Source organism: Tasmannia lanceolata, unplaced genomic scaffold (genome assembly GCF_043159265.1).
Source record: "Tasmannia lanceolata isolate RefF3 unplaced genomic scaffold, GAP_Taslan_0.1 ptg000012l, whole genome shotgun sequence".
NCBI classification, from domain to species: domain Eukaryota; kingdom Viridiplantae; phylum Streptophyta; class Magnoliopsida; order Canellales; family Winteraceae; genus Tasmannia; species Tasmannia lanceolata.
Window position 1 is genome coordinate 585,795 of NW_027518689.1, and position 72,089 is coordinate 657,883.

The following is a 72,089-nucleotide window of genomic DNA, read 5'->3' on the forward strand; positions in this document are numbered from 1 at the left end:
CTGGTGTTCACTTGCTTTCCTGGGAAAATAGAATTACACATGTGGAATTTCTACAATAAGTAAAAAAATGACATGGAAAAGCCCATTTCCCTTCCTTTAGGGATTTCATTCCCGACAAAAAACACTTGGATTTCGTTTCCTTGGAAAACTAGTGCAAAAAGAAGGGCATGTAGTTTCCCTGGAAACCTTTTCCTGCGCAAGTGAACAGTCCAGAAACAGTCCAGGAAAACCTTTTCCTGCACAGATTCCTAATGCCACGTCAGATTCCCAGAAAACATTTTCTTTTCGTTTCCCGGGAAAACAAGTGAACAGAACCTAAAAAGAACAAAGAGAAATAATTAATCATATCATGATGTTGATTACCCTGACATGTACCACGTGTGCATTGAAGCTGGTGGGGACCACGAGTCACGCTAATGGTTACTTCAATGAAGCATTGGCAGCAGAAAAGACAAGTTCTGGGCAGTCAGGAATCACATTTTGGTAAATATCTAGACATTGAAGAGTATTTTCGTAACTATATATGACTGCATGTCATCGTCAAAGCCCTCTTGAAGATTGCCAGATAGTTGCAGAAGGAATATGAAATGACAAAAAGCAAAGGAGTGGTTGTAACGTAAGAGTGATTTCCCTCCTTGCTTATTTTTCTCTTTTTTATTTTTATTTTTGGAATTTTTACTATTAAATATAAAATGGCTATTGATATTGGCACTACCATGTTTGGACAATTGCACTGACTCATCCAGTCTTTTGTTATTTAAAGCAGCTTTGTAAGGTTAATACATTTCCAAATTGGTTACCGTATCATTATCCTTCCTAAAAAGGTCTGAAGCCAATTCAAAAAATAGGACAGGCTGAGCTTGTGTTATTAGTAGGGATTTGCTAGGGAATTTTTCTAAAAGTCATTTTTAAATGACTCTATCTCTCTACCTACTGCAGATTCTATCTTTCATAACAACATCAATCAACAATCAAACCATAATCTCTCGCACAGTCACCATAAGTTCAAGAATGGAGAAAATTGTCTTGATAGCATCCCTAACCCTAGCTGATTTCTCTTTTGGACAATCAACTTCTGGTCCTTCATCTTCGTCTGCATCATCATCGACCTCATCCTTTGCTCTCTGGCTGAGAGAAACCTCGAGGGACCGTTAGATCTTAACTGATTGCTTTGATGATCCCTGATACCTATCCGAGTATTAGAATGGGAATATAAATTATGTCTACCGAGGAATTGAAATAGAAATGGAAAGTAATGTCTATTACGATTCTTAAGAAATGGAATGTAATGTCTATGACTATGTTTGATTCCTGATTCCGGCAATCCAAAACACACCTGTAATGTTTTTGATAAAACTTTTTATTTAATGATCTCGTGCCTTTGAACCACCAAGTGATTGAGGGTTTTGCGAAGGAAAACTAAATTATTGATTGTTGTAGTACTTTGTTCTTTTCTGACAGATTTATTTTAAATAAAATTAGGGGAATGATATTTCCCCCTATTTGACGGATAAAATCCACCCCCGCCCCCGCGTAACGATTTCTGTGAGAATGGTTCACTACTTGAGGATAAATTCACCTCTTTAGCATTTTTTCTTACCTCTGAAAGTTAATAAGGATTTTATCCGTCCGGGGGGGGGGGGAGGATAACATTTCCCTAAAATTATATTTATTCTAAAGATCGACATCTAATGATCGATACGGAAGATGGCCTTGTCTTGATAAACAAAAAATTGACCATAATCCAACATACAGGTGGTGAATGTGCTGGGTGATTGGGACTGTTAAAATTACCCAATGAGTGTGGGATCAATGGCAATGAGTTAAACTTGTGATGACCAACAATATTCATGGACCTGACTGGACCATGTGGTATCAGGTCTCTGTCAAGTGTTTTTCTTTAACAAAATGACACTCATTTTAAAAGACATTTCCCTTTTTCTATGGTTGCCACATTCCACTAGGACGAAGTTTGGCTTTGTTTGGGACACTTCTCACCTTTTTGAGTTTTTGTAATAGGCAGAAACAGAAGAATGAGAATCTCTTGAAACGATTTCATGTTGCTTCGAAAAGACAATACTTTTTGGACAGTGATAAATCGACTCCCATATATCTTAAATCGACCCCCATGTGTCTATCTCTCTCCTCACTTTCCAAATTTTATAACTAGAAAGGCGCTCTCTTTTCCTTTTTAATTGGCTGTCGAGAGCTGTTTGGGAATTGTAATAGCTTTTAACAGCTGGTTAAATAATAAAAGATATGGTGAGTTTGTGTCACTATCAAAACATGGCAGTGCAAATATCAGCAGTCTTTCTAATATATTCACCTTTTGAAAATATTTCTCAGATGTCAAACTTTCTGGCCATTTAAGAGTTCCTTAAAAAGTCAAATTTTGACTTTCTGGCCACAACGAATCTATTGGCAGAAGTCAAATTTTGTAAGGGTTAGGCATGTGGCTCAATAATTGAGGCTTTGTATCTCAACCTAGAGGCAGCAGGGTTAATCCCAGCTTAACTACTGAAAAAAGCAACATTGGTACAATTTAACCTTTGCCATCTCTCTTCGTTGTGGGCCATACCCAAATATCGTAAAAATCAGATGATCTTAACCATCCGTTTCCTTAGCTTGAAAAGGGGAATGATATATCAAAACACTATCTCTTACGATGACAACACTCCTTATTTTCATACTTTCATAGTATGTCTTTGCTAGGCAATTTTGCGGAAGGCCATTTGGCTGCTCAATTTTGAAGGAGAGAGAACGGCCAAAGTTCACTTCAGCGAAAGTGAGCCACATTGCCTAGCAAATCTGTTAACTTACCAAAAAGGCGTTATTTATCTTTTATACTTTAACACTCCCCCGCACGTGTGGTCCACTTGGCAAACACGTGGCACATGTGGTCCCACTTTGAGCCAACCATAGCATGTGGATTTTTTTTTGCTATCCGGGAGGTTTGAACTCCTGATACCATGTTAACTTACCAACTTCTCCAAAAGCTTAAGCTGTTGGATAAAGCCGTTATTTATCTTTTATACTTTAACAAAATCCCTTTCTAATAGGATGAATATTAAAAGAGGAATGCTAAACTAAAGGGCACCCTTAAAAAACCATGTAGAAGGGTGCACCATCTCACCAAAGTACATTTATTACTCCTTTAATTTTATATTTTCTGTAGTCATTGTAATTGCACTTTGGTGAATGGTGGAATGAGGGCGCCCTTGTATCTGGTTTTTGCAAGGTGCCCTTCAGTTTAGCATTCCTCAGATTGAAATTCTCTAAATAGTTATTAACACCCAATTTAACAAGTGTTCAATCAAAGAGTGCTGCTTTGGAAAACGTGAGTGGAACTGGGCAAATCCCTCTACCACATTGCCTGGAAGGGATAGTTTTGTCATTTTAAGAAAACAAAAGCCAATAAAAACAGGAAAATGATATGGGGACCAGCAATGGGAACCCGCCATGTGTGCAAAAACAAATTAGTTTTTGTTGATTTTCCTAAACCTAGAGATTGCTCACGTCACTCGTGAGGATGTGGCGATAATCAATTAGTTGGGTTCCCTTTTCGTGGTGCTCTAGGTTTCCCTACCATTTACTCATAAGAAACACTCTTGGTTACCGACCTAGTATCATTTTTCTCAATAAGATGAGCCCTTTAGTTTAGCATTATTAAATTTCTCTAAAAAATTTGTTAACAATCAATCTAAACAGTGTTCAATAAAGTGAAAGGTGCCTTTAAGGAAGGATATTTGAATTTTTATAGGGTACACAAATGTGTACCGCTTGGCCGGGTAAGGACAGTTGCCCACAAGAATAGGGCGGCAAGTGCACGAGGCTCCTACCGTTGCGGGGTCTGGTGAGGGCTAGATGTACGCAGCTTTAACTTTGCTTTGCAGAGAGGCTGTTTCCGTGACTCGAACCCGTGACTGGCCAGTAGACCTTCGATTGGAGAAGTTTTCGACCTTCGATTGGAGAAGTTTTCAATGTGAGGACTACTAACCGTCCTTTCCTCCAGTTACGTGGTCAACGGTTAGGATCGTATCACGTGTAATTGTAGAATGAGGCACGTATCATCAAGTCCATGTGATTTCGTTATGGGATTACCGCACGTGTCAGCCACAGATTGCCATGAAGCCACGAAAGGACTTAGTTATAATTCCCAAACTGCACTTATGAAGAAAGAGAAAGAGCGTTTGGTTCTAAAACTCGTTTTTTTGAAAAGTATATTCCTTGATTCTATTCTCATCTTAAATCACGCCACCTAGATCATAAAGACCCAACACCGATTTCTTCACTATTGCTTAAAATTTGCAGGCCTTTTTGTTTTCCTGGTGAGTTTCCTCTTACTTTCTTTCTAGATTTCCTTGATATTCCATGAAGATGTGATAATGACTTCCATTCTATATTGATTTTTTTCCCCTGTCATTGTTTTGGTAGTTGATATTGTTGGTTGAAGATCTATTCTTGGGATGTATTGATCATTTTTTTGTGATTTTTGTACCAAGTAGGGTTATGATTAATGGATGAATTCAGTTTTTTGGAACTGGGTTTTCAGATTTGATGGAGGGTAAGTATTTCTGGATCAGATATCTGCATTTTCATTTGGGATTTTTCGTAATTTTGTAATGGAAGAACCAGTCACATTTTCTATTTTTCCACAATTCCAAATGGGTATTGTTTATAGAGTCTTAGAATGCCAATTTAATTGTTTATTTGATGATTTCGGATGTAATAAAGGATGTTAGTCTTATAACTCTTTTATGACAGATGCATGCAATAGTTGTAGCTTTTAAATTGCATAGCTTTTCCTGTTCTTCATGGGATATTTAAAATACCGAATTTTGTGATTACTTTTGTAGTTGGATTGCCTTCCAATTTGGTTGAAAAAGATCGGATCAGAATGACCATTATTTGAGAATGCACGTTAGGGTTTCTATTTTGCACTTTTATCTGATGAAAAGACTTCATTGGATTGCTCATATCATTATTTGATAGTTTATATTTGCGATTGGAATAGTCTCCAGTGTTAATGAGTAGTTTTGTAATTATTTGGTCATCTTCAAGTTCATTTTGCCCTTGTGATCTTGTGGAATTGGTGAATGGGATTCTAATCACATCAAATTTGTAAATGGGTTCTTATGAATCATGTGAATCTAGCATTTGGTTGTCCGATCATCTACTTAGGAGGTTCAATTCCTAGTAAGAAGTTCAATTCCTACTTAGGAGGTTCGATTCCTACGAGATGATAGTATCACTATATTTGGGATTGAGCCTCTCGCTCAATGGTCAAGCCTTAGTTTTTCAACTTGGAGGTCAGAGGTTCAATTCCAGCTTACCTACGAAGAAAAAAATTGTTATTCTAAATTTTTGAGCCTCTGCTACCTTACGCAATTATTCTCATTCGGCATAATTCTTAAAGATTTCTTCCCTCAACATCTATTTTGCCTCCGCTGCTAGGAAAAGTGGAACCTCCATGGTTTTGTACTGCATCAACATGTGCTTCATCTATCCACTTATGTGCGAATTTACCGACTTTTGTAAAACAAGTGCTATACTATGCCATACTTTCTGTACCGTCGGATCCTATTTGTATTGATGGGTAGTGATACTATCATCTAGTACTACTAGTATGACATTAGTTTCCAAAAGTGGGATTCTAGTATCTAGGGAAGCAGGCATGAAAACTAGAAGTGCAAATAGGTAAATCAGAATCATCCAGAAGTTCTAATGTAAGAACTCTACCGAAGAAGAAAATTCATGCAACTATAAAATAAATTTGGTTTTTTTTAATGGCCGGGGATTGTATTAAAAGAGGAAGCGGGATGCACCGGGACCGAGGTGGTCAATACACGATAACAATAAATGCAAGAATGTAAAACATACATGCACTACTCAAGGAGAAAGATAATCAAATAGTTCCAGGCTATCCTTGAGAACCCCTGCCCTGGACAATCTATCGACATCCCTGTTTGACGATCTTTTAACATGATGGAAAGTAATAGTTAAGCCCTCCACACGATCAAGAATCTCATCAAACCAGTGAGCGAATCTCCACGGGACTAACTGATTCCCTTTAAGCCACCTGATGACGTCAAGTGAGCCCCCCTCCACTATAACACTATTACTTGGTCCATGAGGTTGCGGTCTAAAAGCCTTAACCTTTGAAGCACTACTCTAACCTTTCCTTCATTAGAGTCCAATAGTCCATGATACTGATGGGACATGAAAAGGTCCACGACGTCATCCCATTTTTATCTCTAAGCAAACTTTCTAGTCCGGTTGGCCTAGTATTGCCCAAGCTTGATCCATCAAAGTTGAGATTCCGAGGTAGGGGATCCCACTATGGAACCTGCATCGAGAGATGGTCCGAGATAAGCACAAGTGTCCCTCGAACCATACCAAAGTTCATGAGCTGATATGAGCATGAAGGTGAGAAGATTCCTAGCCTAGAATATGGTTAGAGCTATTACCTTCCAAGATAGGAACCGAGGACTCTTTACGACGCCTTTGAACACTAGCATTTCTTTCCTTCCATATTACCCAAAGTACAACTACTAATGTCTTACAATGTTGGAAGGTAATACCTCTCACCATATCATGGGCTAGGAGTCTTCCCACCTCCAGCTAGCAATGTCTTATAAAATAAATTTGTTTGCATTATACTTTGATAATGTAAAAGCTCTGTTCTAAAAGGCGGCTGCCCAGGCCGCCTAGGCGCTGCTTAGGCGCTGGGCGCAGAAAAAACGCACCGCTCAGGCTGAGTGTTTAAAAAAGCTGTCTCACCGCCTGGGCGTTATTAGGCGGCCACCCAGGCGATGAGGCGGCCGCCCAGGTGATGAGGTGGCCGCCCAGGCCCTGGGTGTTTTTGACTTTTTATTATTATTTAATGTTTAGTGCTTATGCATAAAATGGTTTGGATTGTTATGTATTCAAGTATTTGTATTTTATATAATAAAATGCAAGATATTATGAAAATATATTAATATCTAAAAAAAAAAAGAAAAATGCCTCAAAACGCCTGGGCGCCACCTGGGCGGCCTGGGCGCTGGGAGGTCAGTCAGCCGCCCGGTGCTTTTTAGAACATTGTGTAAAAGTATGCATTTAATTTATATATGGTATGCTTAATCTGGGGCCAATGTTGATCGGGAATAATATTACTTGTAATGAACATAATTTTTATTTTTCTTATATTATTTGCGGTGGAACGAATTAGTGGATGTGTTAGCCAAGAGTGGTGGGTTCATATAGATTTTCTTTTTGTTGGGAAATCTCTTCCTCCTTTGTAAATACATTGACTATTGTTGTTTTTATGAATAAATTTCTGTTATATTTTCAAAAAATATTCTTAAACATGACATTACTCCATCAATTTCTTTTATTGTCCTTGTAGGACGCATGGATTCAAATGTTGGTTTCAGTATGCGTTTCAATCATCATGAAAAAAAAAACATTTCGGTGAAAATATTGTATAATCGTGGAAACGTATAGAAACCATTCAAATAATGGAAATTTAAGATGAAACTTCAGGAATGCTAGAATAAGCGCAAATACACACATAGAAACCATCGCATGAGCAAGACAATCACCCATAATGGTTTAACAACATCGAACACGTAGTTACATGCGTCGTCGCCCCATATTTGGATCAATATAGTGCATTATAAATTAAAAATCTATACATCAACATTAATGTAGTAAACAAAATGCGAGAAACCACTTTATTCATTAATTCTATAAAAAGTACAATTTAATGATGCAATACAATGTGAAGGAGTGGTACAACGTAATGAATGTTTAATGAACAATCATGCCCCCAAGGACTCCAACACTATTTCAATACCTGATAGTGTTATGGGTTGGCTCAAATCCACCATCTCTCTCTCTCTTTCTCTCATGATAGGCATTACGCATTTTTTGCCGAACATGGAAACAGAAACATTTCTATTTCAGATGAAAATTTCAGTGGAAATCCTATAAAATCACGGAAACGTATGGAAACTTATGCAAATGATAGAATTTTAAGATGAAATTTCAGGGCATACTAGAATAAGCACAAATACAAACTTATAAACCATCACATATGCGAGAAACCTATTCATAATGGTATAACAACATCGAAAACCTAGTGACACGCGTTGCCACACATATCTTATAATTCCGTGCATACCACTTTCACTTATAATTCATATATTTATTTACATATTGCATAAATCGCATTTCATATGCAATTCATATAAATATAATTGTGTAACACTAACACTTACGGATATGGTATACCACTAATATACTTACTGTTTTTGTTTTGAAACTGGTTTCGGTTCTTGTATGTGTTTCGGTGGGGATGGAAACAAAAACACTTTGGTCATTTTGTGTTGCTTTCCGTTGAAATTTAAAACCATGTATGTCATCACATCTCAATTGAGTTAAAGTCTTAAACAATTTCCCCAAGTCAGATTAGGGCAACATATTTCTAAGAACTAAGAAAAATGATCTCCCTTGCACTTATTTCCTCAATAGAAGAAAAAAAATGATCATACCACAAACATATTTGCCCTAAAAGAAGAAAGCAATTTGTCTAGGTCTTTTACGTTGTTGAGCTTGCCACCCACCACCGCAACTCAAAAAAAAATTTCTCAGCAAAGGCATACATTTCTATATGTCCTTTGAAAATAAAATTCTTTATTAATGCCTCAACTGTGAAGAAATTCCAAGGACAGAGTGCGAAGTTTTAGGTTGGAGGGAAAATTCCCCAAATCTTGATATCACTTGTGAGGTTATAGTTAGAACTCATTTGATTCTGATATCAAATCTCTCATTTTCTGCCTTCAACAGTGTGGTTTCAGAATAAAATAAATTGTGCAACTCATTTGAGTTGCACAATTCATAGGAGTAAGACTCAAGGCGAGTACGATTCACATGCAATATGATTTGAACATGAGAATCAAATTGTACAGGTGTCCAATTCCATTTAGATCGCATACTAATATTCCCACGCAGCCCAAATGCATCATATTAATATGCTTCCTATGTTCTATACCGTTGTACGTACGGGACCGGCCATGATTGATCTAAACCTTTCATGTGGTAATCTAAATTGTTGTGATAGTTAGATCCTAACTATCTGATCAAGATCCATAAAAAGTACAAAATAGGAGAAAGCAATGATTGAAATTCAATGGGCCAAAAATCCTTTGAAGACATGGATAAAATGATTGATTTGTGGCTATGACCAATCCATGGTGAAACCCACTATGTGAATGGTTTCTTTGATTGATTTTGGGCTATGACCAATCCAAGGTGAAACCCTCTATGTGAGTGGTTTCTTATCAGTCATGGTGGTGCAATGGTAGACCAAAAGTTTCGGTATGCGTTTCGGTTGTGATGGAAATGGAAACATGTTTGTTTTGAATGGAAATTTTACTGAAAATCCTGTAAAATTCTGTAAAATTATTTATCGCGCTTGTCCAATAATTTACTACGCTCAACATTTCTCATGTAATTCATTATAAACATGTATACATACTACATACACTGCATTTCACTTGCGATTTATAAAATATAATTATATAGCACATACTGGTACAGTATAGCCGGGCCTAACTAGTTTGGGACAAAGGCTTAGTTGAGTTGAGTCGAGTATACTGGTATAGAATACCACTAATACAGTTAATGGTTACTGTGCGTTTTTGGGTTTTTGTGGCGATGGAAATGGAAATATTTTGGTCATCACATGTCGGTTTCAGTTGAAATTTAAAACTACGTGCCTTAGTTATCAATTCCGTTCCATTCCGGCCGGAACGCACCGGAATTCTGGTTCCGGTCCGGATTCCGGAACGGAATGCCTATATTTTCCGTTCCGGTCCGGATTCCGGTCATTCCGGCCGGAATGGGCGAAACTCCTTATTCCGGCCGGAATGGGGCTGAAAGTTGGAAAAAATCAAAAAAATTCCAAAAAATTACAGAAATGCCCTTATGGCTGTTGGGGAGTGTATTTTACATATTTACCCTCGTTTTATGACCGTGGGGGTGCTGTTGGGAGGGCTATTTTCGTCTTCTTGCAAAAAATTCGAAAAAAATTCAAAAAATTCCCCTCGCCGGAGTGGAACAAAAATTCTAAAAAATTCACTATACCCACTGGATTTTTTTTCATATTTTTAACTATTTTTTTTTTAAAAATTCCCCTCGCCTGAGCGGAACGAAAAGTTTTGAACAAAATGCTGAACGAAACGGCCGAAACACCGAAACATTCCGTTCCAGTAGCCAAAACGGAACGGCGACCGGAACGGAATTTATAACTAAGCTACGGGTAGACCTAGGAATCATGTAATATGGTACATCTAAGAACCATCGGATCATCTCTCCACTTTTCTCTTTCTTGAGAGAGAGAGAGAGAGAGAGAGAGAGAGAGAGAGAGAGAGAGATCTGATTACAATTCCAATTCACTTCATTTTTTTTAGCGTACAACGATCGATTTTGTCAATCACAGGATTATTTGACTTTGTCTTTCTCATGAAAGCACACCCTGTTCGTTCCGCTCGCAACAATCCTATTACACGACGGTTAGAATAAGAACACTCTCTTTATAATTCATTATAATGTTGGATCCATCAATCTAATAAAATAGATCGTTCCTTAAGTCAATCTCTAGTTTCGGGTCTGGATTGACATGGGGGCAGGGAAACTGCTAGAGGGAAGCTTGCTTCTTTTGTCATAGTTTATGAGTGAGAAGCATGATAGCATACACCCTAACTGTGGAAGGAGCATCACAACTGTTGTTACATATTGGACAAAGTCTGCTACCTGTGCTAATACCTTTTGACTTCCTATCTCAGTAGGTTGCTACACGTCAAAAGGAGTAATAATGTTGAATGTTAGAAAATTATTGAATTGCCCATTTCTATATCTTATTTTTCAAATTTAAAATTTTTTGTTGTGCTTCTTTTTATTTTCTAAATTTTTGAGAAGCCATATGATATGTTCTGATTTTACGAATCACTATGATTTGCTTATGGATTTACTGTGATTCAGTATTTTAAACAGTATTATTGTCTATTTGATTTATTATGATCTTTTGACAGATATTTTTCACTTATATCGATATTTATGGATGAACTGTAGGTAAAGAACACAGACTACTTTTAAATTTTCTAATTAGATTAAAGACGACAAGTAAAAAAAAACCCTCAAAGCAAGCTGTTAGAATGTATTAATTTTGTTTCAAGTTTGTATTAATTTTGTTTCAGGTTGTAACCTGTAGGGTTCATGTTCTTCTAGAACACAATACAAGGAGTGGTACTTTTTCTTTTTACAATCAGTGGTTTCTTTTGTGGATGTTTCATCATTTGTTCCTTCTTACACGTGTATTCTTTCTGCTCATCTCCTTTGCTTTCTTATGAATTCAATGAACTCTTAGCAAAAGAACATTACATAGCACAATTTTGTGTACTTCTCTTTTCCAGAAATTGCTTCTATCAGTTTGATGTTGTAAAATGTTTTCTCCACTATATTTTCTTGTGAAGGGAACGATCGACTGACAGAAGACATTCGGATTCTATGATTTACTAATAAATGGACGACCTGTAGCCTGTAGTTGTCCTCCATCTCTGGGATTTTCTTATGCCTAAGGGCTTTCAGTTCATCTTTCAAAATCATTCATGAATTGTAATGGGCGTTAGTGAGTGTCTGCTACCATTGGTTTGCTTTTACAACACAGACGCAGATGATGATGGCTGGTTAGGATCTTAGTATTCTGACACCCAAGTTGCCAATGCTTCTTTTTATGGGGATACCTGACAAGGAGTTCATATTGTAAGTTATTAACATGGTTTAGTCAGAAGCAAATTTAACAAGAGCCAGAGGTATTTTATATCATTTGTTGTCTTTGGCTAATAACATATGGAGATCTGAAGGATCTGGCTCTTGAAATTCTCTGGTGAAGCAAATCTAGCAGTTGATATAGTGTTTGATTTTAAAAATCTATGGAGGGTTTGACGTTGCTCTCAGGGTCACAAAAGCAGACACCAGCACACAAGCTTTCTTTAAACATTTCCCCCAAAGATTTGTGGTCTGTTACACGAGAAGGGTCATTGTCTGAATTAGATGTTGTTTTGTTACTGCTGAAGAAGAATGGTGGGAGTGTTGATTTAAGGAATGAGTTTGGCCTCACTCCTCTTCACATTGCGACGTGGAGAAATCACGTGCCAATTGTGAGGAAGCTACTAGCTGCTGGTGCTGATCCTGATGCCAGGGTGTGTGTTATATATTCCTTTATTTGAATTTTCTGTTTTATTTATTTTAAGAACTCATATAAAATTGTTTCTTTTTAGATACCGATTATGATGATTTACAGTGGCTTCATTATCCATGCCTTTGTTTAATAAACTGGATTTGGTTCTGCATTAAATCTGCAATACAAATTACCCTGATTACTGAAGTGGAATCTACCCTTAATTTTTATTACATGGTTGGAACGGCTGATTGTTCTGTTATGACTCACCGGAATGAGTTTAGCTGTGTTATTGGCCCCCACATCCATATCTGCAGGCACTAACATGTGCTTATTCATTTATACATACAGAGATACATCTATATGTGAACACACACACACCCACACATTATTAGAGCCTGTTCTATATCACAGACTTCAGAATTATTGAGCTTATAAGGGATAACTTGTTGGGGTTGAACCTCTAGCTCAATTGGCTAAGGCTTGGTTTCCAACCTTGAGGCCGGAGGTACAATCCCAGCTTATCTATCATAAAAAAGGGTGAGTTTGTTCTTTTCGTAACACATCCATTTCTCTAGTGACTTTTTTGTCCAATTGGTAGGAGGATTCGGTATTCTTAATCGTTCTATCATGATTTCATCTTTCTTTTCAGTTGGTCACAGCCTATGATTTGGCCGACACTTCGAATTTATTGCCAACTCACATGTCCTACCGTGTCCGACATGACACCCGTGTCCACACGTGTCGACACTCCTTTGGACACTTTTACTTGTATTGCTGGAAGTGTTAAACTTAACGTGATGTGTGTGGACTTGTTTTTGTACCATGTCAGGTGTGACATTCTGTTTTTTATTGAATATTGTGTTTACCTCATTTAGACAACTCGTATCCATATCGAAACTGAACACACGAATCTATATCCACAAATCATAATTACATATACTTTCTATTTTAGCCGTGTCCCCGTTTCTAAATTTTGGGGGTTTGCCGTGTCCGACACTCCGTGTCCGTGTCCACAAATCATAGGTCACAGCACGTTGTGAATTGATAAGATTTAGTGATCCAAACTTGCCAATCACATAATTCCTTGTACTAGATAAACAAAAGGTTTGTGTGTGCCACTTGACCATAAGATGGAGAACTCACCTAGAGGTCCCTAAGACGTTGATGCCTTTATGGAAAATTTAGAAGTCCAATGGCCCACTGAACCAACTTAAAAGAACATGACTGAAACTTTTATAATACCCAAATTACCCTATTTTAGAAAAACACAAAACCCAAAGTTCTACACTTTGTTCAGAGGATTGCTTACCCGCAGATGTAGATCTGCTGATACAGTACAAAGACACAGACATTTACTCATAATGATGTTGTTTCTGGGGTTGAAAATTATTAAATGACGCTAACCTCTTTTGAATGTAAAACATGCCTCTCCATTTGTGCAGACCATGCATCTGCCGAGAGCATTCCTATATTGTGCTAACATTCCTCTCTTGTTTATGACTTTGACATCCCTGAATACCTCCTTAGTCCTTTACTATAAACAAATTAAGTCTCTAATATAGCTATAAAGTAGGGAAATATATGAGGCCGATTAAATTTAGCATGAATAATGATGGTCCAGCATCAGACATTTCCGTTTGCCTGTGAACCTGGATTTCCTATCAAACCTCTGATAAAATTGAGCTTAATAGAAACATCCAGTGATTCTTTCCATTGGACAACTATTGTTTTCTTTGTTGGTCCTCCAATAGTTATTGATATCTTGTGCCTTTACGAACTACTTCCTCACAGAGGCCGAAGTTAGAACGGTGCTGTCTGTTTTTTTATCTCCTTTCACTTCTAAAATCATACCTTGTGTTCTGTCTTTTTCTTCAACTTTTCAGAAATTGCATCCTCTAATGGTGAATGCGCCACTCCACTTCCACAATTGTGGTTAATTTAACTATCAATCCAGATACCATTTTAAATTAAACTGCACTTCTATTTGTATCTGCCAAACAAATGGTTTCTGAATCCTTATCTTGATGCCTTTTTTTTGAAATGGAACTTGATGCCTAATCATCATTGGTTGTTACAGTAGAATCATTAATTTATTTTTTGCATATATGGAAAAAAAAAAAAACAATCATAAGCCATTATAAACAACCCTTAAAAAAAGCCATTATTAACAATTCTTTTGGTTGTCAACTTGTCAATTTCTACGCATCAAAAAAAAAAAAAAACCTTGTCAATTTCTTTCAGTCTTCATTAAACCTGACAATTCCAGTCAGAACTCCTATTTTGATCAAAATAGTACAATACCAAGTTTCAACTCACCAGCCATGTTTTTGAACATAGTTGTTTCACATGTCATAAATGGAAAGTGACAATACTCCGTATTGACTTTTTGTTGTGTCTGAGTTTATAAGGTCCAAAGATGGTCAATTTTTTGTTTGGGTTGGAACTATGTTTCTTATTTTTGCAACAAGTCTTTTTCATATTGCATGCGTTTATATGTCAACCTTAAGCTTCTTGTCATAATATGATCCTTCAACTTTTTTCTTTCAGGACGGTGAATCCGGATGGAGTAGTCTACACAGGGCTCTCCATTTTGGTCATCTTGTAGTAGCAAGTGTTCTTCTTCAATCCGGTGCATCCCTTACATTGGAGGATTCTAAATGTCGCACACCCATCGATCTCCTTTCTGGGCCTGTATTGCAGGTGGTTGGAAATGGATGTGATTCAGGTATGTTAATATTTTTTCGTAGTGCCTTGTGATTGTGAGACTGCTATGTTGACTGCCATTTGTATTCGGCCAATGTGGGGCCTAGCCATATACACACCACAGAGTTTTCTTTTTTCTTTTTTTTAATCTATCATATTGCATGTGCCTTATGACTACAACTACAACATATATGTGATATCCTGATTTCCTCTGTTCCCTTTAGTTGGTACGGAAGTCTTTAGTTGGGGAAGTGGTACGAACTATCAACTTGGAACTGGAAATGCGCATATACAGAAGCTACCCGGGAAAGTTGATGCACTTCAAGGCTTTTACACTAAGATAGTTGCTGCTGCAAAGTTTCATAGTGTAGCAGTTGGTGCTGGTGGGGAACTGTACACTTGGGGATTTGGAAGGGGGGGTCGGCTTGGGCACCCTGACTTTGATATCCACAGGTAAATATATGACGTATGTTGGAATCTAACTCTGAATCTTTGTTTAGATGCACACCACAAGCAATAAAATAAATCAAAAATATTGTTTTCCTTAAATTTTGTTACCAAAAAATCACTTTCAGCAGGTTACACATATTCTATTCTTTTCCTATATCTGGGTGTTATCAATTGGGATGAGAAAGCTTCAGCATCGCATTATTTCTAGGCTTCAAGGGCATTGTTCTTGGTCGAAAAAGGGAATGCATATCGTTAGCTTGGTTCGCCATTCTTGTTAATGATTCCTGAAAAAGCTTTTTAAAAAGCTCTGGTGATATGAGACAAAGCTGATTCACTATCACCAATCCCTATTCACAATCATTGTGATGGAGATCGACGTCCCTTGCGAGTTTATTCTTGGCGGGGCCGCCCTGGAGGAGCCCCATAGAGATCTTTTTATTGTTATTTTATTGTTTTAGGAGTATTTTTGGGATTAGTTGGTATTATTAGGGTTATTTTAGTCTTTACGATTATTTAGGGTGCTTTAGTGCTTTAGGGATTGTTAATTGCCTATTTATAGGCCAAACTACAACTCTTTTGTTAACTTTGAATGAATTATTGATTATTGAGTGAAATTTCTCTACCTACAGAATTCTTCTTCTTCTCTTCCCCTTCAATTCTCCTCTTCTACTTCTAATCTCCTTTCTTTCTTCTTCTTCTATTTCTCTTTTTACTGCCTGCATCAAATTTGGTATCAGAGCAAAGGATCCAAAGTTTTCAGTTTTCGACGATTTCTTCCGGCAAAACGCGCTCAGAACAACCCCAAGTTCCACGGCAAGGTGGCAAACTGGTACTTCCATCTGCCTTGTTTTGATCTTGAAGCAACAGACCCATCTTGCCGATTGCAAACTCCAAATCCCGTACCTTTCCCATCACTACTGATTCCACCTATACACCTCTCCGACTTTCCTTTTTCAAAGGGTTATTTATGTTGTAAATATGGAGGAGCTAAGAGTATTATGATAATTATTCAAGTGTCAATACTTGATTGGCATCACAATTTCAACCATAGCTACTAATCTTGTTTAGTATGCTAGCTCTTCGAAGCTTATGTTTGTTATTGTACCATCATTATATCTCAGATTTTGATGTCCCCAAAATATTAAATGGAAGAGATTACTGGTAAAAAAATTAGTAGGCAAAATATTTTATCCGCGGTTTCAACGTCAATGAGTGATCAAATATATTAAATTCCATTTTAACTTTAAGGATGCCTCCCTCCCAATGAAGTATATTGGCCTTCCCCTCCAGGCTGGAAGGCTATAACATCACGATTGGATGGTGGAAATGGTGGAGTCTAAACTAGAAAGATGGAGATAGAGTTACCTCTTTCCAGGATTATCCTCCCTGAGGCCTTCCTTTCTAATGTCCCAACTTTATTCCTTATCCATGTTTAGGATCTCTTCAGTTTTGGAAGGGACACAGAAAATTTGTCGTAACATCATTTGGAATGATGAACCCATTATTCAGTGGTGCACTTGAAAAATTGGAAGCAGGTTTGCCATCCAAAATTGCCAGTGGGTTGGGAATAAAGAATACCATACATCAAAATGTGACTCTCCTATAGGAAAAAAGAGACCCATAACATGGCCTCAATTTGGAAAAATATAAACTAGGACCCCATCCTGGGAAATATTCGAGGGCTCATCTCCATTGCTTTCTGCATTTTTCGAGCAAAGAGCATGCTGAAAAAAAACACACTTTGCCCCTCAATCTGATTAAGAACCTCCTCAAATACATCTGCAAAGCTCCATGGACAGCCTATTGTCCGAATCTATTGAATTATGTTGAGGACTTGAGGGAATCACCCTTGATGATGGTGGGGCCCATAAGGTTCTAGGAGGGCATCTATATCCCCACCTTTTGCTAACACCTCATAACACGAAATTATAAGAGATTGGATTGGTATTAGTATTAACTGTTCTTCTAGACACGCCCTTTGAATGCTTGGTGTGCCCCTCCTATTGGTTGGATCAACCTTAATTTTGATGGTAGCAACCAGGGTTTAAAAATGCGGATGCGGAACAGGGCAGGAGAAAAATCATTGCCAACCCAGTGCGGATGCAGCCAAGAACGCGGTTGGCTCTGCTGAGTGCTCGGTTGACATGGTCATAATTTGGGAGAGTCAAACGAGTTTTTATTGACTATGTAGGGCAAAACTCGGGGGAGTCCATGATGACCCAGAGGACTTTTAAGACTATGGTAACAACAAGTTCCTTCATAGGTATGGTGTTGATATCCAAACAGTTGGCCTCTAGGGAGTATTTTCTAATTCTATTGACAGGGTTTTTTTTTTTTTTTTTCTTGCATGCATCCATAGGGATTAGTCCCACCCTAAAATGGGGTGGGGGCACCCTATGTCATCAGAAAAAATGACAGGGTTGTTTTGGGTTTCCAAGCCCTTGCATGGTTTTAAGTTTCTACCGAAACCAACACAAAATGATTGAAATGTTTATGTTTCCATCCTCACCGAAATACCTACCAAACCATAAGTGTATTAATATACTATATCAGTATGTGCTTAATAATTATATTTATTTGAATTGCATGTGAAATGTAGTGTATGTATTATGTATGAATATTTATATGGATTAAATGTGAAATGTCGTATACACCGAATGATCAAACATGCACAACAACACGTCACTTAGTGTTCGATGTTAAACCACTATAGATGACAGTCTTGTTTATTTTATGGTTTTTAAGTGTGTATTTGTGCTTATTCTAGCATTTCTTGTGATTTTATCATTTGCATATGTTTCCATATGTTTTTGTGAATTTTTCATAACAATTGAAACTGAAACCGAAACCGAAATTTAAAACCTGGGGCCCTTGTGGTGAGAGAGATGTTGTCGAAGAGATGCTTAAAGCGGTGTGGAGTGGGATTAAACTAATATCGCGCTTAAGTCTTCCCAAGATTTGAGTATAAAGAGAATCTCTCTGCACTCTTAGATGGCTTAAGGAGGAATCTTGTATTTTATGGCTTGAGGAGGAATCTTGTACTTGGAGACTCAGATATCTATTTAGAGAGATAAAGGACATCATTGTCTTTTTAGAGGGCTCTATTCTCATATTCTTTGAGATAGAAATGCCCAAGTGGATGTCCTTGCAAACTTTGGAGTCAATTACAGAACTTATAATTTGGCATGAGATGCCAGTTTTGAAATATTTGGTTATTGGAGCTTTTTTGCAGCCTTCTTGGTCTTTTGTATTGTGGCTGTTGTTTTGTTAATATATTACTTGTTCGAAAAAAAAAATCTTTGTAAGCTTGTTCCTTAGTGAATTTCCATAATCCATATTCGAACTTTTGGGTAGCTTACTGACCAAAATGAAGAAACCTACTTTCTTCAACTCTTTTCCTCACTTTTGGACAGTTTTTTGTACTTGAAATTAATTTGCACTTCCACTTGCCGCTGAGTTTAGGGCCTAACCTAATATTCCATTTCTAGTGGTAAATCAACTTTTCGACATAGATGTAGTCTGAAATTCAGATGCCAGGTTATTGAACCTATTTGGGAAGTCAAATGTGGTACCTCTTGTGATTTTCATGGTACTTGAGATCTGAGGTGCTGAAAAATAGTGTCCAGCATGGCCTGTTGCAAGTGATGGTGAAGTTACTCCTTACATGTTTATTCAGACACTCGCACGAACACACAGCCATACTACTATATCCCTGACATTGGTGAGGGGGGCGGCTGTTATGAAGCATTTGGTATCCATGTAAATGGTTGGTACTACTTGCAGGGCAGTTCCAGGCGACCGACAAGGACCCTCTTTACATTTTATGTGGAAAAACTTGGTTAATTTTTTTTTTTGAATGGCAAAGTGGTTAATTTCTGTTATTAATGCTTCTAATTGTTCATATATGATTTTATAGGAAATTTTTTCCTGAATCTGAATAAACTTGGTAAACATTTGTGTGCACTGTCCTTTACATGCACATATGGGTTATTTGCAGATCATGCAGTTTATACTCTTATTATTCATGATGATGTTCATTTGCCTTGTGAAAAATGCTTTCTAATAAAGTTTGGTTTACTTATTACTCTTATGTTGTAAACATAGCCTGAGAATTGTCAGAAATAGCTAATCTCCATTTTTGGAGTGATGACTTGTGATTGTTTTTTTTCTTTTGTTTGTTTTGGAATGGTAATAGCTTGTGATTGTTTCCAGTGGCCAAGCTGCAGTTATCACTCCTCGACAGGTTATTCTAGGCATAGGGTCTCGCCGAGTTAAGGTTATTGCGGCAGCAAAACATCATACTGTCATTGCAACAGAGGGCGGGGAAGTCTTTACCTGGGGATCAAATAGAGGTAATTATTTGGTTCTTTATTTCTTTACATATTTACATAGTGCTCATCTTCTTAGGATCGTGGAATTCAACTCTGCTAAAGTATAAAAGATTTAATAACACCTTCTCCAACAGCTTATGCTTTTGGAGTAATTGGTTGTAACTGGTTGTTTCACATTGTATCAGAGCAAAAGGTTCTGGGTTCAAACCTCCTTGATAGCAAAAGTTCACATGCAATGACCATACCCAAAAGAGGGGCCACATGTGCCACGTGTAGGCCAACCATAAAAAAAGGGGCGCCACAAGTGAGAGGGGAGTGTTAAAGTATAAAATATTTAATAACACCTTCTCCAACAGCTTAAGGTTTTGGAATAATTGGTTGTAACTGGTTGTCTCACAAACCTTTTTCTTCAAAAGCCTAAGAATGCTTTTGTTTAACCCAGTTGACATTCTATTTTTGCCAACTCTATTTTTACTCTTTATTTTTTTGATTGATTTTACATCTGATGGTATTTCTTACGTCATAAGGATTTTTAACTGCACAAATTTATCCCATAGTTGCATCGTATTGGACCGCCCATTTGGAATTGCTTAACTTGTCTAATGTGAAGGAATGATTGCTTGTTTTCCTATGGATTTATTTCTCGTTGCTGTTGCTTAATTAATTGAATTTGTATCCATCCTCTTTATTTCTGCCATTGAAAAAAAATCCATCCTTTATATTCCAGTTAGGGCTCTGAAGTTGCTTTCTAGCTGTAGTAAGAAATGATTTTTCAAGCTATGATCCTCATGCCACTTTATGTTTTGCCATTATTTATATTTTCCAAATTCTTACATAATTCTCTAATACTTATATCCAGAGGGTCAGCTTGGTTATACTTCTGTGGATACACAAGCCACTCCACGACGGGTGAGTTCCCTAAGGGCAAAAATAATTGGTGTTGCTTCCGCAAACAAACACAGTGCTGCGGTCTCCGAATCTGGAGAAGTTTTCACATGGGGCTGCAACAAGGAAGGTCAACTTGGGTATGGTACCTCCAACTCAGCCTCAAATTACACACCACGATTGGTTGAATATTTGAAAGGAAGAGTCTTCACTGGGGTTGCTGCAGCGAAGTATCATACGATTGCGTTAAGAGCTGATGGCGAGGTAAATTTAAGAAGTATTGTTTAATTTATTAATATGCATGCAAATTGCTGCTTTGTAATGCTAATGGATTTGATAAAACCATTTCCATTCGGAATTGTTGAGACTAATATGTTTCGCGTATAGTTTGGCTTTTCTAAGACATTTTTGGAAACTTCTGTGTTGAAATTCAGAGGAGTACACTATAATGTTAAGTGATAATATTGTAGTTTTCCTTTTTAGCCTCTCTTACCCCTATTTTAATTATATATACTTCGTTATAGTATTTATAATTTCCTCTTTATTATGTTAGGGACTCTGTGTCCACGACCAAAATTAGTCTTTATTTGCAAATAAGACTGTTTTTTGTTAATCTTATTCACAAATGAGCCATTAAGGCCTCTTTGGAAGCTGTTAACTATTTCATTTATAAAACTATTATGATTATTATTTGCATATAATCATATTTTACTTCAAATCGTTCAATATAAGATAATGTGCAAATAATTTATAGGGATATCCAAGGAGGCCCGTAGTCTGCATATATTGATCAAGCCACTACATATAATTATATATACGTGGGGTGATTGTGTAAACTGTTCAATTGAGTTAACCATGTCACTGCACACAATTTTTTTTTATCATTTTTTCTTTTAACTTGCCATTCAAAAAAACAAAATTCTTTTAACTTGGTGAATTCGGGGTTTCATAAAACTTACATGGTACAAGGGCCAGGTTGAGGTCAGTTATTAGTCTCAGTCAATACTTTTCATGTATTTATTTCTTGGGAAAAATACAGGTGCACCCCCTCTAGTTTCTGACACATTCAACTCTAACCCTGACTTTCAAAACGTGACAAGTACACCCCCTGAAGTTACAATGGGTTTTTCTAACGTGACGGAATAGACGGCGAGGCAGAAATGACCAAAATGCCCTCGTCCTCCCCAACTGAAAATTTTAGGGTTTGATTCAAACCCTTGTTTATTTATCGACACAAACCCTCGATGTGGGGGGTTTTACTTGTCTTCATTCACATCATTATCATGCTTTGAACAGAAACCGTAATAGTTTAGGGCTTTTTTTGTCTTTATCAGTGTTTTTTCCTGAAATGTGTGGTTTGATGTAGCCATGGGGTAGGGTTTCATTGTCTATGGTGGAGTATCGAGATGGGTAGACGATGGTGGTGGCCGGAGATGGCGACGACGGCAGTGTCATCGGTGATGAAGGAAATGGCATAACCCTAATCCCTCTGGAAATGGCTTAAAACCAAGGGTATTTCCGTCCTCAAAATCTTAACCCACGTTAGTTTCAGTCTTTCAGTCGGGTTAAACTGACGGACCGTTGATGGAGGGGGTCTGACTTATACAAATTGAAACCTCAGGGGGTGTACTTGTCACGTTTTGAAAGTCAGGATTAGAGTTGAATGTGTCAGAAACTAGAGGGGGTGTAAATGTATTTTTCCCTTATTTCTTTTCATATTTAGGCCATATCTAACATCAACAACCCATACTTATGAACATAGTCGCTAGAGTGGGAAACGAGTGTGAGAAGCGATGGAAGCAGGAAGCGAGGGGTTTATAAAAGAGAAAATGCGGGAAGAGAAAGCTATAATTAAGTAAGAGAAAATGTGTGGGACGTGTCATTGAAAGTCAAGATAAAGCATGTAATAACCCTCATTGGAAGTGAACAACAAGTGTATAGAAAGAGTAGGATTACAGTAGGTTACGGATGAAGGGTTAATGCAGGTAAGGATTCCAAGTAGCAAAGATGACTTTCCGACTGATTATAATTAGAAGTTTTAGAGATCTATGGTTTCATATGTTTTATTCATGTACAGTTAATACTATCTTTTTTGGAAAAAAGTTAAATATAATTTTCTTTTGAAACTTAAGATGAATTTTGAAGTTCTAAATACTCTTTCTTAAATACGTGCGTCCGTCATTATCCGAAGGAGAAAACATTCTTTGCTGTTAATTAAGAGAAAGCAAGTGGGAAGTGGGTGGGAAAGGAGCGGGAAGCCTCTTCCCCTAAATTTGAGAAGCGATAGGAATTTAGCTTCCGAAACGAGATTATGCGGAAGTGAGCTAAGCATTCAACTAGAAAATTTGCGTTAACTATGCTTATATCCAATTCTGATCAACTTGGGAAGACCATATCTGAATAGACCTTAATTTATTTCTCTTCATATTGATTTTTTAGGATTTTCTGACACCATTTGATGGACTTTTTTAAACTTTTCTGCTTGCAAAATGTGTATCTTTGATATCTATTTGAGGCTCAGAAGGATTTTTTGTTGGGAGCCTATAGGGGTTGTTATCCCTCCTATGATATCAACATTTTGAGACTAGAATCACTCGATTCTCTTAAGTTTTGAAACTAGGTGATGCAGGACGATACCTAATTTAGGGAAAATCCTACACTCCTAGTGGGATTAAGACTTCAGGACAATTTAGGGCTTACGCGGAAAACTAAAAGAACACTTAACTTACGTAGGGCCTAATTAACGCCTAATTAGTCTATGGGCAGCAGCAATTATGAGACTTAAATAGCATAAATAATTGTAAAGATTGTAATTAAGCATGAACTAAACCTCATACAAATCAATCAAAGCGATAATGATTCGTTAGATGAATTGATAATAGAAAGATTAGTCCGAAACTAGGCCTACGCATGCAACCAATTAAAAGAACTAAAAGCTAATGCAAGTACCAATGAAATAGATGTCACACAAGCATGAAAATAATTATATCCAATGTAGAAAAACAAAAATAATGTCCAGCAGCAGTAAAAGGCTCAAAACGGTCTAATTTTGGGTTGTAGGGGTATTTTGGTAATTTGGAAGATCTGGGATTTTGGTTTAATACTGCTGTCCAAATCTTAGGTTAAGATTTAGAAAGTAAAAGAAGGTTAATCTAGGGTTTAGGCTCTGATTTGATCGTAGGTTTAGGCTAGGGTTCACTAAAATTAATTTTAGGGCTTGAAAAGGGTGTGAATTTTCAATTGGCTGCAAAAGGGTTTTAAAGTTAGGATTTTTGGGTGTTTAGGCTGAGGTTTAATTATAAAAACAATCCCTCAAAATCTCATAACAAGATCTTGGAGAACAAGGGAGATCTATGGATTTTGGGTTTTCTAGTTTTAGGGTTTAAGAACAAAGAAAATAGAAAATTTGATTTAATAACCTTGTTTGTGTTGATTTGATTAAAGAAATAGAAGATAATAGAAGGGAGGAGATGAGAGAAGAATGGCTCCAAGCCACCAAGAGGAGAAGAGAAGAAGTCCAAGCCACAATAACTCTCACAAAAATTCTCAATTTTATTCAATATTCCAAAGTCTCTTACATTGCTTTCATAAGATGTATTTATAAGAAAAAAAACCCTAGAAGATAACCTAAAGTTAAAAACTAATCTCAACCATTCATCTAATCTAAAGCGCTAAATAAAGATAAAAACTTACCTAAAATAGTAATCCCGTAATAGACCTATACCACTTCCTAAAAACACTCATAATTTTCTCAAAACACATCCAAATCATGTGATCTTGGGCCCGTTCGATAGGTAATTGGAAAACCTTTCTAATAATACTAAAAACATGACAAACGGATGAGATTTGATGCCTAAAAAGTAGGCTACAAATAAAATGACGAAAATAGAAAGTAAATAATAAAAACAACTAAAAGAAAAACGTCAACATGGAGTGGATGTCCAATACCCATGTCATGTGGCACATGTGGCACGGCACATGTGGTAAATGTAGCATGTGTGAACGTCCATCTCATACAAAAATCAGTCCTTCTCATTCCGACGATTATTTCTTCGCTTGTATACTTTAATTCCTCATCCTTCGTTGGTGTCCCCATCATTTCTCCCCGGCTTGGAAGAATTTGCCTCCGGTGAATTAAATTGATCGTACCGCTCCTGTAAGTCTGGATGGAGCTCCTGAGATGAGCTGTGATCCACGAATCATGGATTTGTGGTCGTCCTCTCCATCGAACTAGGAACTTTCTGACTCCGCCGGTGTGAGCGGAGACAATCTTCTCATCCAATATGTCTTCTACTACTACTTTTCTTTTCTCAAATTTGGGTAGTGGTGGTGTAGAAGAAGGTAGTACTGGGATTGGTGGAGATTGGGCATATTTGGGGTTATCAAATGCAGAAAAGAGTTCATGATATGGTGAAAGGTCTTCAACATTGAAATTATTACTAACTCCCATGTCAGGTGGTAAATTTAAAACATAGGCATTAGTAGTAGCACTAATCTTTTTAATTATTTTAAAAGGTCCTGTGCCACGAGCTTGTAGTTTGCTAAGTACACGTTTACCATAAAGTTCAGGCCTAATTCTTACCATTACCATATCACCTTCTTTAAATTCTTGTAGCCTTCGATATACATCTGCATAAGATTTGTAAGATTCATTATTAATTATAATCTTTCTTATTTTTGCATGTAAGTCTCGAATGTGCTATGCAAAAGACTCGGCAGACTCGGAAACTCTAGAACTGGCACTAGCTACAGCAGGAATAAGGTCATTTGGTTTCCTAGGGGTGTAGCTTGTGATAATCTGAAAAAGGAAAAGACCTGTACTACGGTTCACAAAACTATCATAGGCAAACTCAGCTTGAGGTAGAACTCTATCCCAACTAGAAAGGTTGTCACCAACAAGACACCTAAGGAGATTCCCTAGACTCCTATTAACGACCTCTGTCTGACCATCTGTTTGTGGGCGGTACGCAATAGAAAATTTCAACTCGGTTCCCAACATTTTCTGAGAGTTAAGATATCTGAGAGTTTGATGGTCGGAGTATAACACAAACTCTTCTGGTAGTAGATAATGTCTCCAATGGCGTAATGCCTGGACTACTACGTTGAATTCTCTCTCTTATGTGGTATACTTTTGCCTAGCTTTATTATGTTTTCACTAAAATAGGCAATTGGATGTCCTTCATGACTTAGAACACCGCCAATTCTGACACCAGATGCGCCACATGCAACCTCAAATACCTTAGAAAAGTCTGGTAGACGCAATACTGGGGCCTCAGTCATGAGCTTCTTAACTTCTTGAAATGCTTTCGTGGCACTCTTGATCCACTTAAAATCCCCTTTTTTTATGCAATCCGTCACGGGAGCCATAATGGAACTGAACCGTTTAATGAACCTCCGATAGAATGTTGCCAATCCATGGAAGCTTCGAACCTCATGAATATTAGTGGGTCCTGGCCACTCAACAATTGCTTTAACCTTCTCAGGATCAACTTCCACACCCTCAACTGAGACAACAAACCCAAGAAATAAAGCTTGATTGCTGAAGAACGTGCATTTCTTCAGGTTTGCGTACGGTTTCTCTCTCTTGAGTGTTTCAAATACTTGTCGAAGATGTGACAACTGGGCAGTTTTGGTTTTACTATAAATTAAGATATCATCAAAGTAAACAACCATAAACTTGCCAATAATTGGTCTAAGCACTTGTGTCATTACTCTCATAAATGTGCTCGGTGCATTTGTTAAGCCAAAAGGCATAACTAACCATTCATATAGACCATCCTTTGTCTTAAAGGCGGTCTTCTACTCATCACCAACTCGAACTCTAATTTAGTGATACCTGCTTTTAAGATCAATCTTAGAGAAGATGGCGGAACCAACCATCATGTCAAGCATATCATCAAGTCTAGGAATTGGAAATCGATACTTGACAGTGATCTTATTTATGGCTCGACTATCGACGCACAAGTGCCAACTTCCATCATTTTTTAGCGTAAGCAATGCGGGTACCGCACATGGACTCATGCTTTCTCGAATCAAACCTTTGCTCAAAAGTCCATCTACTTGCCTCTTTAACTTGGCATGTTCTTTGGGGTTCATGCGATAGTGGGGCAAGTTCGGGAAGGATGATCCAGGAACTAGATGAATGGCATGCTAAATGTCTCGCATAGGAGGTAGTTCATCTGGTAGTTCCTCAGGAAATAATTCCTCATATTCTTTCATTAACGGTTTCACCTCAGGAGGAATTTCAATAACAACCTTATTTTGGAGGACATAATCCTCTTTTGCCACTACAACGTAAATCTTTTCACTCTTTACACTCCCTTTCAAAATCCTTTTGATTAAGAATACCTAAGGGTTTCTTGGACTTGCTAGTGGAAGCAACGTCCCTCTTTTCAGCCACTTTGAATGGTTGCGGTGGGCATGGCTGCAAAGTAATTTTCTTGCCTTTGTGCTCAAATGAATATGTGTTGGATTTTTCGTAATGCACAACATCTCTGTCATACAACCACGGTCGTCCTAGTATAATGTGAGCAACATTCATCTCAACTACATCACACCAGATTGTGTCGGTGTATGATAAGAATTGAAGAGGTACACGACATCTCTGGGTAACCGGAATGGTTGATTGATCACCCAAGCAGCCTTGTATGGATTTGGGTGTGGCTCAGGTTTAAGTCTATTCAGCTAACTCCACTACGAGAAACTATATTCATACAACTTCCACTATCAATGATAACTCTACAGTTCTTGCCTTGGTGTTTAGTGAAAGTGTAAAAGATGCTGCTTCTTCTCCAGTCCTCATCCGCCTTTGGTTGTGTGATAATACATTTCATCAAACCAACCTTGTTTGAATTTTCTTCCGCTTCTAATTCTTCTTCCTCAGTAATATAACCATCGGCCACATAATTTTCCTCAATCGATGTCTCATTACCGGATGTCATTGTGTGGTAATCCTTACCACTCTTTGTGGGCATGCAAAGGGAAACTAAACACCAATTTGGACTCTTTTTTCCTAATCTAACACCTAAAAGGTTTCCTAAAAAAATAACTCTGTGCTCTGATACCAAGTTGATGCAGGACAATACCTAATTTAGTGAAAATCCTACGCTCCTAGTGGGATTAAGACTTTAGGACAATTTAGGGCTTATGCGGAAAACTAAAAGAACACTTAACAACTTACCTAGGGCCGAATTAACGCCTAATTAATCTATGGGCAGCAGTAATTATGAGACTTAAATAGCATAAATAATTGTAAAGATTGTAATTAAGCATGAACTAAACCTTATACAAATCAATAAACTTCAAAGCGATAAGGCTTTGTTAGATGAATTGATAGTAGAAAGATTAGTCTGAAACTAGGCCTATGCATGCAACCAATTAAAAGAACTAAAAGCTAATGCAAGTACCAATGAAATAGATGTCACACAAGCATGAAAATAATTATATCCAATGAAGAAAAAACAAAAAAATACCCAGCAGCAGTAAAAGGCTCAAAATGGTCCAGTTTTGCGTTGTAGCGGTATTTTAGTAATTTGGCATATATGAGATTTTGGTTTAATACTGCTGTTAAAGTTTAGAAGGTAAAAGAAAGGATAATCTAGGGTTTAGGCTTTGATTTGATGGTAGGTTTAGGCTAGGGTTCACTAAAACTAATTTTAGGGCTTGAAAAGGGTGTGAATTTTTAATTGGCTGCAAAAGTGGTTTAAAGTTAGCGCTCTTGGTTGTTTAGGCTGAGGTTTAATTTTAAAAACAATCCCTCAAAATCTCATAACAAGATCTTGGATAGGGCTGGCAATTTCACCCGAAAAAGAGGGGATCCGCCCCGCCCCGCCCCGTTTGGGGAGGGGATTCCCCGATTTGAAAGGGGAAGGGGAAGGGGAAGGGGAATATAAAAATTCCCCGGTGCGGGGAGGGGAAGGGGAAGGGGATGGAGTTGTCCCCGCCCCGCCCCGCTAATCAATGCCATTTTTTTGTAAATTTTTAAGTGTTTTTTTTAAGGAAAACTACTAGAAACTCTGTGGATCGGCTACAAGATTCCCCCAAACATAAACTTAGCTTGTCTTTTCCTTTTAATTAGCTTCTGAGAGCATTTTGGGAACTATAATAACCTTTTCACAGATGTTGAAATAATAAAGACAAGCTGAGAGCCTGAGACGCTGAGTGTATGCAATTATCAAAAAATCGTAGTGCCAACAGAATTTTAGGGTTGGATTGCAGGTTTTAATTTTCAACAAGAAAAATTTAGCTACTAGAAATTTGTTTCATGTCAGCACTAGACTGAATTGCAATTAAAGAAATAAGTCATTTGTTGATTTTGTTCTCTTCTCCATTCTCATTTCTCATGCTCATCTGGGGGTTAACATGCTATACAGAATGAACTAATGAACATTATTTTGCGTGTGTGAGCGCCCACTTATGGACTTTTAAAGTTCATTGTGACTACTGAAATAGTTACTTTTTGCACATTAGCTGCCTGTTAATGAAGGTAATCCTGGTGCTCATTTCCTATTTATCATTCCATAATTTATGCAGAAAATTGCTGAAAGATGAGGTCCTGTTGTTATTTATGTTTGTTGTCTCATCCATGCATTTCTGATTTTGTCCATCTGTTTGTTGATCACATGAATAGAATCATAGCATTCATCACAATATTGTCTGTAACGGACGTAGAAGAAAGAAGCTCTGTTTGCTGGTTTGGTTGGGTTCCAAAGAGGGGGCGGGGCGGGGATTTTGTCCCCGAAGGATGCGGGGAGGGGAAGGGGAAGGGGAAGGGGATTAGATATTCCCCGCGGGGAGGGGAGGGGGATTCCCCACCATCCCCGCAGAGGGGAAGGGGAAGGGGAGGGGGGAAATTCCCCGCAAAGGGGAAGGGTAAGGGGACCCCAACATCCGGCCCCGACTCGCCCCGTTGCCACCCCTAATCTTGGAGAACAAGGGAGATCTATGGATTTTTGGTTTTCTAGTTTTAGGGTTTAAGAACAAAGAAAATAGAAAATCTGATTTACAAACCTTGTTTGTGTTGATTTCATTGAAGAAATAGAAGATAATAGAAGAGAGCAGATGAGAGAAGAATGGCTCCAAGCCACCAAGAGGAGAAGAGAAGAAGAAGTCCAAGCCACAATATCTCACAAAAAATTCTCAATTCTATTCAATATTCCAAAGTTTCTTACATTGCTTTCATAAGTTGTATTTATAAGAAAAGAAACCCTAGAAGATAACCTAAAGTTAAAAACTAATCTCAACCATTCATCTAATCTAAAGCACAGCTAAATAAAGATAAAAACTTACCTAAAATAGGAATTCCGTAATAGACCTATACCACTTCCTAAAAACACTCATAACTTGCTTAAAACACATTCAAATCATGTGATCTTAGGCCTGCTAGATAGGTAATTGGAAAACCTTTTTAATAATACCAAAACATGCCAAACGGATGAGATTTGATGCCTACAAAGTAGGCTACAAATAAAATGACGAAAATAGAAAGTAAATAATAAAAACAACTAAAAGAAAAACGTCAACATAGAGTGGACGTCCAATACGCATGTCATGTGGCACATGTGGCACGACACATGTGGTAAATGTAGCATGTGTGAACGTCTATCTCTCATGCAAAAATCAGTCATTCTCCTTCCCACGATTCTTTCTTCGCTTGTATACTTTAAATCCTCCTCCTTCGTTGATGCCCCCATCACTAGGTGTTAGAATCCCCACCCCGAAGTCATTGGCCCTTGTAAAAATCTAGTTTTTGATCTCATTTTCCCGGTTCTTCGAAGTTGATCTATGCCCACTTCCACCTTTTATTCATAGTTGTACAGTAGATGATACAGGATATGATTGCTTCTACTCTTCCTGGTACTATCCCCACGACTGTCTCTGCAACTGGGCATTTTAGGTAGGACTTAACCTTTGCTCCATCTCCATCATGTACATATTCTGGTCAGTTTAACCGTATTGGAGACGTCAAAATCTCCATTATGTTCACACATAAAAACAAGGACAACAGATTTTTTGGTGCTAAAGTTGAGAAATTGCTGTCTCTGGTACCGTCTCAGTGTCGGTTTATGCTTCTCTGACAGACCCCTTTTTTTTTAGAAAGACTCTGACAGACCCTTTAACCTTGATAAATATCATTTTTTTCCTAAAGTCTGCTGAACTTCAGTTGGTAAACTTCGTGAAAAATTAATTGTTAAGTTCTATTTCCCCATGGTTTTATTATGTAGGACCTGCGAGCTGGGGGAGAGATGATGGGGGCACAGACTTGGATGGGTTTTTATACTTGGTTTTGATAAAAATGTGACAAAAAAAAAAAAAAAAACTTGTTTGTTTGCCCGCTCCTGTGATAATAGTTTCATTGACAATGTGTGATCCTTGTGGCAAAGGCATCTTGGTCATCTACTCAAGGGAACAATTTAGTCAACGTTTAATTTTGTGATACGTATCATTACTTGTACCTGATGCTCTATGGATACTTTAACTCGTTGACTTATATCTCATGCTTATTGTTTAATGTTTTTGTATCTGCAATTTGAACTTTGAGTGTGGATGCTATAATTTTCAAAGTCTCTCTCTTACTGTCTCTAGACACCTCTTCAATACCTGCCTGGCCAGGATTGCCCAAAGGACAGCTGTGAAAAATCTATGCATTATATCACATCACTTGATTTACTATAGCCGTATCAGTATCCACATCCTAGATTTTAGAAAATGCCAAGTTTTGCTCTGCTCCTTGTATCCATCGTATCTGGATATCATATGCTTTTTGGTGAATAAATATAATGTTGTTGGTTCTCATAGGCTTTTTGGGCTTATCCCCATAGTCTCTTGTGCAGGTTCACGTTATTTTTTTCATACTCGTATCAATATACATGTCCTAGATTCCTAAAAATGGAAAAAAGTTTTTCTGCTCCTTATATCTGTTTTGTCTATGTATCATAGGCTTAAATTTGGCCTATTGATGAATAAATATAATATTGTTTGCACCTATTGAATTTGGCTTACATCTGTTGCTCTCTTTGTGTGGAAGTATATGTACTAATCATAGGTCCACTTCACCTCCACGTTTTTCATAATGGTTCAGTCTCTTGTGTGGGTCCAAGTCATTTTTTGCTATTTATTGGTAGTTCACCTGTTATATATGATATTTCCATGCACAAGAAACTACAAATTCTTGAGTCTCATTTGCCTCCTACTTTTGGGGTGCAGCAGCAAAAACCACTATTTATATGATAAATCCCCCTCCCCACTCCCCAAAAAATAATAATATTGATAATATTCATAATAAATAAATAAATAAACCTATTCTTCTGTCTTTGATAAAACTCTTAACTATTCTGTGTACATTTTTTGATTTTTTTTTTTGAATGGTTGCAATTTCGTTCATAGAAAAAAGGGGAAACCAAGATAGTCGACCCCAAAGTACAAGATAAAAAGCAAGGAGATACAACATGAAAAAAAAAACAATACAATACAATCAATCACGGGGGAAGTTAATCAAACATTTCCAGGCCCAGACTCTCTACACCCCCACGAGCTAGACTATCTGCCACATCATTGGCGATCTCCTAATATGGTTGAAATGTACACTATCTGTGTACATTTTTTGATGTATTTGTTTTGTTCATTTTTCTCCTCATGAATGAGTTGATTTATTTGATATGGATGCCACTTTTGTGATCTTTTGGTTAGGTGATGGTTAGAATGTGTTTGTACATTTTTTGCTATGTTTTAGGAAAAGGTCAAATCTGGGTATCTTGTCATGTTATCTTAGAGAATTTTTACGTCATTTTCATTTCCATCTGCTACATAAAGTATAGCCATAGTTTGAAGCATCCTGGCTCCTCCGAGAGTCGGCACTTTTGCTTGGGTGGCCTTCAAAGATAAGATGCTCACAGTGAACCACTTGGGAAGCTGCAGAATCCTTATAGTGGACCACTGTGCACTTTGCCTGGAGGCTGACGATTCACTAGACCACCTTCTTATTGGTTGCAGGAGGACTAGACATTTGGGGCCGCAATCTATCGAAATTTGGAATTCCCTGGGGTTTTCCTTCGAATTTGGCAGATTTCCTTCAGAGCTCGTATTTCTTTCCATGGTAGGAGAAGGGGAGAATTCTATGGAGAGTGATCCTTTTGGCCACTATATGAGGTATTTGGAAAGAAAGAAATGCCAGAATTTTTGGAGGATAGTCTAAGAGCCTTCTCTATTTGTACATCAAAGTGGTTGCATTAACTAAATCATGGGTGAAAATCTTACTAAGCTTCAGGTTTACCTCATATTCTGACCTTTGGAGATGCTGGATAGAGATTAGCTGTGTCAGGGATCATGCAACGATCGTCACTCCTAGATGATCTCCACCTGATGCAAGAAAGCTAAAGCTCAATTTTGATGGATCGAGTTTTGGGAATCCAATGTTCGCTAGGGTTGGAGGTCTTCTTAGGGATGAGAGAGGCTTGACCAAGTGGGCATTCTCAAGCCCAATAGGAGCCACGGACTCCAATGAAGCAGAAGTAAGAGCGGTGCTACACAGCTTGTGAGGTTGGTGGAGAGTGGTGATCTATCTAGATTAATCGTGGCGGGCGGTTCCCTTAATGTCATTAGATGGTTGGAGGACAGTCTTCCTTTCCCATGGACATTTGCACACCTGATTGAATAGATTATGGATAAAGCGATGGGTCTTAACATTTCCTATCACCATCTTGGGAGATCGGCGAATAGCAAAGCAGACATGCTAGCTAGATCGGGAGCTCTAAGGGAGTTCATGGAGTTATTTCACTTCCTCCTTGATGCGATATTCTCTCCCCTCTGTGTTGTATTTTTATCTTTCATTTTTTCTTTGTGCTGACCTCTTCGGTTGGTGTTCTTGTTCTTTGCTCTAATGAAATTTTCCACCATTTAGAGAAAAAAAATCTGTTACATCAATTTCCTTCTACCTTTTCTTTTAGACAATGCTTCCTTAAACAAATATCAGCTCATCATTTTTTATCGAAAGAGAAGGAAAATAAGTCCTAACATCCCTTCACTTGCATTCTCTGGTTCTGCTAGTAATTTTACATGACTACCTATTGTTCTTTTTTCTACTATTGTTAAATTACTTTGATTTTCTCACATTTTCACACTCATGATAGATTGGGTTTCCTCCTAGATCTCTTTTTCTCGCTCTAGATTTGTGTTCCTTCTGCCTATGAATGCGTTGTTGACCTTGGGTATTGTAGAGATGCTGTGGATTAAGATCTGAGAACCCTAACAGAAAAGAAAGGGTTACATTCCATCCTAGTGTACCACTTATATGGAGTAGGTTGGTTTTTTATTTCAGTGAAACTTGAATATGATGTGCTCCTAGATTTCACTATTTTTTAGGCATACTCAGTGGGGGTATCTTATTCTAATATACGTTGATGACATTATCATTATTGGGAACAGTAATGTAGAAATTTAAAGGCTGAAAAAACAGTTTGAAGGAAAACTTTAATATAACAGATCTAGGAGAACAACACTAATTGTTTGGTGTTGAGGTACGGAGGAAAAAAAAAGAAATGATGATATTATCTCAGAAAATGTATACCACAGATCTTAGCAGATCTGGCGTGGAAAGCTACAAGCCGGTCAGCACGCCAGCAGTTTCTAATACGAAGACTAGTGGTGGGGAAGGAGAAGTGACAGATCCTCTTGTATATGCAAGCATGGTGGGGGCTCTATAGTACTTGACGTTCACGAGAACTGAATATCACAGATCTAGTGAATTAAGTTTACCAACTTTTCCTTGATCCAAGGGAAGAACGTCTGCAATCAACAAAGAGAATCATGATATATATTAGAGGGACTTTAGGTCATGGCTTTTTTTTGATAGGTAGGTCTTGGCTTATTCTATGGGCCTTGTTAGAACAAGTGAGTCATTGTTTATTCTATGGGCCTAGTCAGAACAAGTGTCATAGTTGATGGTGTTTCATATGCATATCGGGTTGGAGACCCAACGCAAGGAGATCTGTTACAAGGAGATCTTTAGCTGCTACTGCTAGTAAACATTGCTTGATTTCATGGAGACACATTCTACATGAAATTCACATCCACATTGATTCGCATACTATGTATTGTGATTGTCAAAGCATCATCACTGTATTGTTGAACCCAATTTTTCATGCCAGGACAAAACATATCTCGACTACCACTTTGTTCGAGAAAATGCGGAGAGCGGTGAGATCCTTATTTGTTTTGAGTAGAGATCAAGTTGCTAATACATTTTCTAAAGGTCTCACTTGTGATCATCATAGAAATCTGATCTGATTGACAAGCCACACGTGTTCAGGGAAACACACCAGCTTGAAGTGAGGCAGGGAGGGAGGGACTAGCATTCTTGGCCCATGCTATGCATGGGTGTAAAATAATGGGCCCCGCCTCATCAAAACACGAGGTTCAAAATGGTGGGCCCCACCCTATGCATGGGATTGGGTGGAGATCATTGGACCCACCCCATCAAAACATGAGGTAAAATTGTGGGCCCACATGATGCATGGGGTTGAGTGGAGTTGGTGGGACACACCCTCGCAAAACATCGTGCAAAATGGTGAGCTCCATCATATGCATGGGTTTGGGTAGAGATGGTGGCCCTACCATATCAAAACATGTGGTGTAAAATGGTGGGCCCCAACCATGCTCTATATTTTTTGTGTGTGTAATAAATTATACGTTATGCTGCTACCCTTTATGAAGGGTAGTTTACTCTTGTGAGACCATTGTAATTTGAATTTGTGATTAATTAAACATAATCTCTCCCACGAATTCTACTCTTCCCTTCTTTATTATTGCAAACAAGGACATGATCTATAATCTCCATAAAAAAAATAAAAATAAAAAATCACACTGATTTGAAAGCCACCAAAGACAATGAATTAAATAGCCCGTTGTCATGAACTTGTCTTGGCCTGCAGTGTACCAAAGCAATGTAGGTAAGCCCAAGTCTTAGAAGTAGTTGCCACAGTTTCACTAGACGCACCATCTTGAGAGAATCTGATGGACAGAAGTCCCTTCAAACACTACTATCCAATTGACCAATTCTACTATGGCATTCGATCTTCCTAACATGAGTACCCTCCGACGACGACGACAACAACAAACTTGCTTGCGCCCCTACTCACGATACCATAGGTACCAATGGAAAGAAGTTCACCAACCGAATGCTTCTGTCTCTGACTGATCCAAATGAAGACTGATGTTGCCACAATATGTGTGCTCCTAGAATCTGACACTATTGCCCAAAGACTGAACTTTATACCTTTGCCGTAAGAGTCAGCTTCCCTCATAGCCCTTCAGATTTCCATGTTTTTGGAACTAGAAGCTACTTGGATCACCCCCGCCCCTAGCCAACAAAAAAAAATCCCGCCACAAGCATTTCCAAAGGAGCACCCGATTCCCTTACTCTCAAGCTACTTTAGTAACAACATTCCTTTAGTCTTGTGAATCCTCCCATCGTACCAGGCGAAACTTCCCCTTGTCCTCTCTGTCATTCTAAATAAATTTGTTTTGAATATGTTTAAGTCACTCAAGAACACTAACTGGGTAATGGAACATGGATATAGTACTTAGCAGACTCAAGCCCTCGTTGGGTTCAGAACTCTTACCGTGTACATCTTGGACGACGAGTATATTTAAATCTTTTCAAGGTGGCAATGTTGCAACTCTGCCCATTTTGCACCTATTCATCTTTACGATGTAGGTCTATGCTTCAGATTTAGTTTGTTTGTTCCAAAAGATTTTGTAGCAATCTGCAGGATGCTGTCTTTGTGCTGCTGGCTTGCTTTACTTGTATATTATTAATGTTTTTGTAACTTGGTACACTGGATTTTGATGGCCAGGTATTCACTTGGGGTCACCGGCGTGTCACCCCTGAACGTGTTATTATTGCAAGAAATATAAAAAAAAGTGGAACTGCACCATTGAAGTTCCATCGTATGGAGCGGCTTCATGTGGCCGCAATAGCAGCAGGAATGGTTCATAGCACAGCTCTCACAGATGATGGTGCTTTATTTTATTGGGTTTCTTCTGATCCCAATCGCAGATGTCGACAGGTTTGATTTAGTTGAAATTATGTTGACTCATTTTCTTCACATCAAGTCATTTTTAATTGCCCAAATCAGGGGAACATTTGAAGAAGAATTAATTATTTGTTTGTAACTTGTATTAGCTTAGGTCTCTTATCTCTGACATTTTCATTTATTTCTGACCCATCATCATGCTTGGCTCTTTGACAGTTATATTCCTTGTGTGGGAGGAATCTGGTGAGCATTTCTGCAGGGAAATACTGGACTGCCGCAGTTACAGCAACAGGGGATGTGTATATGTGGGATGGGAAGAAATATAAGGATGAGCCCCCAGTTGCCACTCGTTTACATGGTGTTAAACGTGCTACCTCAGTGTCAGTTGGTGAAACACATTTACTGATTATTTGTGCTCTTTACCATCCTCTATATCCCTCTAAATTAGATGAAAAACCTCAGAAACCAAAGCTGGAAGAGAGTGATGAAATAGAAGAATTAGATGAAGATTTTATGTTTAATGATACACTAAAAGATAAAAATGTATCCCTACAGAAGGGTGATTTGGGTGACAGACCCGTCCCTAGTCTGAAAAGCCTTTGCGAGAGAGTGGCGGCAGAGTTTTTGGTGGAGCCAAGGAATGCTTTGCAACTGCTTGAAATTGCAGATTCCCTGCAAGCTGATGATCTGAGAGTGCACTGCGAGGTAAGCATTTGGCTTGTTTAATGGTGACCACTGTCAAGGATTATGTATTTTCCTTTGGGGGCTGTTTGGATACGCGGATTTTAGAATCCGGGATTTCTTCAAAATTGTTGCTAAGAGACGAGAGAAGAAGCGGACCAGCCGTCATTTTTGACTTCTCGCCCTTCTTTCCGATAGCAAGAGTAGCAGATCCTCCCATATTTCCAGGTTCTAGAAATCTCAGGATGCAGGAGAGATTTTTAAAACCTGAATTTCTCACTTAAAATCCAAGAAACGCTGTCAGGACAGCATACAGCTGCTTGATCATGAACCCTCTTTTACACTGTTTTCAAACTAAAAACCTGGATTCTAAAGTTCGCGTATGCAAACGGCCCCTTAGTTTCTCCAGTGAATAAGTTCAGCTCTTCTGATGAAATAATTATTGGCATAGGTTTAACTCAAAGATTATTCTTCAAACTTCTGATTTTAACTCCAGGGTTTATGAAAAATCTCTATGATTTTATAAAATGATTGACTACATCATTTTATAAAATAAAACTGAGTTTGGATTTGCTGATAGGAGCAAAACCAAACTGTGTTGACCTGGTCTAGTTACACATTGATAAAATAAAACTACATATGTTTTGCAAATATTGCAATCCATGCTCAGCAGGCAATAATTGTAATCAGATTGATGCTTCAGTTTTTAAGTGAAAAAACTTTATATATTTATATTTTTCAACATGAAAATCAATGTATTGAAGTTCTTCCTTCTGTTTTCTATGGGATTCAATTCTAATAAGAGGATTTGAATTTTTAATTTTTGGATTTTTAACATGGAGTGGGACTAGGTCTCTTATTGCCCTCTGCCTTTGAAGTTAATGATATATGATATGCATGCAGGGTATAGCTCTGCGTAATCTGGATTATATTTTCACAGTCTCAGCACCAACTATTGCAAACGCTTCACCTGAAATTTTAGCAAATCTGGAGAATTCATTGGATGCCAGGTCATGTGAGCCATGGAGTTACCGTAGGCTGCCCACTCCCACGGCTACTTTTCCTGTTGTTATTGACAGCGAGGAGGAAAGTGATGGGGGATACCTTAGGTTGCGTGACAATCATGAGAAACCTAGGTTAAAAAATTATAGTGACCGAAAAATTGATGGCTTTTTGAATTCTGAAAGTGCTGCGGATCAAGCAATTGTTAAACAAGTCAGAGCACTACAGAAAAAGTTGCAGCAGATAGAGATGCTCGAGGCTAAGCAGTCTAATGGTCATCTTCTTGATGACCAGCAAATAGCTAAGCTCCAAACTAGGTCTGCACTTGAAAGTGCACTAAGTGAACTTGGCGTTGTACCTGAGACAGAGATGGAGGCATCATTGCCGAAATTGCCGGATGGGAAAGGGTGTAAGAAGGTGGGAATATCTAGAAAACAAAGGAGAAAGAGCAAGCATATGGCAGCACAGGTAGAAGCCATCCCTGGAAATTATGAAATTGATGAACCAAATTCAATCAAGGGCTTTCCGGATGTCAAAACCCCACAACATTTCAAAGAAAAGGTCAGTTTTTCAAGTTATTTTTTCCCCTTTTATGTGATTGGATTTGTATGATGAGAATAATTTCTTTACTCCCTCAATCTCCATGTCATTTGGTTTCTACCATTAAAAAATAAATAAAAAAATCTGTCATTTGGTTTCAGCCTTGGAAGCGAGATGTGGATAACTTCATTTTCTTTTCTTCTAATTTTGTTTTATAGATCCCAAATTCTTACTTATGTCACCTTATGTATTTCAGTATTTCTGCTTTACTCCTTTGTTATAGTTCTTTTAGAAATCAGATATTTTGGTCTGTACAATTAACACAACATACTGTAAATTCATGATTTCACAAAATCCAGGTGGGATAAATTAAATCAAATCTTACCTTCTTTATATTACTAATGAATAAATATACTTGAAAGCATGAAGAGAATGGTGCCAAATCAATTGTATTCTAGTAATCTACACCAAATTAGTTAACTAATAGCTTACCACGGCATTTCTATGTATGAGAGGGAACTCCTGACCAACCAAACATGGGATTTGCTATGGCATTTTGCGGAAAGGCATTTCACAGCTAACTTTTTCATGTAAGAACAGTCATCTCAGATGAATTAAATGAATAAGACAAAATCAGCTGAAAAGTGAGCTTGTGTGGCTGTTCTCTCATGCGAAAGTCACCGCGAAATGCCTTTCTGCCAATTTGTTTTTTTGAAATGTCTTTCCTGCGAAATTCCCTAGCAAATCCCACCAAACATTGCAAAGAAATCAGTGAGATTGCCAATCATGAAATCCGATGTCACTATTTTTGTGTCTTATGACTTAAGATGGCTTGAGATGTGTCTTTTCTCATGAGATTGGATTAGGTCATAGGATTATAAACCTAAATCTGTGATAGTAACAACACCGCTGGTGCTGGATAGAAGTGATTCAAGAATAAGTGTAGCATTTTGAAGTGATTATTTTTATTCCACAAACTCTCATGAATACTTATCTGTACATCACGAGACGATTCATAATTATGAGACTTACTTTTGAATTTTGATTGCATTTCTTTTAAAATATTCTCAGATATTTAGCAAGATTGTATGTATGGAACAGGCTAGCGGTTCTTGAACGACGGCTATGTTTTGCTAGAATTTCTTCTTCATCTTTTTCAATGAATGAGAGTAATATTTTAAAAGGAGAAAGGAGTTGAGTGAATATTGACAGAGGTTGTGCAACACACAATTCTTGCATTTTTCTTACAGTTCTCCAATATATCTTTCTATTTAAAATGATCCCTGTGGCTAGATGTTTTGTTGTCATAGTATTGCTGGAATTATACAAACTGTCCATTCTTAATATGATGCGTCCCATCTTTTGATAGGGAGATGTGGACGTCAAAGAAACCGCCGACGCTCATCTCCTTGTAGAGCATCCTTTGCACAGTCCTAAACACATCTCTGAATCCCCAATTAATAAGAATTCCCAACCAATCTCATCTAAGAAGAAGAACAAGAAAGGAGGTTTGTCTATGTTTTTGAGTGGTGCTCTTGATGATGTTCCAAAAGTTGTTCCACCGCCACCATCACCGTCACCGAAAAGCGAGAGCCTGGCATGGGGTGGTACTAAGATTTTTAAGGAACTCACTTCTCTCCGTGACATTCAGAATGAGCAGAGCAAAACAAAAGAAAGTCAGCCAATGAGGCCAAAGAATCAGACTGAGGGACGAAGTGGTGGGCAAATTCGATTAAGTTCATTTCTTCCGGGGGCAGCATCAAGCCCAATACCAGTAGTCCCATCCCAAGTTTCTCCAGCTTCTGATGGAGACAAGAGCACCCCACCTTGGGCTGCGGCAGGGACTTCACCTGTTTTGTGTCGTCCATCTCTGAGAGACATTCAAATACAACAGGTATTTAAACCTTCTGTTGTCTTTTTACTGACTTATAAGGTTTTTTTCCCTCTCTACCTGTGTTTCTTTTCTTGTTTAATGTAGTACAGGATGCTAGCGATTGTTTTATAAGAAAGCTATATCATTCCTGTTTATTTCCATCCTTAAAAAGACATGTTTGTTTGGGTGTTGTCGATTCCTTCAGTTGGGTTTTGTTTTTCTTTTGGTTTTAAGCAGGAGAAACACCATCATAGCCTCTCCCATAGCCCGAAAACAACTGCAGGTTTCTCAGTCTCAACTACCCACGGCTCACCGTCGGAATCTGGTGTAGCAAACCGCTGGTTCAAGCCTGAGACTGACATACCATCATCAATTCGCTCGATTCAGATTGAGGAGAGAGCAATGAAAGACCTCAAGCGCTTTTACAAAAGCGTCAAGCTTGTGAAAAACCTGCCTCAGGTGCCGTGATCTTCATCGTGAGAGAGAAAATTATACTTCTTTTTTTTAGTTTTTTACTTGAAAATACATTTGCTGTACAGATCTCTGTAAAAAATTAGTGCTTCTAATTTTAGCTTTAATCTCCTTTCTCTTCTTTCTTCTCTTGGTGTTGGGAGAATCTGCTTATGTACATCTGAGACTGTACAGTTCACTCTAAAAATTCATTGCTACAATGGTTAGTTACTTAAAACACTTTTGTTTTAAGGGGCCGTTTTACACTTGAAGATCCAATTCAGCCCAACCATCTTCTTTTATGTCGGAGAGGATTAATTGCTATGCAGTTTTACGAAGCGTCTAAACACAGTTCACTCCATTAATCAATCAAGAGTTAATGCAATCGAAATTTAGTTTGATCCATCCATATGGAAGTGTTTCATCTCATAGGAACCATAGTTTTCATTAGCAACTGAAGGTGGACTTGATGGCAGTTTTAAATAATACTCATATAAACAGTAAAGAGTTATTATCTCAATGAATCCATGTGGTCTGGAAAATAATCCATGGGATTTTGTAGCTCGTAGGAGAGCTACCACAGATGCAAAAAGAGTTGGGTTAGAAGGTATATCTTCCAGCTTATATGCAGAAGCAATGGAAAACTGAACTGTTTGTATTGCATCCAAACTACATTGTCAGAACAAGGGTTTTGGGGAAGAACTTGATATCTTTGATCTGTTGCTTATAACTTTTATCGTTAATGATTAATAGACCCCAACCCTATACAACAAATTCGGAGCAGATGAATCAGCACTGATGGGGTGTAAAGCTCCAGCCTCTCACAGGCCGCCACCTGTCCTGGAGTTGGTGAGCTCCAGCCTCTCACAGGCCGCCACCTGTCCCGGAGTTGGTGAACTCCAGCCTCTCACAGGCCGCCACCTGTCCCAGAGTAGGTGAGCTCCAGCCTCTCACAGGCCGCCACCTGTCCTGAAGTAGGTGAACTCCAGCCTCTCACAGGCCGCCACCTGTCCAGGACACCTCACCAGGTTGCCTTGTGCAGGACTCAGCCCTCATAGCAGGACTCGCTTCTAGCCACTTCACTACTCGTTCACTTCGGTCCCCCAGGACTCAGCTCCTTTGGTCATCAAGCTCAGCTCTTACGTCACTGCTGTACCTGTTACCGATTTTCGGCATAACAGATTGGCGCCATCCGTGGGACCGCAGAACTAAAAGTCGTTCTCAAACATCTCACAAAAAATGGCAGGGCGCAAGAATGCGCGTGTACCAGCTGCACGGACTGATCAAGCCGTGCTGCCTCGCAGGACCCGAAGTGAACGAATCGCCTCGCTGGTAGTGGCGGCCTCTGCAACAGCTGAGCAGAGCCCTGCTAGCTCAGAGCACCTGAATCCCCTGCCCACTCCGGAGCAAGTTCAAGCTCTATTTCAACAGATGACAGCTCTCGTTGGGCAGTACCAGCAACTGCTTCAGACGCCTTCACAACCTCCCCCAGAGGCTCCGCGATCTGTCCAAGAAGGCCAGACATCCACAGGGGAGAGTCGTCGCGCCATGGTGAGGATCGAACTCACCACTCCACCAGACAAGTCCATCACCCCACAGCGAGGCATGCCCGAGCAGAACCTTACCGCCGTCAGAGGTCACGGTCCCGCTCCGCACCAAGGCCCCGAGCTCACGAAGACCGTGCTCCACCAGTGAAGTCCCGGTCTCGTCAAAGGAGTCCGGAGAGCCAGTCCGGCTCCGCGGTAAGCCGATCAACAGGAAGAATCAGGTCCGCGGAACATAGAACGGATCCGCTCCTACAGAGAATGGAGGAAATGGATCACCGGATAGAGGAACTGGCGAAGGACCAGAGCCGGCCCGCCTCCAGGGCGTTCTCAAGCAGAACGTCGTTCACTGATGATGTCCTGGGTGCTCCAGCACCCAGAGGGTTTAAAATGCCCGCTGTCCCGCAGTACGACGGGACTACTGACCCCGTCGACCATTTGGAGACATTCAGAACAATGATGCTCCTCCACGGCGCCTCCGACGGCTTCATTTGCAGAGCGTTTCCAACGACGCTAACTGGCGCGGCGAGAGACTGGTACTCCAGGATCAAACCGAACTCCATCAGCAATTTCGATGATTTCGGAGAGGATCTGGTACGCCACTTCATGAGCAGCCGCAGGCCGAAGAAAACGACAGCATCCCTGATGGCTTTGCGGCAGGACGACAATGAGCCTCTGAAAGTGTTCGTCCGCCGCTTCAACAGGGAGGCACTTCAGGTGCCCAATTTAGATCCCTCAGCAGCTATGAATGCGCTCCTTGCGGGCGTCAGGTCTAACGACTTCCGTCGGGCTGTAGCGCGACAAAATCCGCACTCACTGGCGGATCTCATGGCTGGGGCAGAGGAGTACATAACGGTGGAGGAAACACTGGCAACCCTTAATTCAAATCGGAGGATAACCTCTGAAGAGAAGAATCTCCCTAAGCAGCGCCGGGAGGATAAACCTCCCAGAGGAGAGAAGTCCCCACTTCCGCAAAGAAGAGGAGAGAACTTCACACCCCTCAACACTTCCAGAAAACATATATTGGCTGCCATCAGCGAAGAGGAATTCGTGAAGTGGCCTGCGACAATGATCTCCAAAGGGAACAGAAGAGATCCCTCAAAATACTGTCGCTTCCACAAGGACCACGGCCACGACACGGATGAGTGTTGGCAGCTCAAAGAGGAAATTGAGCAGCTGATCGGCCGCGGTTATTTGAAAAAGTATATTCGAACTGACGGCCGCAAGCAAGAACGAAGAGAGAAGAGCCCCCGAGGCCGCAGTCCTCGAAGATCACAGCCGCCCCCTGCTCGCAACAAAACTCCTCAGCCGCCCAGTACGCAGCAGGAGGCACCTTGATCTCAGCCAAGGGGGGTCATCGGTACAATAATGGGTGGAACAGCCGCCGGGGGCACATCCTCTGCTACCCGCAAAGCATATGCGCGACGAGTTAACGCCGTGCACACAACCAGCAAAAAGACGAGAACGGAGAATGAGATCTCCTTCTCAGATGCAGATCTGGACAACCTTATCCTACCCCACGACGATGCACTGGTTTTAACTATGCTCGTTGCCAACTGGGAGGTGAAGAAAATCCTCGTGGACAATGGGAGTTCGGCGGACATCTTATACTATCACGCCTTCCAGAAGATGATGATAGGCGACGACCGTTTGAAGCCGGCGAACTCAGATCTGTTTGGCTTCTCAGGAGAGGTTGTGAAAGTAGAAGGACAGATTGAGCTTCCAGTCCTTGTTGGAGAGCCACCTTGCCAAGCGTTCGCCATGGTCAACTTCCTGGTAGTAAGAGCCACTTCGGTCTATAATGCTATCCTGGGACGGCCTGGCCAGAACCTTATCCGTGCAGTGGCCTCGGCCTACCACCAAAAAATGAAGTTTATAACCCTCAATGGCGTGGGGGAAGTTCGAGGAGATCAACCCCAATCCAGGGAGTGCTACGCGATGGCACTCAAAGGCAAAAATGCAGTGGAATCACTGCCAATCGAACTGCTTGATATAAGGGACGAGCTCAGGGGGACTCAACCCACTGAAGACCTCCTCTCCATCCCGCTGTGCCCAGAGGACCGTGAGAAAGTCGCCTTAATAGGCTCCTCCCTCAGTCACGGCATTCAGAACCAGCTCACTGAGTTTCTCCAGGACAATGCAGATGTCTTTGCATGGGTTCCTGCCGATATGCCGAGCATCGACCCGGAGATCAGCACCCACCGACTCGGCGTCGATTCGACTTGCAGACCAGTAAAGCAAAAGAGACGCCATTTCGCTTTCGAAAGGCGACAGGCAATAAAAGAAGAAGTGGAGAGGCTTTTGAAAGCTGACTTCATTCGCGAGATTCGGTATCCGGACTGGTTGGCAAATGTAGTCCTAGTCAAGAAGGCAAATGGAAAATGGAGGACCTGCGTCGACTTCACCGACCTGAATAAGGCTTGTCCTAAGGACAGCTATCCACTCCCGAAGATCGACCAGCTCATTGACGCCACGGCGGGTCACGAATTGTTGAGCTTCATGGACGCCTTCTCTGGATACAACCAGATCAGGATGTACGAGTCAGATATACCAAAGACCTCCTTCGTCACAGATCAGGGGACTTATTGCTATCGTGTTATGCCCTTTGGCCTCAAAAACGCCGGAGCTACTTACCAAAGGCTAGTGAACCGACTCTTTCAGCACCAGATCGGCCGCAACATGGAAGTCTGTGTGGACGATATGCTGGTCAAGAGTCGCAGTGCGCAGGATCATGTATCTGATCTCAGGGAGACGTTTGAGGTCCTGAAAAAGCACAGCATGAAACTTAATCCCACCAAGTGCACCTTTGGTGTCAGTTCAGGGAAGTTCTTAGGATTCATGGTAAGCTAGCGAGGGATAGAAGCAAACCCGGAGAAGATCAAAGCTGTGATGGAGCTCACTATTCCAAAAACTATCAGAGAAGTCCAGCGGCTCACGAGAATGATAGCCGCACTGGGACGCTTCATCTCGAAATCAGCAGAAAGGTGCCTGCCCTTCTTTAGTGCGGTCAAAGGACTCAAGGCCGCGCCCTGGACGGAGGAATGTCAAACCGCATTCGAGGAATTGAAGAAGTACCTGTCCTCCTCACCACTACTAACAAAGCCGGAGCCGGGCGAGGAGCTATTTCTGTATCTCTCCATTAGCTCCACGGCTCTGGTAGCTGTCCTCGTCCGTGAAGAGCACCGCCAGCAGAAACCTATCTATTATGTTAGCAAGGTTCTTCACGACGCAGAAATAAGGTACCAGCGGGTCGAGAAATTGGCTTACGCGCTGGTAATGGCGGCCAGGAAGCTGAGGCCTTACTTTCAAGCCCACACCATAAAAGTCCTGACTGATCAGCCACTCCGGCAAGTACTTCATCGACCAGATATCTCCGGGCGACTTGTGAAATGGGCCGTGGAGCTAAGCGAGTTCGATATTCAGTACGTGCCTAGGTCAGCCATCAAAGCTCAAGTACTGGCAGACTTCGTGGCTGAGTGCACCATCCCCCAACAGCTCGTTGATCCTGAAGCAGTACAGCTCCCAGTTGCAGAGAGAGCAGTTCCTGAAGAATGTATAGCAGAGGAAATTCAGACGGAAATCAGGCCACCGTCAGCCGAGCAGGACTCCATAACCAGCACACCGACCTGGGAAGTATATGTCGACGGATCTTCAAATAAAAACGGCTGTGGAGCCGGCCTCATCCTCACTGGGCCTGATGAGTTCACTGCGGATTACGCCCTGAGATTCGGATTCCGTGCATCAAACAATGAGGCAGAATATGAAGCACTCCTTGCCGGAATGAGCCTAGCAATTCAGACCGGCGCCCAGAAATTAAAAGCATACTGCGACTCGCAGCTGGTAGCAAACCAGATCCAAGGGGTCTACGAAGCTCGAGACGAGCGTATGATTAAGTACCTCGCCAAGGTTCGCCAACTTTCCAGCCGATTTGCAAGTTTCGAGGTCATCAGAGTACCAAGAACAGAAAATGCCAAAGCCGACGTGCTGTCAAAACTGGCTGCCTCTGGATATAGTACTCTCGGAAGCATACACATGGAGTTCCTACAAAGGTCCATCATCGAAAGTAAAGCCATGGAAGTCATGCAGGTGGAAGATGAGCCGTGCTGGATGGATGAGATCATGGGTTATCTGCGCGACGCTAGACTCCAGGAGGATAAGAAGGAAGCCCGCAAGGTGATACAGAGAGCTGCCCGATTCTCCTTCAGTGGCGACAATCTGTATAAAAGGTCATATACTCTCCCATATCTGAAGTGTCTGAGACCGAGCGACGCCGCGTATGCACTGCAGGAGACTCATGAAGGAATTTGCGGAGAACATCTGGAGGGCAAAGCCCTGGCGATAAAAGTGCTGCTCAGAGGACTGTATTGGCCTACCATAAGGCAGGATGCACTGAGTCTGGTTAAAAGGTGTGAGAGGTGTCAGAAGTTCTCTCCCACCATCCACCAGCCCGCCGTAGCAATGGCTCCAATTATTAGTCCACTCCCCTTCGCAGTATGGGGGATGGACATCATGGGCCCTTTCCCACCGGCCTCTGGAAAGCGCATGTTCGTGGTAGTGGAGATCGACTATTTCACTAAGTGGGTGGAGGCAGAACCTCTAGCACAGATCACAGAGCAAAATGTGCAGAACTTCTTTTGGAAATCAGTAGTTTGCCGATTTGGGATTCCCAGTGCCTTGATAACGGATAACGGCAAACAGTTCGACTGCCGGAACTTTAAGAAGTTCTGCTCCGATCTAAAGATTGAGCAGAGGTTCACTTCGGTGGCTCACCCCCAGACCAATGGGCAAACAGAAGTGACTAATAGAATCCTGCTTCAGGGGATAAAGAAGAGACTGGATGAAAAAGCTGGTCGATGGGCAGATGAGCTCTATCACGTTCTATGGGCATATCGCACTACTCCTCGTACGACAACTGGTGAATCACCGTTCAACCTCTCCTTTGGTACTGAGGCTGTGATACCGGTTGATATAGGCGCTCCATCTCCCAGAATCACCAGCTTCAATGAGCAGCTTAACAGCGACGGGCTCCGCGCCAATCTCGACTTGCTAGAAGAGATCCGGGAAGAATCTCGAATCCGGGTCGCTGCTTACAAGCAGAGGGTATCTAATTATCACAACTCCAAGATTCGTCCCAGAGAATTCAGGACAGGGGATTTGGTCCTGAGAAAGGCAGCCGTCTCCCAACCGACGAAAGTCGAAAAACTCTCCCCGACTTGGGAAGGGCCGTATCGGGTGAAAGAAGTTATCCGCCCAGGAAGCTACAAGCTAGAGACACTGGAGGAGTACTTATTACCCCACGCATGGAACTCCAAAAATCTCAGGAGATATTATCAATAGTCAAACTGTCCGGCGTAAAAAGGTGACTTTGTAAATTTGTAAATTTGTTATTATGAATAAATAATTTTTTTTGCAGACTCAGTTTCACCCTTACTCACTGGAAACCCAGTTCACAAAACTTGGGTACTCACTGGAAACCCAGTTCACAAAACTTGGGTACTCACTGGAAACCCAGTTCTTAAACTCGGGTACTCATTGGAAACCCAGTTCACAAAACTTGGGAACTCACTGGAAACCCAGTTCACAAAACTTGGGTACTCACTGGAAACCCAGTTCACAAAACTTGGGTACTCACTGGAAACCCAGTTCTTAAACTCGGGTACTCACTGGAAACCCAGTTTACAAAACTTGGGTGCTCACTGGAAACCCAGTTCACAAAACTCGGGTACTCACTGGAAACCCAGTTCACAAAACTTGGGTACTCACTGGAAACCCAGTTCTTAAACTTGGGTACTCACTGGAAACCCAGTTCTTAAACTTGGGTACTCACTGGAAACCCAGTTCTTAAACTTGGGTACTTGCTGGAAACCCGGTTCGTCAAAATTCGGCCATCAACAGTCTTGGTCCCAGGTTATCAAAACTAAAGAGCAAGTCGAGCAAGTCACTCAGTTAAAGCTTATTAGAGACGAAGAAAACAGAATAGGACAAGTATGATTTCATTAATCAAAGTGTAGGGCCTCGAGGGCCATTACAAAATTAACCTCAAAAGGCTGTAAAAAATTCCAGGGTCTCAAGGACCATTACAAAATGAAACAGAAAAATACTAAGCATCTGGAAGAGAGGTAATGTAAGCAGGAGCATTAGCAGGGGCATCTGGCTCCTCATCAGTAATCTTCGGCCTGGCAGGAAGAGTCATATTATCCATCACTAAGTTTGGATTGCACGCCTGGAGCTCCTGGAGGCAGTCGTAGTACCCAAGACTATAAGCCTCACTCGATAGGCTGAAGAGCTCGGCCTCTTTCTCCTCTACAGCCGCCTTCACTGCGACATTCTGCCTCTCTTTGGCTCTTTTCCTCTGGGCGCTCATGGCCTCGGCAACCTTATCCAGCTTCTGCCTCTCTAGGGCCAGATCCTCCACCAGGAGCTTCTTCTCAGCTTCCACTCGCCCGATACTCGTTTGGAGCTCCTTGACCTCAGTGGCCAGCTTTCCGTTCACCTCTTCAGATGTGGTGATGGCTTCGGAGAACTTCTTACTCTTCTCCTTGAGATCATTGCAGTATAGTGAGGTCTGCAGAAAGGAGCAAGCATCAGCGATGTATAGACAAAAGGAAAAATGGACAGAAAGCTAGCAAACTACATCTTTTCCTTACCTGGTAAAGCGAAGACAACACCGCCTCCTCCCCTGTAGCTGGCGGCTCACGGATGACCTGTTGCTTGTCCTTCCGCAACAGACACTTGCTCATGATCTCCCCTGCTACTCGGCTCTCGCCTAGGGCAGTATCGTCCTTCAGAACGGCCCAATTGGGCCGAAAAACGTTCTCACTCAGCACCATAGGAGGACGGGCTCCAGAACAGGTTCCAGTAGAGGCACCACTGGACCTAGAAGAGCCACCACCCTGGGCAAAGGGACTACTAGCTTCACTGTAGTCTTGGCCCTCTGAGCTGGGGGTGGAGGAGTGCCTCGTGATGGGGCCAGACTTGCCAGTTCAGCCGCCTTTCTCTTCTGGCGCTCCTGTAGGGCCTGTTGAGCACCTTCCTGCGCCCTCGGTTGGGCCCCTTGTCTTATTTTCTCAACTGTTGACTGTTTCTTCATCTCTGTAAAGCAAGTGAGCAGTCAGAAGCAAGCATACAAAAGTAAACAGATTCTAAAGGCAGGTCTAGCTACATACGTTCTGAAGTCGCAGCACTCACGCCTAGCCCGACCAAAATCTCCTCTCCTGAAAACTCTGCACAGCGGATAAGGCCCGATTGCTCAACCTCCTTTCGCATCAAGGCGAAAGTCTCTTTATCCTCACCCTCGAGGAGCGGCTTTCAACTTAATTTGGAAGTGTCCGGAGTGTCCCACACTAGAGGGACAGGCCAGGGCTCACTGGCCTCCTTATCCTCGACGTAGAAGAACCTATTCTTCCACGAATGTATCGACGAGGGGATGCCGGTAATTATTTTTAGCTCAGGGCGCTGGCTGATGTAAATCCAGCCCCCTTCCTTATGCCTCTTCAGATGTGCACAAGCACGGAATAGCGACAAAGTCACGCTCCTCTCTAACCGGCCGTGGACGAGATACAAGAACCCAGTCAGTAATCTCCACGAGTTCGGAGCTACTTGGGCTGGGGCCAGTCCGTAGTATCGAAGCACCGCTGTGAAAAATGGGTGCAAAGGAAATCGGAGTCCCGCCCTCAGCGACTCCTCGTAGATACAGAGATCCTGACTCTCGTTACAGGCTCTGTCTCCCTCTATAGCTGCCCTCAGTTCAAATCTTGGGGGCACACAGTACTTGTCTCTAATGTCCCCCAACATGGACCTTGTGAGGTAATTTTCCTCGACCAAAGCTCGCAGGTTGTACTTTGGGTTGGCCTCCATTCGCGCTCTAGCGATCACCTCCACCGCCCGGCCAGGAAGGAATGTTGTGGACGCCTCAGCAACGTTGCTTTCAACACTTCCTTCTGCTCGGGGGAGACTACCAGTCGGGAGTGGGGTGGCGTTCAAGTCTAATATCACTTCGTCCCTGACCCCTCCATCGTCGCTATATACGAGATCTATCCTAGCGGATAGCTTAGCCATTACAGGCTCCTGAGGCGGCCTAAATTCTGAACTACTACTAGTGGAGGACTCCGTACCGGACTCAGAACGGGAACTACTATCAGACATGTAGTAAAGAGAAGGGCTGAGAGGAATACCGGTGAGTAGAGCTCGTCGAACCCGTGTGCAACTCCAACTACGAACTGCGAAGTCGAGCTCACAGAGAGAGAACAGAAAAGAAGATAAAAAGTGAAAAGTAAAAAATGAAAGGGGAAAACCTCCATTTATAACTTTTCAGAGGCGATGGGGCAATAAATGCGATGCACGCATCTCGAGAGCACTCAAATAGCGCCACGTGTCCCTTATTAATGACGGACACATTCTCCCACTCAAGAATACGGTCAAACACGCGCGTGTCCCTGCGCGCGTAAAAACTCGCATCTCCAGAAGAAATTTCCGTGCTCCGTACTCCGTGCTCCGTGCTCCGTACTGGATTTTCCGAAACCGGACTGGATATAACGCGTTTCAGCAAAACGACAAAAAGCAGTCCGGTCCGAACCAGACTGGGTGCAAGACGACAAAAATCAGTCCGGCCCCAGCCGGACTGGATATAATGCGTTTCAGCAAAACGACAAAAAGTAGTCCGGTCCGAACCGGGGACGACAAAAATCAGTCTGGCCCCAGCCGGATTGGATATAACGCGTTTCAGCAAAACGACAAAAAGCAGTCCGGTGGAAGCCATACTCCGGACTCCGAACGCCGGACTCCGAACTCCGGACTGAATACGACGCGTCCTACAAAACGTCAAAATCAGTTCGGTGGAAGCCGTACTCCGGACTCCGAACTTCGGACTGAATACGACGCGTCCTACAAAACGTCAAAATCAGTCCGGTGGAAGCCGTACTCCGGACTCCGAACTCCGGACTGAATACGACGCGTCCTACAAAACGTCAAAATCAGTCCGGTGGAAGCCGTACTCCGGACTCCGAACTCCGGACTCCGGACTGGACTCCCAGACCAATTCCAGCCGGACTCCGGACTGGACCTCCAGACTGAATTCTCCGATTCACTTCCACACAACACCTGCCCATCCAGATAAGCGATCAAACACACTTTCCCAAGTCACTCAATGACTTGGCAAACTGGGGGGCAACTGATGGGGTGTAAAGCTCCAGCCTCTCATAGGCCGCCACCTGTCCTGGAGTTGGTGAGCTCCAGCCTCTCACAGGCCGCCACCTGTCCCGGAGTTGGTGAACTCCAGCCTCTCATAGGCCGCCACATGTCCCAGAGTAGGTGAGCTCCAGCCTCTCACAGGCCGCCACCTGTCCTGGAGTAGGTGAACTCCAGCCTCTCACATGCCGCCACCTGTCCAGGACACCTCACCAGGTTTTCCCCTATAAATAGGGGATCAAAGCTCAGACCAATGGGTAATGCGAAAAACCCTCTCCACCCAAACTCTTAGACTTCTCCCCTTCACTCCTGCTCATACTGACTTGAGTGTCGAAGGGCCTGTCCGGAGTAAAACCCGGGTTGGTCTTCTGACCTCGCTTGCCTTGTGCAGGACTCAGCCCTCATAGCAGGACTCGCTTCTAGCCACTTCACTACTCGTTCACTCCGGTCCCCCAGGACTCAACTCCTTTGGTCATCCAGCTCAGCTCTTACGTCACTGTTGTACCTGTTACCGATTTCCGGCATAACAAGCACGATTGGGTAAAAACTGCTACTCAAATCTCTGATCATCCATCCAACAATAAGTCCAGTACTTGAGTCTTGTGACCATTACCAATCACATGTTACCCATGGTTTTAAGTAGACCTGGCAAACGGGTGGGCCGGGCCGGATTTGACCCGGCCCGTACGGGTCCGGGTCAAACGGGCCGGGTCAAAGTGACCCGGAAAATTCTACGGGTCATTGACATTGGACCCGCACCCGGCCCGTACGGGCCGGGTCGACCCGCGGGTCACCCGGATTTTTGACGTATTTTTTAAGAGTTTTTTTTTTATTTAGGGATTTGCTAGCCACCTTCTCCTGGGCTATTTTTCGGCTTGTAGCCCCTCCTTTGCTGCAAAGATTGGGTGAAGTACGGTCTGGGGGGCAAAGGTTGCTAGCAACAAAAGAATAAAGAGAAGTAATCATTACGGATTTTTGAAATATTCTCAGAATTTCTAAGTTTGAAATGAAAAATTACCGTAAAAAGGTCAAAAGTAAAAAAATTACATATAAAATATGACAATTACCGAGAAAACTAGGAAAAAAGTAAAAAAACCGTCTTTTGCACTTTTTTACGGGCACCCGCGGGCACCCGCGGGTCCACCCGACCCGGCCCACTTTTGACGGGCCGGGTGGACCCGCGGGTCAATTTCTAACGGGTCACCAACAGGTGACCCGGACCCGTAAATTTACGTGCGGGCCGGGTGGACCCGCGGGTCCGGGTCACTTTTTGCCAGGTCTAGTTTTAAGCCTATCAGGTAGGATATGCGGGACCCCAAAATGATTTTGGGGGCAACTGTTTGAGGCAATTTTCAAGAACTTTGGCTAGAGTCCATTGCCAAAGGCATTTTGCTCGGATGGGCTATGAATGTGAGAGCAGCCACACAGGCTCACTTTTTAGTAGATTTTGTCTGCTTCAATTAACTCATTTGAGGTGGCTACTCTCTCATGCAACAGCCAGCCGCGAAATGCCTTTCTGCAGAAGTCCACGGCAAATCTCTCTCTCTCTCTCTCTTTCTCTCTCTCTCTCTATATATATATATATATATATATATATATATATATATGAGGAAAAGGAGTGTGCGGTTGACCGCACCTAGGCTTTGGTGCGGTCGAGGGCTTAAACACATGGGTCCCACACTTTTTGTGGTGATCAAAACCATTCATTTGCAAGGCCCCATCATATATAGGGTGTGTACAAAAAATCAGCTCCATTGGATCATCCTAACCCCTCCAAAAGTTGAGGGCAAAATGGGCAGATTTGTGGCAAACGGTGTCTGTCCATTTTGCCCTCCATTTTTGGATGGGTTAGGATGATCCTATGGAGCTGATTTTTTGTACACACCCTATCTATGATGGGGCCATGCAAATGAATGCTTTGGACCATCCTAACAATGTGGGACCCATGTGTTTTGGGCCCTCGACCGCACCTAATCTTGGTGCGGTCGAGCGCACAATCATTTTCCTCTCTCTCTCTCTTTATATATATATATATATATATATATATATATATATATATAGAGAGAGAGAGAGAGAGAGAGAGAGAGAGAGAGGGGAAAGTGGTTTCTACACACAAGTGTAGATAAGTTATTTACACACTAGCTTAAAATACAGTGTGTCCCACATATTTTAAGCTAGTGAGTAGATAACTTATCTACACTTGTGTGTAGAAACAGTTTTCTCATATATATATATATATATATATATATATATATGAGAAAACTGTTGGTGAGCTTAAGCGCACCATTTTTTTTGTGCGCTTAAGTTGTTATAACGCCTCCCATTGGTGCGCTTAAGTGGGGGCCAGCGGGACCCAAACATTTAAACGAATGGGAGGCGTTTTAACAACTTAAGCGCACCAAAAAAATGATGATCTTAAGCGCACCAACAGTTCTCTCTCTCTCTCTCTCTCTCTCTCTCTCTCTCTCTCTCTCTCTCTATATATATATATATATATATATATATATATATATATGAGAGAACATTTCCTACACACTTGTGTAGGTAACTTACCTACACACTAGCTTAAAATACAGTGGGGGCCCACATTGTTTGGGTGATCCAAACCATTCATTTGAATGATCCTCACATAGATAGGGTGTCCACAAAAAATCAGATCCATAGGATCATCCTAACCATTCAAACTATGGAGGCAAAAAATGGACTAATTTGTGAAGGTTTACCACGTCCATTTTACCTCCACAAATCGTAGGGTTGGGATGATCCTATGGATTTGATTTTTTGTGGACACCCTATCTATGTGAGGACCATTCAAATGAATTGTTTGGATCACCCAAACAATGTGGGCCCCCACTGTATTTTAAGCTAGTGTGTAGGTAACTTACCTACACAAGTGTGTAGGAAATGTTCTCTCACATATATATATATATATATATATAGAGCAAAGTGTTCCTGCGCAGCTGCTCAGTTAGCTTAACTGAGCAGCTGCCCCAAAAAACTCATGTGGCCCCATATTTTTTGGGTGATTCAAAGCATTCATTTGATGGGCCCTTCCATGGATTGGGTGTGTACCAAAAATCAGCTCCATTGGATCACCAATGGGTGTCCATTTGTGGGGCCAAAAATGGACAGATACTGTTTGTCCACAAATCTGTCCATTTTTTGCCCCACAAATGGACACCCTAAGGTGATCCAATGGAGCTGATTTTTGGTGGACACCCTACCCATGAAAGGGCCCATCAAATGAATGCTTTGGATCCCACCCAAAATGTGGCCACATGAGTTTTTGGGGCAGCTGCTCAGTTAAGCTAACTGAGCAGCTGCGCAGGAACACTGCCCTCATATATATATATATATATATATATATATATATATATATATATATATATATATATATATATATATATATATGATGGGTGGCTGTGAAAACACGTGAAGTCTAAAAAAGGAGGTACGACCCACGTTTTTTTATGATCCAAACCGTTCATCTATTTAGGTACGACCCACGATATATATATATACACAGAATTTATATGATGGGTGGCCGTGAAAACACGTGAAGTCTAAAAAAGGAGGTATGACCCACTTTTTTTTATGATCCAAACCGTTCATCTATTTAGGCACAACGTAATAGGTTGTGCCCCAAAAATTATTTCCATAGGATGATCCTAACCCTCCGATCTGAACTGATCTGAATATGGAGATTTCCAGAAATCATTTATGGAATCTTCTACAGATCGGAGGGTTAGGACCATCCTATGGAAATGAGTTTTGGGGCACAACCTATTTACGTTGTGCCCAAACAAATGAACGGTTTGGATCATAAAAAAAAGTGGGCCGTACCTACCTTTTTTAGACTTCACGTGTTTTCACAGCCACCCATCATATAAATTCTCATATATACATACGTGTAGCTAACTTAGCTACACTGACTGTTTAAAATGCAGTGGGCCCCACATTGTTTTGGTGATCCAAACCATTCATTTGATAGGCCCTCACATTGATAGGGTGTGCCCAAAAAATCAGCTCCATTGGATGATCCCAACCCTTCAAACCGTGGAGGCAAAAATGGACAGATTTGTGAAGGTTTTTACACGTCCATTTTGCCTCCACAAATCGTAGGGTTGGGATGATCCTATGGAGTTGATTTTTTGGGCACACCCTATCTATGTGAGGGCCCATCAAATGAATGGTTTGCATCACCCAAACAATGTGGGGCCACTGTATTTTAAGCCGTCGGTGTAGCTAAGTTAGCTAGACGTATGTGTAACTACACTTTTCTTATATATATATATATATATATATATATATATATATATATATATATATATATATATATATATATATATGAGAAAAGGGTTCCTGAGGTCGCGCTCACAAAACATAGGGGCCCCACTCTGTTTGGATGATCCAAAGCATTCATTTGATAGGCCCTCACATAGATATGGTGCCCACAAAAAATCAACTTCATAGAATCATCCTAACCCTTCCATTTGTGGAGGTTAAAATGGATGTAATGGAACTTTTTTCATGGCCGTGCGTACATGTAACCGCCATCTCGTCGAATCGAGCACCCATCGTAGAAAACATCACTTCCATCTCCTTGATCATTCTCTCTTGTCCCACCTCAAGAGAACGCACCAAAGCTTCCAACTGTCCGATCCTTGGATCGTCCGTACCTTGCTTTGATTTCACTTTGTTACGAACCTGATCCGGCTCGTAATGTGATTGATCTTCTTAGAGGGAAGATCAGCCTCTTGATCCCCTTCGGAGGGAAGGATCAATCCTCCTTTGTGCTCCAAGACACAATTTCTAGGGTAATTTCTTCATTAATTCTCAAAAGAGTGCTCACACATTATTTTTAAATAAAATACCCACTTACCACTTCCCCTAAAACTCCTACCCAAGCTAATCTAGATAAACCTAATCTCTAAGACTCTCATCCATAGCAGCAACTAGAGAGATAAATCCACAAAATATAAAATAATTTATTCTACCTAAGTGGCCCAATCTAAGCACGTAACAAATTTCATCTCAATCCTCTCCATCCATGGCTCCACAAATGTTATCTCATGAGCTCCCCTGAGGCACTTTCTTTTCCCTTAAAAGCTCTTTCCTCCGGAATAGTCTTTGGATTCAACTCACTTCTGCGGGTTGGATCTTCAGCTGGCCTCCTTGTGTTCCTTGTCTCCTCTCTCATTCGTCTGTGATGGTCCGAGAGATTTCTGTCAAATCTATACCATATTTTCATACATTTCCAACAATGTCAGTTCCCAAAATTCATTTCCATACGTTGATCCTAGCTCTTTGATCTAAGAGAAACTGCATATTATGGAAACCTCTATTGAACAGAGGGTTAGGATCATCTTAAGGAAATAATTTTTGGGGCACACCCTATTTACGTTGTGGCCCGTCAAATGGACGGTTTGGATCATCCTATGGTGTAAGTCGTACAGTACATTATGCCTAGGGGTGCAACTTCCGCTGCTCAACCCGAATCCTATAGGTTCAACTGGATTTTGAATCAGTTTGTGTTTAGCATGATTTTATTGTGCTTTCCGGGCCTACAGGAACCCAACCCATCCTGATTTAAAAAATCAGATTAGATGGGTTGGGCTAGAGTTGAGAGATTTAGGCCCTGTCCGTTTTAGATTGTGTGATCCGAGCCCCAATTATTAGTCACAATCTAAAATGAATGGGGCATTATAGTCAGGTTGAGTTAGAGTCGACCCAAGGCTCAGATTGGGTCGAGTTATGGTTGAGCTAATGCTAGTTCATGCTGAACTAGGTTTGGCCTCAACCCGGCCCAAGTTGCATCCCTAGCTCTGCCAAGAGAAGCTAAGGCAGCGATTGGAAAGTGTTTACTCAATTTCTTTTAGTAAAGCATACAGACTATAGAATCCTAAAATATCCTTCCAAAAGGCACAAAATAGCCTAAGGGAAAACTTTTTGGTTTAAAAAACCCTACCTAAACTGAGGTTTTTCACCCTCCCTGAGCGTGTGAAGTGTGAAATCAGCCTTACACTTTTTTATGAAGGGACGAGATTAAACTCATTATGAAGCATGATTTTAATCTTAGCCCTTCAGAAATCCTTATGAGACTAGGACATTGTGGGAGGGGCAGAGGACGGAGAGGGGGCATACCTCTGGTTACAATGTTATCAAACCACTACTTAGCAAACTAAGTTAAAAGAGTAAGCTGACAATAATTAAATGGGAATCACTTGCTAAAATAAGGAGGGACCCAAAGGGGCTTCCAAGTCCAAATCGAAGAGTTTATAGGTTTTACACTCTTATCCTCCATACTGAAGACGCCATTATCAGAATTCATATCCGGGACATCTTCATTGGCGTCTGTGAAGTAGATGCAGTTTCCCTTGCACTGAGGAAAATCACGAGCTGAGACAGAAAAGGAGCTATTATATCCCAAGAACAATATTTGATCACCTAAGCTATCAATCTCAATCCAGTTACCTGTGCCTTGGTCCAATTCAAAAACATCGAACCACACTGTCCTAAAATACCATTCTGGAGGAGGTTTGGGTTCATTTTCATCTTCAACATAGTCATCTTCATTTTCATCTTCATCTTCATCTGAGTCCGAAGCAAGATTCCACTCGTACTGTCTAAAAACCTTCAATAACCTCCCGGAAAATTCCACTAGATACCTCTTATCAGCTTCTCCTCCTCCAGATGCAGGTGTAATAACTGTAAACTTGGGAAAATCGCTAGAAGCAAAGTCAAAAGTTACAACAGCATTGTGATTAGTGATGGCATAAAATTTGTCGTTGTAATATATGACATCTTCGTAAGGACCCCATTGATTATTTAACGTAGTCCATTTTTCATCCCCCGGTTTATAGAAGGACAATTTCGAAGCAACAGTGACAATGGTAACGACGATGTAATCTGGTGTTGAAATAGGATTTGCCGATAAAAGAGCCTTGGCCATATACCTGTAAAGACATTTTCAGCTAATAAGTGACCATGGTAAAAACAACATAGTCTAGTGTGGAAATAGAATTTGCCGATAAAAGGGTCTTGACTATATACCTGTAGTCCCTTCGCACTTCAGGACGACATCTATTTTGGTCGTCAGGAAATTTATCAAGCGATGGAAGCTGAATTTGGTTACTTGTGAAGGGATTTAATAGATGAATGTTAGAGCTCTTGTCTACAGTGACAACCCATCCCTTGGAAGACCCACAACACCATTTTCCATGAAATTCTGGTAACCGAATATTGTAAAGCTTATTTTTAGTGATACTATAGAAGTTACGAGTTCCAGTAACCTCTTTATCAGGGAGCATCATAAGTGGAAGTTGGCCCTGTAAGTCCAACCAATGGGGATTTTCTATGGTGACCTGATACCAGGATGAGCACACAGCACCAAACCAGATATAATCAATGAAGAGAGGAAGACAATCCAAGACCATCTCTAAGAGCTCATTTGGAACTTCGGACCACTTATCCATGTCACTATTCATGCGTATCTTCTTGTTACTGATCGGATTGGAAGCTAAGAAAAGAAGACAAGAATTATGAAAAACAATCAAAGCAAACAACTAATGCATTTAACTGCAGTAATATGTACAAATATGCGAAGGAGATTTAGAGCCTCTTTGGATACACCCTAAAAATTATTTCCTTATAATCATATATGTATATAATCTTTTTTTTTTAAATAATCTTATTATAATTCAAGTAATTGATATATCTATCACCAAATTATAGGATAAATATCTTCAAAGAGGATTTGTCTGCATACGTGTAGAAGATGATGGTGTTGAAACCAAGGTTTTAAATTTCGGTCAACACCGAAACCGAAATGACCGAAATCCAAAATTCCCGAAAGGTAAAAAATTTCGGGAATTTCGGCGAAATTTAAGATAAAATATATTTTTTTAATCATTTACAGAATTTCAGCCGGAATTTCCGGAATTTCAAATTTCGGCCAAAAAACGACATTTCGAGCGCCCATTACAGAAGTTCGCCAAAAATTTTGGGATTTTGGCTGAAATTTCGGTTTCGGTGAGGACCGAAACCGAAATTTAAAACCTTGGTTGAAACTACCATATTCTTTCTGAAGAGCAGTCCGTACCATGTTATGCACTTTTTTTGGATAAATTGCAAGTATCAAGTCTTATTTGAACACACACTAAGTGTTGGAATGAAGAGAATATCTACCTAGATTATATCTACTATGATCCTAGATAACCCAACACAGGATACTAAAGGTTGGAAGTCGTGATACTGGTGGGAAGTTGTTTGTATGGTCTGACTATTATTCCAATTTTTTTTTTGAATGGTAAAAATACTATTAATGAAATAGAGACAAAACCAGGTACAAAGCCGACAGAGAAAGTCGACCCAAGGAGGGCAATACAAGAATGATAGGATACAAATGGGTAAAAACCTAAGGGGGAAGGAAATCAAAAAGCTCCAGCTCCTGCCTTCCCACCCCGTCTCTTGCTAGCTTATCCGCCTCGCCATTTGCAGATTGTTTGACATGATGAAAAGCCACATCCACACCACCAATCCAGTCCCTAATCTCATCCATCCATGCAGGGAATCTCCAAGAAAAAGATTTTCTTCTCTTGAGCCACCCCATGACGTTAAGCGAATCCCCCCTCCCCTATTAACTTAGCCAAATTGGTAGATTCGGTGCATCTGATACTCTGCAGCACCAATCTCCGCCTCGTTAGAATCCTCCATGCCTATATGACCCGAAAAGGCCCAGATCATTGCGTCGTGCTCATCTCTAAGAAGACCACCAATCCCTGAAGGACCGGGTTTACCCAAGCTTGAACCATTAAAGTTAATTTTAAGAAAACCTGGAGGTGGAGGACACCACTTAGGGTCACCCACCTTCTCACTTTCTCCACTTGAACATACCACCCTCCAACCAAACCAAAGATCATTAGCGGAAATAAATCTAACGCTAGGGAGTGCTCTAGCCCAAGATATAGTTAGGGCAAAGACTAAGGTGGGGACTTTTTGTCACACCTTTAAAGATTCTAATGATTTTTCCTTCCAAAGTGACCAGAGAGTAGCAAGCAGAGATAATTTTCATAAAATTTTACCCTTCTGATGCCAAGGGGAAAGGTACAACCAAGAAACCAAGTCTGCCAAATTAGAGGAAAAAACCCACTCCAAACCAAACCTCTGAAGGACCCTACTCCACGAATATCGAGGAAACTTACAATGCATAAGAAGATGGTCCACCGATTCTCCCGCCTCAATACATAGTGCACAATGATCCACTATCAAAATTTTCCAGCTTCTTAAAAGATCAACCATAAGAATCTTGTCGAGAACCGTCGTCCAGCCAAAAGCGCAAACCCTGGGAGGAGCTGGGAAGGTCCGAACTTTGGCCGCTTGCAAAGATCCTATACAAGGAGTGAGCTGGTGATAAAAGGACTTGACTTTGAATTCCCTTGAAGTGCACAAAATCCAAACCCTCTTGTTGACCCCAAACCTACTGATGTACTGCGAATCAAGTATCTCGAACAGCCGAGCTATCCTCTCTAGCTCCCAATCGAAGAAATTCCTACGAAAGTTGAAGTTCCATGCAATACCATCTTCCCCATGCAGCATATAATCGAAATCCATGCCTCCTTGTTTAAAGCGATCAAGAAAAGATCTGTGAACAAATCTTTAAGCGAGGACTCCCCACACCACAAGTCGGTCCAGAATCTGACCCTTTCCCCCGAGTATACCTTGAATCGGATCCCATTATTAAAATTAAAACTTTGGTTCAGAATCTGACCCTTTCCCCTGAGTACACCCTTACACTTAAACGTATCTGCAGATACCCAATTTCCAGGAACACACCAATATTTGTCTCCAATCAAGCGAACCCACAAATGCTGGCTTTCCTCCCCAAATCTCCAAAGCCACTTGCCCAAAAGAATTTCTACAAGGTCTCCCTATTACTCTCTTCCATTTCCTGTACTCAAAACCTTTTAACTTTCTTGAAATCACATATGTTCCCTTCCAGTGGAACATTTTTTGTTTCAAAAACGTCCTTATTACAGAAACAAGGATATAGGAAACCTTCGATTATGGCTTCATATTTGAGCCCAAGTTGCAAATGGAGCAAATCAGTCTAGAGGAAACGGATACTCGAGCCCTTAAGAGTTCAATGTTCTGCTTCAATGACATCAGGTGGGTATCAACTTTATTCTTTAAAGGTGAAAGTCGAGAGAATCCAGAGGAGATTCCTTTGGGAGGGGAATGGCGAATCCAAAGGCATCCATCTGATGGCGTAAAAGTCGGTATGAATGAAAAGAATCCAAGTTCAGTAGACTGGAATACCAAACTTATTATGAGTTACTTGAAACTTTCTCTAATAAAAGATGTTAGAAATCTTGTGACTATCCATTAATTATTTATTTCAGATGAAAAGAGAGATGAATCATGAACATAATCTTCTATATTTCTTGTCATCACAATGCATAAGACACAATAAAAAATATTAATACAAAATAGAAATACCAAGTTACTATTTCAACAGAGGCGAAGCACCCATGCGGCTCGCCTCGAAAACCCAGTAACTCAACTTGACTCGGTAGTAGACTCGTACGAGTCGTAAGAGTTCAACAACTATGACGTCAAACTATGACCACATCAACCGAGCACTTAGCCGCGTCAACCAAGTACTTGATCGCGTCTTGTGGAGTTGACTAGGATTTGCTTTGGCCATGTTTTGACCCACATCCACATTTTGAAACATTGATATGCACAATAGCCATTACAGTTAACTCTTTCGTAAGGAGCCATATGACATCACACCGAACAGAGAGACTCATGGTAATGTGATGATTATAGTTTAGAAATTAATTGTGCAACTTCTAAGGCCCTGTTCGTTTGAGATTATGATAACCGATGGTGAGCCCTCAAACTGATTATTGTACTCAAAATGAATGTAATTTGAGTCCAATAATCGGGAAGGGGGATCACCATCCTTGTCATAATCCCAAACAAACAGGGCGTAATTGTTTTTATATTTAATTAACTTTAATTGAGTGTCTTTAGGGAGGTCAATAATAGATGCACAATAATTAAATATAATTACTCTAATTATACTTGATGATCGATTGTGACAAAATAAGACTTTTTTGTAGAATTTTCATAAAGATAATGACTTATTTTAATTGGGTTCGTCTACATGGAAGAAAATGATCCATGTAGACGAACCCAATTAGTGTTAGATTTAGACTTAGTCAATTTAAGCCGGGTAGACCCTTTCGCCTTCTTCATGAAAATTTTCTAAAGGATTCATTAGCCGACCCCAACTAGTTTTTGGGACAAAGGCTTAGTTGAGTTGAGTTGAGTATAATGAGTCAACTAATAGTTTAATTATAGATTATAACTAGATGTAACTTATCTTAAAAAAACAATATATTTATTGCAGTATCTATCAGACTCATGTACTCATAATTTACATTGCAAATATGCAGTACTAACAAACAAGAGGAATGCTAGCTAATTTGATATATATTGAAGCAAGAAGCATGATTATTAGATCGACAAATAGAAGTATATATAATGTACCCATTTCAAATATCGGTATTGTATCATGGTAGACACAATATGTTGGGCCTATTCTTGTATCCAAGTATATTAGCTGTCAACCAAGTCAACTATAAGTACATTTAGGATCTAATATAGTTATGGACAACTATCTATAATGATGGTTTATAAATAGCAGAGAAAATTGCAAAATCATACCTGTCATATTATCATGCAATACAAGATAAAATATCGTCCTTCGTCACGTAATCTGAAATATGATGAGAAATTTTGATTATCGAGCGTAAATTGTCTCCTTTCAGGGAAAATTTAATTATTACATGATAAGACAAAGTTGTCAATGGGGTTGGGCCTGTAGCTCAATGGTTGAGGCCAGCTCACTGATAAAATAAAAATAAAGACGAAGTTGTCATTATATATCTTTTCTAGGGTACCCTTTCCAGATCAATAATAATTTTACTGCTCAAGTATTTAATTCAAGTATATATATTTAAAAAAGGGATAAGTTCTTTGCCGTGGTGTATGTTATTTTCAGATGACATAGTATTAATTCGCGAAACCAAAGCATGAGTTAGTGCTAAGTTAGAGTTATGGAGAACTACTTTGGAATCCAAAGGTTTTAGACTGAGCAGGACTAAGACAGAGTATATGGAGTGCAATTTTAGTAATGTAAGGAGGCGGGGCGAGGATGTAGTAAATATGACTGGACAGGAGGTATCTAAGAGGGATATCTTTCGCTATCTTGGTTCAATCCTACATAAGGAAGGAGGGATTGAAGGGGATGTTCACCATAGAATAAGAACAGGTTGGTTGAAGTGGAAGCATACTTCAGGAGTGTTGTGCGACCAAAAATATCTACCAAGTTGAAGGGAAAGCTGCATAAGACAGCTGTGAGGCCAGCCATGATGTATGGCTCAGAATGTTGGGCCACAAAGAAGCAGCATGTGCATAAGATGAGTGCAGCGGAGATGCGAATGCTTAAATGGATGTGCGGTCACACAAGGTTAGATGGAATTAAAAAAGAAGACATCCGTAAAAAAGTGGGGGTGGCACTAATTGAGTAGAAGATGAGAGAGCACCGCTTAATATGGTTTGGGCATATCCAATATTGGTGGGGTAAGTTGTAAACGTCATCTGATTTTGTTAGACATCGGGTTGACTTTTCAATCACTTTTGAAAGGTGGGCGGACTCCCTTAAAGTGGGTGGACTATGTTCAAGGGACTCACTTTTTAATCACTTTTTTGTGCTCCTTTTAACTGTACGACTACCTTAAAGTGGGCGGACTATGTTCAAGGGTTATGATGTAGGTCATTTTACATCCGTCACGACTTAGACTGTTACTCCAAAATCAGCCTTCCACTATTTTTTGAAGGGCTGAGATTAATCTCATAAAAGGCATGCTGTTCTTCTCAACTCTTCACAAAAGAGTGATAGTTTGAGATTAATCTCAACCCTTCACAAAAAAATGTAAGGATCATTTCTGTGTGTCGCGCTTGTCTTGACAGAGGTGAAACTGCTTCTAATGGTTTCTGCGTTTTTTTTTTCTTTCTTGTTGTCTTTGGTAATTACCTTTCGTTGTGCTTGTTAACATGACTAAGAATATGTGCTGAAGTTATTATGATATTCAATCAAACGCAAGATAGGAGTAGAAAGAAGACTTAGGAAATATAAGACGACACTGTAAATATTTGCATGGGGAATCGTAGGGATGATTGTCAACTAGAATTGCCCATATTGACATTACCAACTGGTACGGGATATGGTCAGGGAATTTGCAAGATTAATTTTTATTTTTTGTAAGAAGTTTTATTATCTTTATTACTTTTTGAACTTCAAATAATTTTTCCTTTTATGCATCAAATATGTGTGGATAAAAGAAATTTTGTAAAGAATTCTTACTAAAAAGACAGTATAAATATTAATAGTTAATTAAATTTGGCATGCTATTAAGACTACTAATAATAGTTCGCATTGATGTTGATGCCTCGAAGATGGTTTTTGCTATTTTTTTGGTAGGATGGTTTTCCCTATTGTTGTTATCTACAAGCACATTGTCTTTCAAAAGAGATGCACTCTAGATTACCGACATTGACCCTAGTAATCCTCATAATCCTAATGATCAGACTTTTATATACTTAATTATTTCATTTTATGAAGCTCAACCTATCTTTATTTCTTCACTATGACAAGCATAAAATAAATAAAAAAGGGCAGCCCAGTGCACGAGGCTCCCGCCATTGCGGGGTCTGGGGAGGGCTAGATGTACGCAGCCCTACCTTTGATTTGTAGAGAGGCTGTTTCCGTGACTCGAACCCGTGACCACCAGGTCACAATGGAGCAACCTTACCGTTGCGCCAAGGCTCACCCTCTACAAGCATAAAATAAATAGAAAATAGAAAATAAGGTGGAGCTTGTTAGAACACGCTAGTAGGAAATTAATATGACGAAGTCGAATCTACAGACCACTTTGATCGACTACCTGTTTAACCTCGAGATCAATGTTGCTCTCTTCCACCTCTAAATTTCATAGATTATTTTTTCCAAGGGTGCCCAGGAGTGGAATCTTTATAGGTTTTTATAGCTTCCCTAAGACAAGAACTTGGGTAGGGTTAGGTTCTGCGATGTTGTTTTACCTCTGTCGTGATTAAGTGCGTCGCTTGACATCTGCCCATTCACTTTTTGGTGAATGGCTTTGATTAGTCTAACTGAGAAACATGTTTTTTAATCTCAGCCCTTCACAAGAAAGTGAATGTGCTGATTTCAAGCGACATACTTAATCGCGACGGACATGAAACTATCTCTAGATCCAACCGGGACTTTCTTTATTTTTTATGTTAAATCAAAACCAATATTATAATGTGCTCAATTTCCTTGATACTTTTCCAATCAGATCACATTTATTAAACATGTACTTATGGGAATTTTCATTTTTCCAAATATCCGCCTATTTATGGAATTGAATGGAAGTAAATTTATTAATATATATATATATATATATATATATATATATATATATATATATATATATATATAGAGAGAGGTATGTGTTGGTGCGCTTGAGCGCTGTAATGAAATGGTGCGCTTGAGTGCACCAATCACATGGGTCCCACAATCTCTGTGAGGATCCAAACCATTCATTTGCAAGGCCCTATCATAGATAGGGTGTGTACCAAAAATCAGCTCCATTGAATCATCCTAACCCCTTCAAAAGTGGAGGGCAAAAATGGGCAGATTTGTGGTCTGTCCATTTTGACCTCCACAAATGGATGGGTTAGGATGATCCTATGGAGCTGATTTTTTGTACACACCCTATCTATGTAAGGGCCTTTCAAATGAATGCTTTGGATCATCCTAACAATGTGGGCCAGATGGGTTTGAGAGCTCAAGCACACCATAAGGATCCAGCGCTCAAGCTCACAATCCTTTTCCTCATATATATATATATATATATATATATATATATATATATATATATATATATATATATATATCTGTGTGTGTGTGTGTATTTTAAAAATAAGTCATTAATTTAGTTCTTTTTCTAAGACAAATATAGTAAAATTTTCTTATTTTAAATTTATGTGTCTTGTTCCTTATTCGTAATATGAGATACCATTATCTGTATATTTTGCCTAGATTTCAAAAATGCCGAGTTGTATCGTAGCTCATGTATCTATGTCCATGTTGTAGCTTGGTATCATACCAAGTAGGCACACTAATACTTGATACAAGTTGCCACCAATAAATCACTAAGACAACATTAAATACCAATAGTAAAGTGTATCAACGAGTATAGACAATTCCTAGGCACAAAATCATCATCAAAATATGTTAAATAGAAAATGTTAATCAATCAATTGCTCCATTTTCCTGATCATTGTCCTTAATCACTCTTTTCCTCCCATTTAAGTGATTTCGCCAAGGCTCCTTTAACTCGGGGAATCTATTCTGAAACCAAACTGATGAAGGAAGATCGAAGGAGAAAAAACTTCGCGCTGATGCCAAACTTATGTAGGACCAATTAAGGAACGACTAATACTTTGTTCTAATACAAGAATAATGGCGGGCAGATCTACAGGATGAGTGGAAAGGATGGGCGAAAAATAGGATTTTGGAAAATTTGTATTTGCCTTTCTTCATTTATGCTAGAACATAATTATAGGATTAAATCACTAAAAGTCTATTTAAAAAGATATGAAGATTAAATCCATTATTAAAACATAATTACAGAATAACTCAAAAATAGAAAGAAACTTGTGCTTTCGGTGATTCAAATATATAAGCGAAATGATTTCTGCGCCAAGTGTTTCAATAAACATGCGCTCCACTTGTTTGTCGTGTAGTATTTAAAGGGTTTAAAGAGCTTTTTGAGAACCGTAATATCCTCTGACATCCCTTTAAATACTACACGACAAACAAGTGGAGCAGTTGTTTATCGAAACACTTTGGCGCAGATATCATTTCCCATATATAATTCAGAAGAATGAAAAGCAAACAGACAAATAATTGAAAGGTAGGGAGAGAGGATGCACAACACATGCCAATGCTCTAATAAGCCATCAAAACAAAACAAAAAAAATAGACAAAACCCCTAAAACTGAGACATACCTTGATGCAGTCGCAGAAAGTGAGAGATAACTTTCTTGCTTGACTCTATCTTTTTTTTTTTATGGGTATTCTTGCTTGACTCTATCGTTAACAAGATCTAGGCAAGAATCTGAAAAAAAAAAAAAAAAAAAAACTAATTAGGACTATGAGGTTTTGGATTACCATACACTCTCTCGGAGGCAGTGACAGGAGCCGAGGAGGCAGGTAATGCGACGAATAAAAAGATGTTTATAACAAAGGAATTTATGTAAACATCTTCAAAGTTCAGAAGACAACAGATTTACAGAAAACTCTTTTGTTTTATGTTTGCTTCTTTGAGATGTTTCTGTAGTAAGTACTTATTAACACCTTTGTGGGTCATATGCAGTCAAATTGCTTTCTTTGTGTTGCAATCTATACCCAAACGAATAACAAATTAGATGAAGGTAAGAAAAAAAACCTGTTTTTTTTTCGTCTTTCTTCAGACCGAGAGAGATTGAGAGAGATTGAGATGTCTTAGGAAGGAAAAGGGCAGAAAAATCGTCGAGAATTGAGAGAACGAGTGAAATGGGTGGGAGATTGTTTTGGAAACAAGACATCCCCCTTGCCTTACTTCCTCTGGGAGACGAGCAGGGACCGAACAAATGGTTTCCCTCAAATGGACGGTTTTGATCATCGGTCTGCCCGTGCATTCAAAGACCTAAAAGACCAAAAAAAAAAAAAAAAGGAAATTTGACACAAGGGGGCTAATAAAAGACATAATATCAGAGGGGTCAAGTGTTTGTTGGAAATGAGAGAAGGGGGTCAAAATTTGGATTTCAAAATTTCGAATGACGAAAATGCCCCTCTGGCAGAAACAGTGAAATGACTTAGAAAAATTTTAAAAAAAAGACATTTACGTTTTCCCTCTTCTCTCCTCTCGTCTCTGTTAAATTTTTGTCGTCCTCTCCTCCCTCCGGCGATCTCTACGGCAATCACTCCGGCGATCTCGACCAAGGTGAAGTACGTATCAAACCTCGCATTTGAAGGAAACCCTACCTGGTACGTCGTTTCCTTCCCTTCCTTTATTCAATCTCATTTTTATTTATTTTTGAAGAGGAAAATCAGGTTGAGAGAGATGCAAAAGGGGGGGGGGGGGAATCCTTTTTCATGCTATATGTTTTTTATTTTTTTCAGTTCATATACATGTCAGTTACTGCATTTCCTCCTACAGAGTAAAATAGTTGTAAATGCTTTTAAATGTTGTTTGTTGCTGCTAGGGTTTTATGTTTTACATTAATTTGTGAAATGGAGAAACGTTCTGCTGTTTATTTATTCTAGGGTTTTATTTTTTACATTAATTTGTGAAATGGAGAGATGGGATTTCATTTCATATATGCGTATCCACCTACAGAGTAAAATAGAATTGCATGCTACGGTATTTGTTGATGCTAGGGTTTAATTTTTGACGTTAATTTGTGGAATGGAGAAATGCAATTTCGTTTCATGTACATATGTTAATGCTAGGCTTTTAATTTTACAATTTGTGGAGTGGAGAAATGGGATTTCAAAAACACCTTCTTGAAAACCATGTAGAGCTCCCCTATATTGGCCTTGAAAACCCTCTTTTGGTACTAGTAGCTAGAAACCCTTTTCTGTGAACTTGGGGACCATGTTGGGCAGTTGATGGCCCCTCTATGGCGACTTCTTCTAGGTACTATTAACCACTTTTTGTAGCTAAAAACCCATGACTTTCAACTTGACGACCATCTTCTGGATTTGATGGACCCTCCAAGGGTACTTCTTCTACCCCATTTGAGGGCCCATAATCCCTTCTCTAATACCATGCATAGCTCCCCTCTATTGCCCTTCAGAAGCCCCCCTTAGGTACTAATAACCCCCTTTTTTGTAGCTGAAAACCCATGACTTTCAACTTGAGGACTTTCTTCTGGATTTGATGGACCCTCCAAGGGTACTTCTTCTACCCCATTTGAGTGCCCATAATCCCTTCTCTAATACCATGCATAGCTCCCCTCGGTTGCCCTTGAGAAGCCCCCCTTAGGTACTAATAACCCCTTCTTTGTAACTGAAAACCCATGCCTTTCAACTTGAGCACCATCTTTGGATTTGCTGCACCCTCCAAGGGTACTTCTCCTACCCCATTTGAGGGCCCATAATCCCTTCTCTAATACCATCCATAGGTCCCCTCTATTGACCTTGAGAAGCCCCCCTTAGGTACTAGTAACCCCTTTTTTGTAGCTGAAAACCCATGACTTTGAACTTCAGGACCATCTTCTGGATTTGATTGACCCTCCGAGGGTACTTCTTCTACCCCATTTGAGGGCCCATAATCCCTTCTCTAATACCATCCATAGGTCCCCTTTGTTGCCCTTGAGAAGCCCCCCTTAGGTACTAATAACCCCTTCTTTGTAGCTGAAAACCCATGCCATTCAACTTGAGCACCATCTTTGGATTTGCTGCACCCTCCGAGGGTACTTCTCCTACCCCATTTGAGTGCCCATAATCCCTTCTCTAATACCATCCATAGGTCCCCTCTGTTGCCCTTGAGAAGCCCCCCTTAGGTACTAATAACCCCTTCTTTGTAGCTGAAAACCCATGACTTTGAACTTCAGGACCATCATCTGGATTTGATGGACCCTCCAAGGGTACTTCTTCTACCCCATTTGAGGGCCCATAATCCCTTCTGTAATACCATCCATAGGTCCCCTCTGTTGCCCTTGAGAAGCCCCCCTTAGGTACTAATAACCCCTTCTTTGTAGCTGAAAACCCATGCCTTTGAACTTGAGGACCTTCTTCTGGATTTGATGGACCCTCCGAGGGTACTTCTTCTACCCCATTTGAGGGCCCATAATCCCTTCTCTAATATCATCCATAGGTCTCCTCTGTTGCCCTTGAGAAGCCCCCCTTAGGTACTAATAACCCCTTCTTTGTAGCTGAAAACCCATGACTTTGAACTTCAGGACCATCTTCTGGATTTGATGGACCCTCCAAGGGTACTTCTTCTACCCCATTTGAGGGCCCATAATCCCTTCTCTAATACCATCCATAGGTCCCCTCTGTTGCCCTTGAGAAGCCCCCCTTAGGTACTAATAACCCCTTCTTTGTAGCTGAAAACCCATGCCTTTCAACTTGAGCACCATCTTTGGATTTGTTGCACCCTCCAAGGGTACTTCTCCTACCCCATTTGAGGGCCCATAATCCCTTCTCTAATACCATTCATAGGTCTCCTCTATTGGCCTTGAGAAGCCCCCTTTAGGTACTAATAACCCCTTCTTTGTAGCTGAAAACCCATGCCTTTCACCTTGAGGACCTTCTTCTGGATTTGATGGACCCTCCGAGGGTACTTCTCCTATCCCATTTGAGTGCCCATAATCCCTTCTCTAATACCATCCATAGGTCCCCTCTATTGGCCTTGAGAAGCCCCCCTTAGGTACTAATAACCCCTTCTTTGTAGCTGAAAACCTATGCCTTTGAACTTGAGGACCTTCTTCTGGATTTGATGGACCCTCCGAGGGTACTTCTTCTACTCCATTTGAGGGCCCATAATCCCTTCTCTAATACCATCCATAGGTCCCCTCTGTTGCCCTTGAGAAGCCCCCCTTAGGTACTAATAACCCCTTCTTTGTAGCTGAAAACCCATGACTTTGAACTTCAGGACCATCTTCGGGATTTGATGGACCCTCCAAGGGTACTTCTTCTACCCCATTTGAGGGCCCATAATCCCTTCTCTAATACCATCCATAGGTCCCTTCTGTTGCCCTTGAGAAGCCCCCCTTAGGTACTAATAACCCCTTCTTTGTAGCTGAAAACCCATGCCTTTCAACTTGAGCACCATCTTTGGATTTGCTGCACCCTCCAAGGGTACTTCTCCTACCCCATTTGAGGGCCCATAATCCCTTCTCTAATACCATCCATAGGTCCCCTCTATTGGCCTTGAGAAGCCCCCCTTAGGTACTAATAACCCCTTCTTTGTAGCTGAAAACCCATGCCTTTCACCTTGAGGACCTTCTTCTGGATTTGATGGACCCTCCGAGGGTACTTCTCCTACCCCATTTGAATGCCCA

At 40.5% G+C, this 72,089-nt stretch overlaps 2 protein-coding genes across 8 annotated transcripts; one reads left to right on the top strand and one right to left on the bottom strand.

Moving 5' to 3' along the window:
- The first annotated feature begins 4,170 nt into the window (after positions 1 to 4,170).
- Positions 4,171 to 41,424, top strand: LOC143887512 (ankyrin repeat family protein / regulator of chromosome condensation (RCC1) family protein). Of its 3 annotated transcripts, XM_077391590.1 has the most exons (12): positions 4,189 to 4,328; positions 4,506 to 4,564; positions 11,517 to 12,245; positions 14,774 to 14,951; positions 15,154 to 15,382; positions 19,592 to 19,731; positions 20,570 to 20,859; positions 36,447 to 36,659; positions 36,843 to 37,331; positions 38,211 to 38,870; positions 40,219 to 40,743; positions 40,957 to 41,424. In XM_077391590.1, exons 3-12 carry the CDS (start codon positions 11,976 to 11,978, stop codon positions 41,188 to 41,190), a joined length of 3,228 nt encoding a protein of 1,075 aa, XP_077247705.1. In that variant the 5' UTR covers positions 4,189 to 4,328; positions 4,506 to 4,564; positions 11,517 to 11,975; the 3' UTR covers positions 41,191 to 41,424. The 3 variants fall into 3 exon arrangements, with proteins under 3 accessions (XP_077247704.1, XP_077247706.1, XP_077247705.1); XM_077391589.1 differs by lacking the exon at positions 4,506 to 4,564 and having other exon boundaries at positions 4,171 to 4,328; XM_077391591.1 differs by lacking the exon at positions 4,506 to 4,564 and having other exon boundaries at positions 4,172 to 4,328; positions 40,960 to 41,424.
- A 16,678-nt stretch (positions 41,425 to 58,102) lies between these two features.
- Positions 58,103 to 68,702, bottom strand: LOC143887513 (F-box protein SKIP23-like). 5 transcript variants are annotated; one of them, XM_077391594.1, is made up of 5 exons: positions 68,486 to 68,701; positions 68,047 to 68,155; positions 63,636 to 63,687; positions 58,956 to 59,421; positions 58,103 to 58,858 (listed from the first exon to the last, which is right to left on the bottom strand). In XM_077391594.1, the coding sequence occupies exons 3-5, from the start codon at positions 63,640 to 63,642 to the stop codon at positions 58,123 to 58,125; spliced, it is 1,209 nt and encodes a 402-aa protein (XP_077247709.1). In that variant the 5' UTR covers positions 63,643 to 63,687; positions 68,047 to 68,155; positions 68,486 to 68,701; the 3' UTR covers positions 58,103 to 58,122. The 5 variants fall into 5 exon arrangements, with proteins under 5 accessions (XP_077247709.1, XP_077247710.1, XP_077247708.1 ...); XM_077391595.1 differs by lacking the exon at positions 68,047 to 68,155 and having other exon boundaries at positions 68,486 to 68,702; XM_077391593.1 differs by lacking the exons at positions 63,636 to 63,687; positions 68,047 to 68,155; positions 68,486 to 68,701 and adding an exon at positions 61,106 to 62,327 and having other exon boundaries at positions 58,103 to 58,301; positions 58,377 to 58,858.
- Positions 68,703 to 72,089: the final 3,387 nt, after the last annotated feature.

Coding starts and splice junctions, on each gene's coding strand:
- LOC143887513 (XM_077391592.1), bottom strand. CDS start 61,514: ATGGATTTCGATTATATGCTGCATGGGGAAGATGGTATTGCATGGAAC. Junction 59,422..61,105: donor GGACCATCTTCTTATGCATT/GTAAGTTTCCTC, acceptor TTCTTTTCTTAG/CTTCCAATCCGATCAGTAAC. Junction 58,859..58,955: donor GAAGTGCGAAGGGACTACAG/GTATATAGTCAA, acceptor ATGTCTTTACAG/GTATATGGCCAAGGCTCTTT.
- LOC143887512 (XM_077391589.1), top strand. CDS start 11,976: ATGGAGGGTTTGACGTTGCTCTCAGGGTCACAAAAGCAGACACCAGCA. Junction 20,860..36,446: donor CGTTAAGAGCTGATGGCGAG/GTAAATTTAAGA, acceptor TTTGATGGCCAG/GTATTCACTTGGGGTCACCG. Junction 37,332..38,210: donor ATCTGAGAGTGCACTGCGAG/GTAAGCATTTGG, acceptor ATATGCATGCAG/GGTATAGCTCTGCGTAATCT.